This window comes from Arachis ipaensis, chromosome B2 (assembly GCF_059453495.1).
Source record: "Arachis ipaensis isolate K30076 ecotype BB chromosome B2, ASM5945349v1, whole genome shotgun sequence".
Classification (NCBI taxonomy): domain Eukaryota; kingdom Viridiplantae; phylum Streptophyta; class Magnoliopsida; order Fabales; family Fabaceae; genus Arachis; species Arachis ipaensis.
This window is the reverse complement of record NC_142437.1, coordinates 26,355,007-26,427,095: the sequence shown is the minus strand read 5'-3', so window position 1 is coordinate 26,427,095 and position 72,089 is coordinate 26,355,007. Positions and strand designations below refer to the sequence as shown.

At 36.8% G+C, this 72,089-nt stretch overlaps 1 protein-coding gene across 1 annotated transcript; it reads left to right on the top strand.

The window, feature by feature from the left end:
* Positions 1-37,571: 37,571 nt before the first annotated feature.
* On the top strand, positions 37,572-39,663 carry LOC107628255 (low affinity inorganic phosphate transporter 4-like). The gene is made up of 2 exons (XM_016331020.3): positions 37,572-38,325; positions 38,675-39,663. The coding sequence occupies exons 1-2, from the start codon at positions 37,593-37,595 to the stop codon at positions 39,523-39,525; spliced, it is 1,584 nt and encodes a 527-aa protein (XP_016186506.1). The 5' UTR covers positions 37,572-37,592; the 3' UTR covers positions 39,526-39,663.
* The last annotated feature ends 32,426 nt before the right edge of the window (positions 39,664-72,089 follow it).

Below are 72,089 nucleotides of genomic sequence, written 5' to 3'. Positions count from 1 at the left end.
AAGCTCGAAGAGAGGGAGCTATGCCGCACGGCGTTACCGTTCGCGGAGCTGTGCTCCATCACTGTTTTTCCGCCATGGCATCACCATTGGAGAAAAGGGGGAGAAGAGAACGTGGGCCAGTGGCTCAGGGGGAAGAGTCGCCGCCGTTCTGCCTCGCTGCTGTCAAGCTGCTGCAACCCATCGCTGTTGTCGTGTCTGTTACCGCTGATGGGTGAGTCCGCCGCTGGAGCTGGATGCCGGGAAGAGAGGAGGTGACAGTGGGGAAAGATGTTGTCGCTGCGGTGGCCGTTGTTGCGGATGGAGGTTGCCGCTGAGTTGCCTGTGGCTATTGGAGCTACTCTGCCGCCATTCTGGCCACCAGGTATGGTGCGGGTGTTGCCAAAACCACCACTAAAGCTGCCGCTACTTGGCTCAGTCGTTTCTTTTTAGTTACGGTAAGCTTTTACGTTCTAGAAACCCCTTTAGTCGATGTTCTGCTATCTTATGCTGAGGTTTTGCGATGTTATTTGTTATATGATTGAGTTTTGGTTATCATATGTTGCGATTAGAGTTGATGTGGTTGCTATAAAAGTTGTTTGGAGCCGAGGTTGCAACTGCCGCTGATTGCGGGGCGAAATAAAAGGGTTTCTTTGACACGTTTGGTTTATGGGTTCGACTATTCGAGGTAGGGGCGCTTTTCTTAAACTTATTTTATTCTCAAGAATTGTTATAAATCGATATTGATGTAAATAATATATTTTTGGTGATTATGTGAGTCTTATGGATTGAATTGAATTATTTTGGATATTTATTGATTGATTAAAATGGTTTCTGAATTGTGATATAATGATTATTAAGCGTATGAACGTGTATTGATAATTGAGGTTGAATTATTGTGAATTAGTGGATTGGTTGGTTCGAATTTTGGGTTTTGTTAATTTTCTTGAGTAAAGTTGGAGTTGTTGAGAAAATGAGATATCAAAATTAATTTTGTTTGATTTATTGGAAATGGTTTTGAGAATTAGAATTGATTTGAGATATCGAAATTGGTTCTGTTTGATTTATCAAAAATGATTTTGAGAATTAGAAATGGTTTGGTTGGATCCCTTGAAGGGTGGCAAAGTCCAAATTTTATAGGAGATGTGAAAGAACCGAAGATTGATGGTTTAGAGGTTATAGTAAACTCTCGTTGTAAGTATAGTTACTAAACCAAGCAATCAACCTTTCTTACAAATATTTTGGTTGTCACAAGTAACAAACCCCTTTTTAAAATTGATAACCGAGTATTTAAACCTCGGGTCGTCTTCTCAAGGAATTGCAGGGAGGTATGTTCTTATTATTGGTTATGAGTCTTGTAAATTGGGGGTTTTGGAAAGAAGGAGCAAGTAATGTAAGATAACAAGTCGTTAAAATAATAAATAACAAAGCTCTTGGCAAGGTATAAGAACTGGAAGTCCTATCCTAGTTATCCTTATCAATTGTGATGAGAATGGATTTTTCTCCCACTTTGTTAACCTCTAACTGTGAAGGTAAGTTAAGTGGATGAATTAATTTTTATTCCTCAGATCCTAGTTCTTTCCTTGGAAAAAGTTAGAGTTATTGGAACTTAAATTAATTCTTGAAGAATTCCAATTTTCAATCAACAATGAGTTTGATAACTCAAGAGTTACCAATTATTTAACCAAAGCCAAAAGGGAAAATATCTAAATTAAATTAAAAGCATTTGTAAATAAAGCAAAGCAAAATTAAATCTGAAAATACCTCGAATTGCATTAATAATAGAAGATCAATCTAAACATAAAGAGTTCATAAATTAAATTGAGAAAAGAAATAAAAAGAACATTGAACTTGGAATTGAGAGGCACTCCTAAAACTAAGAGAAATCCTAAATCCTAATCCTAAGAGAGAGGAGAGAACCTCTCTCTCTAAAAACTACATCTAAATCCTAAAATTGTGAATATTGAAAGCCTGATTTATGAATGGATGCATTCCCCCACTTTATAGCAACTAATCTGTGTGTTCTGGGCTGAAAACTGGGTCAAAAATAGCCCAGAAATTTCCCCATGTGATTTCTGTTACGTTTAGGTCGCGGGAAAGTGACGCGGAGGCATCGTCTACGCGTCCGCGCGGATTGAAGTTCGCAGATGCGACGCGGGCGCGTCAATCATGCGTTCGCGTCGCTTAACTTCGAGGCAGCTATGGAAAATTATATATCAAATCAAAGCCCCGGACGTTAGCTTTCCAACGCAACTAGAATCGCATCATTTGGACCTTTGTAGCTCAAGTTATGACCGTTTGAGTGCAGAGAGGTCAGGCTGGACAGCTTTAGCAGTTCCTTGAGTTTCTTGTATTCCTTCCACTTTTGCATGCTTCCTTTCCATCCTCTAAGCCATTCCTGCCCTGTAATATCTGAAAACACTTAACACACATATCAAGGTATCTAATGGTGATAAGAGAGGATTAATATTAGCAATATAAAGGCCAAAGAAGCATGTTTTCAATCATAGCACAAAATCAGGAAGGAAAACATAAAGCATGCGATTAGTATGAATAAATGGGTAAAGAGTTGATAAAAACCACTCAATTAACCATAAGATAAACCATAAAATAGTGGTTTATCAAGATGCTATCAAAATTTTTATAAAACTTTGAGACTTTGTTTGAAGCGTTATTTAAAAGAAATTTGATTTAAGAATCATATTATCTGGTTTCGATTTATTACAAAAAGAGTTATGATTCGAGTTTGATTTATTACGAAAGGGGTTTTGTTTTTATTTTCATTCATTAAGAAAATGATTATGTTCTGAGCTCGATTTCATATGAAAAGAACTATGTCTTGAGTTTGAATAACGAATCCCATTTTTAGAAGTTTTGGTGAAAAAGAGTTTCATGAAAAAGAAAAGAATTTGAATTTGTTTTTGAAAAGAGATGTGATGATGAGGATGATTATGATAATGAGAGATATTGATGATTGATTATGATTATGATTATGAATGAAATCGAGTAAGATTTAGAATGAATTTAATAATGAAATGAAGTTTGATTGAGACGTACCTGCTTGGGTCGGTACATGCAGTGGAGTGATTCGCTTGCTTTAGAACGTGGTGAAATATAATTGTCTGGGTAGATGTAGTGGAGTGATTTCGCTTGCTCTAGGATGTGATACTTGATAATGATATTTGATCTGAGTTTTGAATGCACCTGCCTGGGTAGATGCAGCGGAGTGATTCCACTTGCTTCGGGATGTGGTGGAAACTCTATTGACCTTGCATCGCAAGATGTGGTCGGACACTTAGACCTTTCTGGATAATTTCTTCAAGAGATGTGAATTTTTCTTGGTAGATGCGTGCATATCGGGACTGTCCAAGGTTAGCCACCTGACATGTCGGGTTTGGCTATATAACCGACATATGAGCTCATTAGCCATAGGGTAGGCATGCATCATTTGCATCTATGTGACATTGTTTGGGAATTGATAAACCCCTATTTTATGATTCATCTTATGCTAAATTGAGTGTTTTTATCAATTCTTCACCCACTTATTCATATAAATTGCATGGTTTTATAATTCCTTCCTTATTTTATGATATATGTGAAAACATGTTTTTTATGCTTTAAAAATATTAATTTTAATTATCCTTTATTACCATTCGATGTCGTGATCTGTGTGTTAAGTATTTTCAGGCTTCATAGGGCAGGAATGGCTTAGAAGACAGAAAGGAAACATACAAAAACGGAAGGAAAGCACAAAAATGGAGTTTTGAAGAAAAGGCATCAACCCGTACGCGTGGACGACGCGGACGCGTGCCTAGCGCGAAATGGCAGTGACGCGTACGCGTGGATGACGGGGACGCGTGCTTGACGCAGAACACAAACGACACGGACGCATGACTGACGCGTACGCGTGACAAGGAAAAACTTCAAATGACACAAACGTGTGACCCACGCGCACGCGTGACAGACGCCACGTGCAGAAATTGCAGAAAACGCTCCTAGCGATTTTTTTTTCTGGACCCTTTTTCGGCCCAAATCCAAGTCCAGAAACACAGAATAAAAGCCAGAGAATGGGGGAATCAACAAGTAGAAGGCATACAACAATTCATACAACATTCATAATTCATAATTTTAGGTTTTAGATGTAGTTTTTAGAGAGAGAGAGAGAGGTTCTCTCCTCTCTCTTAGGAATTAGGATTTAGGATTTCTATTATGTTTAGGCTACTTCTCTTCAATCACAGGTTCAATGTTTCTTTAATTTATTTTCTACTTTTATTTACTCTATTACATTAATTGTTATTTATCTTTTCAATTTGGCTTATGAACCCTTCCATGTTAGGTTTGAATATTCTATTTAATATAAATTAAGGTATTTCAGATTTATGATTGTTTTATTTTATTTATGATTTATTTTCCCTTTTTGGCTTTGGTTAAGTAATTGGTAACATTTGAGTTATCAGACTCAGCAGTTGATTGAAAATTGGGAATTGCTGATGGATTTGGATCGCTCTAAAGCTAGTCTTTCCACAGGAGTTGACTAGGACTTGAGGATCAAATTAATTAGTCCACTTGACTTTCCTTTATTTAGTGAGGGTTAACTAAGTGGGAGAAAAATTCAATTCTCATCACACCAGATAAGGATAACTAGGATATGATTTCCAGTTCTCATACCTTGCCAAGAGCTTTTATTATTATTAATTTATTTTTCTTGTCATTTAAAATTACTTGTTCCTTATTTCAAAAACCCAAAAATATACAATTTTCCATAACCAATAATAAATCATACCTCCCTGCAATTCCTTGAGAAGACGACCCAAGGTTTAAATACTTCAGTTATAAATTTTATTGGGTTTTGTTACTTGTGACAACCAAATTTTTGTACGAAAGGATTTTCTGTTGGTTTAGAAACTATGCTTACAACGTGATTATATTTGTGAATTTCTTTACCGATAGAAAACCTGATCGTAAAAAATGGCGCCGTTGCCGGAGAATTGCAAACGTGTGCCTTATTATTGGTTATTGTAAATATTTTATTTTGCTTGTTTATTTGCTTTTATTTTTGTTTTTAATTTTTATTAGCTACTATGAGTTCTCACCCCCGTCGCTTTGAGTTTGGTTCTAATGTTGTTGAAAGGAATGGAAGTTATAACAAGAACATGCATCAAGGTCGAAACAATCAAAGATGGAAGGAGCCACGAGGATCTGATCAACCCTTTCGGCAACAACACCTTCCAAGATACCATGGACAACGACCATTCTACAATACATGCCAAGACAATAGTTATGGTGGACCCCTTTGTAGTTACCTACAAACCCCATCATATGCCTATGAACCACCTCCTCAACATAGCTTTGAACCACCACACTCACAAGCCACTTACTACCATTCACCTCCATATGACCCTAACCCTTACCCACCCCAATTCCAATCCAATTACTTCCAAGAACCACCACTTTCGTATGCACCAGGTCCATATCCATCAACTCGAGAATCACAGGAGCGTCTCAAGGAAATAATGAATAAATTTCATGCAACCCTTCACCAATTGAATCAAGCGATAAATTGATTACCTTCCCGACGTTCGGACACTCAAGGAACCCCCATGGCTTCATGTGGACAATCTAATGAAGAACGTAGCATGAAGGAGATATTAGAAACTCCAGTGGACAGAACGGAGCATGACTTTATACTGGAATAAGTGGAGGAAGCTGTAATTATCAAAGAAGAAGAATTGGTTGAAGACTTAGGAGATGCTGAACCTCCATAGGAATCCAGAATTGTGGAGAATTCCGTCAAGAAACTTGCAATTGATGCTAAGGAGGATAGTGCACAACCCCCAAGGCAAGTGTCTTATAAAGAACTGGACAGAACAACTCAAGAAGCGAGTTTCCTTGATGATGATAATCACGAGTCAAGTTCTTCTAATAATGAACTTGCATCCGCAAGTGAATTCTTTGAGATTGAAGAATCTTCCCCAAGTGAATGCAAAGATGATGCGGAGGTAGACTTTTCTCAACCTCCGATTTATGACTTGAGTGATGAGGAAGATATCGAAGACTGTGATCAAGACGTGGTTGCAGATGAAGAAGATTGCAAACAAGTAAAGGAATTCACAGAAAAATACAAGGGAATAGAGCTTGCAAAACCACTGGAAACACCTATCCCAAGGCCACTACCACCCAATACAAACTTCAAGTGGGTAAAATCCTTAGCCTTTATCTTTACTTTTTGGTGCACGAAATCACAATCACACTTTTCCAATTCCGCACAACTAACCAGCAAGTGCACTGGATCGTCCAAGTAATACCTTACGTGAGTAAAGGTCGATCCCACGGAGATTGTCGGCTTGAAGCAAGCTATGGTTATTTTGTAATTCTTAGTCAGGAGATTAGTAATAAAAATAATTGGGTTTATGAAGAGTAAATAACATAAAATAAATAATACTTGTTATGCAGTAATGGAGAACAGGTTGAGGTTTTGGAGATGCTCTGTCTTCAGAGTCTCTACTTTCCTACTGTCTTCTTCTTCACGCACGCAAGGCTCCTTCCATGGCAAGCTGTATGTTGGTGGATCACCGTTGTCAATGGCTACCATCCATCCTCTCAGTGAAAATGGTCCGGCTACGCTGTCACCGCAGGGCTAATCATCTGTCGGTTCTCACTCATGTTGGAATAGGATCCATTGATCCTTTTGCGTCTATCATTACGCCCAACACTCGCGAGTTTGAAGCTCGTCACAGTCATCCCTTCCCAGATCCTACTTGGAATACCACAGACAAGGTTTAGACTTTCTGGATATCAGGAATGGCCGCCAATAATTCTAGCCTATACCACGAAGGTTCTAATCTTAGATTAGAAACCCAAGAGATACGCCCTCAAGCTATTACAGATAGAACAGAGGTGGTTGTCAGACACGCGTTCATAGGTGAGAATGACGATGAATGTCACGGATCAGCACATTCATCAGGTTGAAGTGCGAGTGAATATCTTAGAATAGAAACAAGCGTGATTGAATGGAAAACAATAGTAATTGCATTAATTCATCAAGACACAGCAGAGCTCCTCACCCCCAACCATGGGATTTAGAGACTCATGCCGTCAGAAATACAATATGAAGTGTAAAAATATTATGAGGTACAAAATAAATCTCTAAAAGTAGTTTTTATACTAAACTAGTAGCTAGGGTTACAGAAAATAAGTAACTAAGTGCAGATAGTGCAAAAATCCACTTCCGGGGCCCACTTGGTGTGTGCTTGGGTTGAGCATTGATCTTTACACGTGTAAAGACTTCTCTTGGAGTTAAACGCCAGGTTGCAGCCTGTTTCTGGCGTTTAACTTCAGAATAAGGCAGGAAATTGGTGTTTGAACGCCAGTTTTCGTCGTCAAAACTTGGGAAAAGTATGAACTATTATATATTGCTGGAAAGCCCAAGATGTATACTTTCTAACGCAATTGAGGGCGCGCCAATTGGGCTTTTTTAGCTCGAGAAAATCCATTTCGAGTGCAGGAGGGTCAGAATCCAACAGCATCTGCAGTCCTTTTTCAGCCTCTGAATCAGATTTTTGCTCAGGTCCTTCAATTTCAGCCAGAAAATACCTGAAATCACAGAAAAACACACAAACTCATAGTAAAGTCTAGAAATGTAAATTTTGCATAAAAACTAATAAAAATATACTAAAAACTAACTAAAACATACTAAAACTATGTAAAAACAATGCCAAAAAGGGTATAAATTATCCGCTCATCACAACACCAAACTTAAATTGTTGCTTGTCCCTAAGCAACTAAAAACAAAATAGGATAAAAAGAAGAGAATATGCAATGAATCTCAAAAATATCAATGAAGATTAGTCTCAATTAGATGAGCGGGACTTAAACTTTTTACTTCTGAACAGTTTTGGCATCTCAATTTATCCTTTGGAGTTCAGAATGATTGACATCTATAGGAACTCAGAGTTCAGATAGTGTTATTGATTCTACTAGTTCAGTATGTTGATTCTTGAACACAGCTACTTTATGAGTCTTGGTCGTGGCCCTAAGTATTTTGTTTTCCAGTATTACCACCGGATACATAAATGCCACAGACACATAACTGGGTGAACCTTTTCAGATTGTAACTCAGCTTTGCTAGAGTCCCCAATTAGAGGTGTCCATGGTTCTTAAGCACACTCTTTGCTTTGGACCTCGACTTTAACCACTCAGTCTCAAGCTTTTCACTTGACACCTTCACGCCACAAGCACATGGTTAGGGACAGCTTGGTTTAGCCGCTTAGGCCAGGATTTTATTCCTTCGGGCCCTCCTATCCATTAATGCTCAAAGCCTTGGATCCTTTTTACCCTTGCCTTTTGGTTTAAAGAGCTATTGGCTTTTTCTGCTTGCTTTTTTTTTTTTCGCCATTTGTTTTCAAGCCTTTGCTTTTCACTGCTTTTTCTTGCTTCAAGAATCAATTTTATGATTTTTCAGATTATCAATAACATTTCTCCTTTTTCATCATTATTTCAAGAGCCAACAATTTTAACATTCATAAACAACAATATCAAAAATATGCACTGTTCAAGCATTCATTCAAAAAATAAAAAGTATTGCCACCACATCAAAATAATTAAGCTGATTTCAAGATAGAATTCGAAACTATGCACTTCTTGTTCTTTTGTAATTAGGAACATTTTTCATTTAAGAAGGGTGAAGGATTTATGGGACATTCATAAAAATAAAGCATAGAGAACGAAAACAGAAAAAAATAAATAGACAAGGAGATTAAGAAACGGGTCCACCTTAGTGAGGGTGGCGTCTTCTTCCTCTTGAAGGACCAATGGTGTTCTTGAGCTCCTCTATGTCTCTTCCTTGCCTTTGTTGCTCCTCCCTCATAGTTCTTTGATCTTCTCTAATCTCATGGAGAATGATGGAGTGCTCTTGATACTCCACCCTTAGTTGTCCCATGTTGGAACTTAATTCTCCTAGGGAGGTGTTAATTTGCTCCCAATCATTTTGTGGAGAAAAGTGCATCCCTTGAGATGAATCTCTCCATCTCCCATGACTCGGAGGTGGAAGCTTTTGCCTTCCCTTTCTTCTTTCTAGAGATTTCTCCTGCCTTAGGTGCCATAAATGGCTATGGAAAAACAAAAAGCAATGCTTTTACCACACCAAAATTAAAGTGTTTGCTCGTCCTCGAGCAAAGAAGAAAGAATAAAGGAGAAGAAGAAGAAAATAGAGGAGATGGAGTGAGGGTTGGTTCGTGTATTTGGGATTTGGGTTTGGGAGGGAGAAAGAGTTTTGAATTTGAAGGTAGGTGGTGTTTTAGGGAAAAGTAAAGGAGGTGATTGGTGAAGGGTATTTGGGAATAGATATGGAGGTGATTGGTGAATGGTATTTGGGGGAGCGTTATGGAAGGGTGTGAAGAGGAGAGAAAAAGAGATGTGGTAGGTGGGGATCCTGTGGGGTCCACAGATCCTGAGGGGTCAAGGACTTCTCATCCCTACTCCATTTAGACGTGCAAAACGCCCTTAGAGTACAATTCTGGCGTTAAACGCCAAGTTGCAGCCTGTTTCTGGCATTTAACGCCAATTTTTCTTCCCTTTCTGGCGTTTAACGCCAACTTGGTGCTCTATTCTGGCGTTAAACGCCAGCTTGTTGCTTTTTTCTGGCGTTAAACACCCATAATGGTGCCAGACTGGGCGTTTAATGCCCATTCTGCTACTCTTACTGGCGTTTAAACGCCACTAAGTCTGTCATCCAGGGTGTGCTATTTTTTATGCTATTTTTTATTCTGCTTTAATTCTGTAGCTATTTTTATGACTCCACATGATCATCAACCTAAAGAAAACATAAAATAATAATGGAAAATGAAATGAAAAAGTAATTAACATAGATAAATAAGATTATGTTGCCTTCCAATAAGCGCTTCTTTACTGTCTTTAGCTGAAGTTTTACTGAGCTATTAATTTAGTCTCAGTTTTGAGCACTCTTGCTCAACATTGCCTTCAAGATAATGTTTGACTCTCTGTCCATTAACAATGAACTTTTTGTCAGAGTCAATATTCTAAAGCTCTACATACCCATATGGTGACACACTTGTAATCACATATGGTCCCCTCCACCAGGATTTCAATTTCCCAGGGAATAATCTGAGTCTAGAGTTAAATAGCAGGACCTTCTGTCCTGGTTCAAAGACTCTAGATGACAACTTTCTGTCATGCCACCATTTTGCTTTCTCTTTGTAAATCTTAGCATTTTCGAAAGCATTGAGTCTGAATTTATTTAGCTCATTCAGCTAGAGCAATCTTTTCTCTCCAGCCAATTTGGCATCAAAGTTTAGGAATCTGGTTGCCCAGTAGGCCTTATGCTCCAGTTCCATGGGCAGATGACAGGCCTTACCATACACAAGCTGGTATGGAGAGGTCCCTATAGGAGTCTTGAATGCTGTTCTGTATGCCCACAGAGCATCATCCAAGCTTCTTGCCCAATCCCTTCTACGGGTACTTACAGTCCATTCCAGGATTCTTTTTAGTTCTCTATTAGAGACTTCAGCCTGCCCATTTGTCTGTGGATGATATGGAGTTGCTACCTTGTGACTAATTCTATATCGGACTATAGCAGAGTAAAGCTGTTTATTGCAGAAATGAGTGCCCCCAACACTGATTAGTACTCTAGGGACACCAAACCTACTGAAGATATGTTTCTGGAGGAACTTTAGCACTGTCTTAGTATCATTAGTGGGTGTTGCAATGGCCTCTACCCATTTGGATACATAGTCGACTGCCACCAGAATATAAGTGTTTGAGTATGATGGTAGGAAAGGCCCCATGAAGTCAATACCCCATACATCAAACAACTCAATCTCTAAGATCCCTTGCTGAGGAATGGCATAACCATGAGGCAGATTACCAGCTCTCTGGCAACTGTCACAGTTACGTATAAACTCTCGAGAGTCTTTATAGAGAGTAGGCCAGTAGAAGCCACATTGGAGGACTTTTGTGGCTGTTTGCTCACCTCCGAAATGTCCTCCATATTGTGATCCATGACAATGCCATAGGATTTTCTGTGCTTCTTTTCTAGGCACACACCTACGGATTATTCCGTCTGCACATCTCTTAAAGAGATATGGTTCATCCCACAAGTAGTACTTTGCATCAGTAATTAATTTTTTTGTTTGCTGCCTGCTGTACTCCTTGGGTATAAATCTTACCGCTTTATAGTTTGTAATGTCTGCAAACCACTGTACTTCCTGAATGGCAAAGAGTTGCTCATCCGGAAAGGTTTCAGAGATCTCAATAGAGGGGGAGGACGCCCTTTCTACTGGTTCTATCCGGGACAGATGATCAGCCACTTGGTTCTCTGACCCTTTTCTGTCTCTTATTTCTATATCAAACTCTTGCAGAAGTAACACCCATCTTATGAGCATGGGTTTTGAATCCTGCTTTGTAAGTAGATATTTAAGAGCAGCATGGTCAGCGTACACAATCACTTTTGATCCTACTAAGTATGATCTAAACTTGTCAATGGCATAGACCACTGCAAGCAACTCCTTTTCTGTGGTTGTGTAATTTTTCTGTGCATCATTTAAAACACGGCTAGCGTAATAAATGACATGCAGAAGCTTGTTATGCCTCTGTCCCAGTACTGCACTAATGGCATGGTCACTGGCATCACACATTAGTTCAAAGGTAATGTCCAGTCTGGTGCAAAAATAACTAGTGCTGTGACCAGCTTAGCTTTCAGAGTTTCAAACGCCTACAAACACTCTGTGTCAAACACAAATGGCGTGTCAGCAGCTAGCAGATTGCTCAGAGGTTTTGCAATTTTTAAAAAATCCTTTATAAACCTCCTATAGAATCATGCATGCCCCAGAAAGCTTCTGATTGCCTTAACATTGGCAGGTGGTGGTAATTTTTCAATTACTTCCACTTTAGCTTGATCCACCTCTATTCCCTTGTTTGAAATTTTATGCCCAAAGACAATTCCTTCAGTCACCATAAAGTGACATTTTTCCCAGTTTAAAACTAGGTTGGTCTCTTGGCATCTTTTTAGAACAAGTGCTAAATGGTCAAGGCAGGAGCTGAATGAGTCTCCAAATACTGAAGAGTCATCCATGAAGACTTCCAGAAATTTCTCTACCATATCAGAGAAGATAGAGAGCATGCACCTCTGAAAGGTTGCAGGTGCATTGCACAGACCAAAAAGCATCCTTCTGTAGGCAAACACTCCAGAAGGACATGTGAATGCTGTTTTCTCTTGGTCCTGAGGATCTACTGCAATTTGGTTGTAACCTAAATAGCCATCCAAAAAGCAGTAATATTTATGACCTGCTAGTCTCTCTAGCATCTGGTCTATGAATGGTAAAGGAAAGTGATCCTTCCTAGTGGCTGTATCGAGCCTTCTGTAATCAATACACATACGCCACCCTGTAACTGTTCTTGTAGGAACCAGTTCATTCTTTTCATTATGAATGACTGTTATGCCTCCCTTCTTGGGGACAACTTGGACAGGGCTCACCCAGGGGCTATCAGAAATAGGATAAATAATCCCAGCCTCTAGTAACTTGGTGACCTCTTTCTGCACCACCTCCTTCATGGCTGGATTTAGCCGCCTTTGTGGTTGAACCACTGGCTTAGCATCGTCCTCCAATAGGATCTTGTGCATGCATCTTGCTGGACTGATGCCCTTAAGATCACTTATGGACCACCCAAAAGTTGTCTTGTGTGTCCTTAGCACTTGAAGTAGTGCTTTCTCTTCATGTGGATTTAAAGCAGAGCTTATGATCACCGGAAAAGTATTACCTTCTCCCAGAAATGCATATTTTAGGGATGGTGGTAGTGGTTTGAGCTCGGGTTTAGGAGGTTTCTCCTCTTCCTGAGGAATTTTCAGAGGCTCTTTTATTTGCTCTTATTCCTCCAAATCATGCTGAACATCTTTAAAGATGTCTTCTAGCTCTGATTCGAGACTCTCAGCCATGTTGATCTCCTCTACCAGAGAGTCAATAATATCAACACTCATGCAGTCTTTTGATGTGTCTGGATGCTTCATTTCCTTAACAGCATTCAGCCTGAACTCATCCTCATTGACTCTTAAGGTCACTTCCCCTTTTTGGACATCAATGAGGGTTCGTCTAGTTGCTAGGAAAGGTCTTCCTAGAATGAGAGTTGCACTTTTGTGCTCCTCCATTTTCAGCACTACAAAGTCAGTAGGAAAGGCAAATGGCCCAACCTTGACAATCATGTCCTCAATTATGCCTGATGGATATTTAATGGAGCCATCAGCAAGTTAAAGACATATCTGGGTTGGTTTGACCTCTTCAGTCAAGCCAAGCTTTCTAACAGTAGATGCAGGGATTAGATTGATACTTGCCCCAAGGTCACATAGAGCTGTCTTGGTACAAGTACCCTCTAATGTGCATGGTATCATAAAGCTTCCGGGATCCTTAAGCTTTTCTGGTAAGCTTGTTAGAATGACTGCACTGCATTCTTCAGTGGGAAAAACTTTTTCTGTTTCTCTCCAATCCTTCTTATGACTTAAGATCTCTTTCATGAACTTAGCATAAGAGGGTATTTGCTCAAGTGCCTCTACAAACAGAATCTTTATTTCAAGAGTCCTGAGATAGTCTGCAAAGCGGGCAAATTGTTTATCCTATTCCGCTTGACGGAGTTTCTGAGGATAAGGCATTTTAGCTTTATATTCTTCAACCTTAGTTGCTGCAGGTTTATTTCCTACAGAGGCAGGTTGAGAAGCCTTCTTGAGGGAGTTGTTATCAGCACTTGCAGGTGTCTAATCCCTCACTGGCATTTGAACGCCAGAACTGGACATGGATTGGGCATTTAACGCCAGATTCCCACCCTTTTCTGGCATTTGAATGCCAGAACTAGACATGGATTGGGAATTTAACGCCAGTTTTTCACCCTTTTCTGGCGTTTGAACGCCAGATTTATTCCTCTTTGGGCTCTTACTGTCCTCAGAGGGATTTTGGGTAGTAGGTTGCTCATCCTCTGTCAGCTGTTCTTTTCTTGGCTTTCTGTTGCTTTGAGTTGAGGTATTTAATGTTTTTCCACTTCTTAATTGAACTGCTTGGCACTCCTCTGTTATCTATTTTGATAACTTCTGTTTTGTCTGATTCAATTGTGATTCTATATCCTTGTTAGCATTTTTGGTTTCTTGTAGTATCTCCTTAAATTCTGCTAACTGCTTTGTTATAGAGGATAGTTTCTGATTGAGTTCAGCAACTTGTTCCTGAGGACTAAAGTCAGTTGATACTGCCTTAGCTTCTTCTTTTATGAAGGACTCATTACTTATGTACAGATGCTGATTTCTAGCAACTATATCGATAAGCTCTTGAGCCTCTTCAATAGTCTTTCTCATGTGTATAGATCCACCAGCTGAGTGGTCTAGAGATACCTGAGCTTTTTCTGTAAGTCCGTAGTAGAAGATGTCTAACTGCACCCACTCTGAAAACATTTCAGAGGGGAATTTCCTTAGCATCCCTCTGTACCTCTCCCAAGCGTTATAAAGGGATTCATCATCCTCTTGTTTAAAGCCTTGGATGTCCAGCCTTAGCTGTGTCATCCTTTTTGGAGGAAAATATTGATTCAGGAATTTGTCTGATAACTGTTTTCGTGTTCTTATTCTTGCTGTAGGTTAGTTATTTAACCACCTCTTAGCTTGATCTTTTACAGCAAATAGAAACAGTAATAATCTGTAGACATCCTGATCTACTTCCTTGTCACGCACTGTATTAGCAATTTGCAAGAACTGTGCCAGAAACTCAGTAGGTTCTTCCTGTGGAAAACCAGAATACTGGGAATTTTGCTGCACCATGACAATGAGCTGAGGATTTAGCTCAAAACTGCTTACTTTGATGGGAGGTATACAGATGCTACTCCCATATGCAGCAATAATGGGGTTAGCATATGACCCCAGAGTCCTTCTGGACTGTTCATTTCCATTTAGGTCCATGATGGATAAAAGGGAATTGATATGAATTGCAAATAAAATATATTTTTGTTTTTATTTTAATTAAGTAGAAACAAGCCGAATAATTAAAAATAAATAAAAATAATAAGATAAAATAAAATAATTAGAAATTAAAATATAAATTTCAAAAACTAAGAGAAAAATAAATTTGAAAACTAAAATAATTACTTAATTAAGAAGATTTGAAAAACTTTGGATATGATTTTTGAAAAAGATTTTGAATCTTGAAATTTCAAAACGAAGATAAGATAGAATAAAAAGTTTTAAAAAAAATCTGAATTTTTAAAGGAAAATTCGAAAATTAATTAAAATAAAAAGAAAAGATATTTTTAAATTTAATGAAGAAAGAGAAAAACAGTAAAAATGACACCAAACTTAAATTTTTAGATCAAAACAAGGGAAACAAACAGGAAAACTTTGAATATCACGATGAACGCTAAGAACAACTTTTTTTAATAAAAAAATTTTAGAAAATAGAAACACAAAGGACACCAAACTTAAAAATTTTTATATTCTGAGCACTAATAATTCGAAAAAATTAAAAAAAATAAAATCATGCAATTGACACCAAACATAAAATATGAAACTAAACTCAAATAGAAAAACTCAATTATTAGTTTATGAAAATTTTTGAAAAAATTTGAAAAAGAAAATAAGGATTTAAAAAAAAGTTTCAACCAAAAACAATAATAGAAGACACAATTTTAGTGACTCTAAACTAAAAAGATAAATTTTTCCTAATCTAAGCAACAAAATAAACTGTCAGTTGTCCAAACTCGAACAATCCCCGGCAACGGCGCCAAAAACTTGGTGCACGAAATCACAATCACACTTTTGCAATTCCGCACAACTAACCAGCAAGTGCACTGGGTCGTCTAAGTAATACCTTACATGAGTAAGGGTCGATCCCACGGAGATTGTCGGCTTGAAGTAAGCTATGGTTATTTTGTAATTCTTAGTCAGGAGGTTAGTAATAAAAATGATTGGGTTTCTGAAGATTAAATAACATAAAATAAATAATACTTGTTATGCAGTAATGGAGAACAGGTTGAGGTTTTGAAGATGCTCTGTCTTCTGAATCTCTACTTTCCTACTGTCTTCTTCTTCACGCACGCAAGGCTCCTTCCATGGCAAGCTGTATGTTGGTGGATCACCGTTATCAATGGCTACCATCCATCCTCTCAGTGAAAATGGTCCGGCTGCGCTGTCACCGCAGGGCTAATCATCTGTCGGTTCTCACTCATGTTGGAATAGGATCCATTGATCCTTTTGCGTTTGTCACTACGCCCAACACTCGCGAGTTTGAAGCTCGTCACAGTCATTCCTTCCCAGATCCTACTTGGAATACCACAGACAAGGTTTAGACTTTCCGGATCTTAGGAATGGCTGCCAATAATTCTAGCCTATACCACGAAGGTTCTAATCTTAGATTAGAAACCCAAGAGATATGCCCTCAAGCTATTGCAGATAGAACGGAGGTGGTTGTCAGGCACGCGTTCATAGGTGAGAATGATGATGAGTGTCACGGATCATCACATTCATCAGGTTGAAGTGCGAGTGAATATCTTAGAATAGAAACAAGCGCGATTGAATGAAAAACAGTAGTAATTGCATTAATTCATCAAGACACAGCAGAGCTCCTCACCCCCAACCATGAGGTTTAGAGACTCATGCCATCAGAAATACAATATGAAGTGTAAAAATATTATGAGGTACAAAATAAATCTCTAAAAGTAGTTTTTATACTAAACTAGTAGCTAGGGTTACAGAAAATAAGTAACTAAGTGCAGATAGTGCAGAAATCCACTTCCGGGGACCACTTGGTGTGTGCTTGGGCTGAGCATTGAGCTTTACACGTGTAGAGACACCTCTTGGAGTTAAACGCCAGGTTGCAGCCTGTTTCTGGCGTTTAACTCTGGTTTGTAACCTGTTTCTAGCGTTTAACTTCAGAATAGAGCAGGAAATTGGCGTTTGAACACCATTTTGCATCATCAAAACTTGGTCAAAGTATAGACTATTATATATTACAGGAAAGCCCGATATGTCTACTTTCCAACGCAATTTAGAGCATGCCAATTGGGCTTCTGTAGCTCGATAAAATCCATTTCGAGTGCAGGAGGGTCAGAATCCAACAGCATCTGCAGTCCTTTTTCAGCCTCTGAATCAGATTTTTGCTCAGGTCCCTCAATTTCAGCCAGAAAATACCTGAAATCACAGAAAAATACACAAACTCATAGTAAAGTCCAGAAATGTGAGTTTTGCATAAAAACTAATAAAAATATACTAAAAACTAACTAAAACATACTAAAAACTATGTAAAAACAATGCCAAAAAGGGTATAAATTATCCGCTCATCACTTTTCCACTTGAATATGGTTTGCTTGAAACAGATGGCCAGCTTAGAGCTCTTTTCAAATTTAAGAGTAAGAGGAAAATGGTTCGTACTCAGAGCTGGTATGCAAGATTCAATGAGATTCCACACTTCAATTTGAAGTGCAAGGATTGATTTCAAGTTCGATTGAATGGGTCTCAGAAGATATTTGGTCATCTTAATGAGAATTCAAATTCCATACTGCTCGGCTGGAAAAATGTAGATCAGGACAAAGATGGGTACAGAAGCAAGGTTTGGGATCCAGGAATTTATCCTGATAGTCAACACTCCTGGAGCCTGCAAACCTATTTGAATTTGCTCAAAGGCTTTACATGCCTAGTTTGGGACTCCGGAGGATATTGGAACTGCAAAAGTTGGTGGAGATTTCTGGATGAGTTCAAACACAAGCCACCATGACAATGAGCTCATCAAAACGTCCAACTTAAGGACTTTAACTAAAAGTGCTAGGTGGGAGACAACCCACCATGGTATGATCGTTCCTTTTCAATTTTAATTTAATTTTGTTTCGTTTGTTTTTAATTTTTATTTTATTCTATTTTATTGAACCTGGAATCATTCATAACATCCATATCAGCATTGCATTTTTCATTCTGAATATATAAAAAAAATAGACCCCACGCGTGCGCATGGGCCACACGTGGGCGTCGATTGCAAATCGACGTCAAAATCCAACGCCCAGAAAGTTGGGCTGGAATCGTGCGGCTATCATGCGCTAGGCATAATTTGGGCCACGCGTTCGCGTCAGTGACGCAGACGTGTCATTTTCACTTCACACACACCACGCGAAAGCGTGGGCGACGCGTACGCGTCGCATGGAAATTATTGCCCCCTCAATGGAAACAGAGAGTTGTGCCAAAATGACGCTGGAATTGTGTGTTTAGCATAATTCTGAGCCACGCGTACGCGTGTCCCACGCGTACGCGTCACTTTCATTATACCTCACTCACGCGTTCGCATCAACGACGCGTCTGTGTCAGTACCTATCTGCCTCAACCACGCATTCGCATGATTCACGCGTTCGCGTGGATTTGAATCCACTTACCCCCTTCGACGCGGAACCTTAACCCATTTCGCGTCAACATTTCCCCCATTCACCTCTGCACTCTCTCTCTTCCCCTCTGCCACCACCGACCAGCCACCACCACCCCACCCCGCTTCCCAGCGCCGCCGCCACCTCCGCCCTCGCAAACCCCCCTCCTCCCTTCTCTTCTTCTCCCCTCTTTCTCCCCTTCCACCCTTCTCCCTCCACGACCCCCCGCCCCATCGCCGCACCACCATCGCGCTGCCCCGCCCAGAACCACCGGCCACCATGCTCCCACAACCCTTCCCTACTTGCCTCCTTCTTCCCTTCCTCCACTCCACTGCCCTTCTCCCCCCACCACCGAACAGCCGCCGTGCCGCCTCCCAGCGCCGCCGCGTCACCACCACTATCTCTCTAAGCCCAATTTTTGTTGTTCTGCCTAACAGGTTCCGCCGAACACCGATTCCTTTCCCAGTTTTTAGTTAATTCCATATATTTTTCAAATTATGTTCAAATTAGGATAGTTAGAGATGCATTATCATAGTGGATTTTAGGTGGTTAGGTAGCTAGAATGTGGTTAGTGGATTTAGGCCTGATAATTGCGCCGTTCTTGTTACTTGTTTTATCTGTTTCGCAATTTTGAATTTGTTGTGATGATAATGCTGTTCATATGCTGTTCTTTACCATTCTTTAATGTAGATTGAGTTTGTTTATTATGAATTCATGTGAATTACTATCTGTTACTCTTTTCTACACTCCCTTATTATCATATGAACTATTTTTGTTGCTGTTATTTCCCGGGAATGTCCAATTTTTAGCCGAAATGCTGCCCAAATTTTTCCAAATTATTTCGCTCAACTCCCATTCATGAATTAGTCCTGATAATTTAGGAGTTTGCACTAATTGGTTACAACCAAGCCAATTCATGGATGAATGGGCTAGCTTCTTATTCTTTCTGGTTCTCTGATTAATAAATTGCATTATTGGTGATTTCTTTTTCCTTTTGCAATTTTATATGAATTATCATCAATAAACTGCACTCTTTGCTTGAATATGAGTTGCTTGTTCTTCAAATTTGTGCAATTTTTGTTAATAAGGTACCGCAATACCATGCCACTTACTTTAACTTCACCTTTTAACTCCTAACTGCTTTAACTTTCTAACTTCTCTTTTTACCTAACTACTTTCAAACCATCTCAAGGCATGATGACTGTTGTTCCTGATTAACAAGAATTCTGCATATCATAGATTTTGGATTGTGATTTTTACTCTCAGACTTTTTACTTGCATACAGTCCAAAATTTACTTATATTTAACTCACTTCATGCTTCTTTTGCTCTTTTATTCATCTTTTGCCTCTCTATGCTTTTATTGCTAAATTCCTATTTGCTTACCTGTTTTCCTGCTTTAGTTTCTTAAACTGTATCCTAGAACTTCTGCTTTTTAGGATGTTTGACCCCAAAAGAAAAGGAAAGGGCAAAGCAACCACTGGCAAAAGGAAAAGAGGAGAATCCTCTACCACCATTTTAGACATCCTCCATGATGATTCCTGGCGGGAAAAGAATTTTACCCCGCAGAAAAAGGCTGATCAGCTTCTGTCTGCCACAGACCCCATCAAGTTTGCCAACAGATACTGTGAACTCAAGTATCCGGTCTTCCAAACTTCAAGGAATTTATACCTGGAAAAGACCCTCAAAATTCCCAAAGAACTCAATACACCTCAAAACAAATAAAACAGATAGGCTAGTTCTTCTTGGAGAGAAACTTGACTGAGGTCAACTCATCTTGGGTCAGAGAATTCTACTGTAACTATTTTAAAACGACCCTGGATGCAGTACAGCTTAGAGGCAAATAGATTCTGGTTACTGAGGAAGCAATAGAAGAGATCCTCAAGCTCAAACCTAAATCAGATAAACTTGATGGTTATCAGCAGGCTGAAGAGGATATGAGATTTATGAAGTTTGACTGGGACGCAGTGAAGCAAAGAATCGCTATTGATCCTACTGTCCCATGGGTCATGGGCAAATCCACAGTGACCCCAAAGGGAATAAAGCTTATCTACCTGAATGATGAGGCTCGGCTTTGGCAACAGATTCTGAGTAACTACGTGATGCCGAGCACTCATGAGACAGAGGTGCCAGCTGCCATGATCACTCTCATTTGGTGTGTGATGGAGGGCAAGGACCTATATCTTCCTAGATTTATCCGCTATTATATGTCCAGGGTCCATGTCCGAGGTACTCTGCCCCTTCCATACCTGATTACTCAGATGGAACGCCGAGCTGAGGTGCCCTAGAAGATTGCTGATAAGAAGCCACCTGCCGCCGAATGCAAGAAAATTATCCCACACAGCAGGAAGTTCCAGGCTTTGGGCTACCGACCACCCTTTCTCACTGACTCTGCTGAGGCAGCCACATCTTCTGCTGCCCCTTCCACTCCTACTGCACCAGCCACCACCATAGCACCTCCACCTACTTCAGAGTCCATCTACCACCTGGTGTGCTGACTCTTCGAGCACTTGGATCGGATGGAGCGCCGCAACAAGCAGCGTTATGAGCATCTGAAGCTAATGATCCGGTCCGGCACCCCTGACATCCCCTCCGAGCCTGACACACCATCAGAGCCATCTGAGGAGGATGCAGATGATCATGTGGCAGAGGCACGTGAGGAGCATCAGTAGGCACAGTCCCAACAGGAGGAGCCTCCACAGCCACAGCCATCAGACCTCATGCACCGATCCAGTCAGAGCCTCCTGTACTATCCCTACCAGAGCCCACAGAGACACCAGCAGCACATCTTTCCGGAGATGACACATCTTCCCACCCAGCTTGATTGAGCATCGAGGACGATGCTATTATTTAAGTGTGGGGAGGTCGCCATCTCTGGCGAATTTTATTTTTGGTGAACCACTTTCAGACTCTCTTTTTATCCTATTTTTATTTTCTTTTCTGTATTTTATTTTATCTTATTTGTCTTTTAGTACTTGTACATTTTCTTTTGCTGTATTTTATTTATTTCTACTTTATTTCTACATTTCACACTTTGGTTTATATATATCTTAGATATTTAGTTTAGTTTGCACTTTTAGCTTATTAGTTGTGATATAAACAATATGGATTAATTAGTTTAGTTTACCCTTTTAGCATATGATAACTTGGTTTAATTGAAAATAAAAAGAGTAAACTAGAAACTTTAGCTTAACAGAATCACAACAATCCACACACTATATATATAGAAATAAATGTTGGTTAATTGACAACATTTTTCAAGGAAAATACCTATTTTTATAAGAGCCATTCAAAGATTCACATTGAGAATAATGGGAACTCTTGATTTCTACTTGCATGACATACATAACTGATATATGGTTTTTGAGCCAAAGAACACACAACCCGTGAGTTTTTGAGCTTAATTGTATGGTTACATTCAACCATAAATTTCATTCCTGTGTGTTTCGCCATTCTTTTTCTATGCTTGTAATCTTTACTTTGTTTCAATCTATATGTCCAATATAGAATGTAGATACATACCCGCATATGATTGAGGCCATCATTTGAATTTTTCCTCACTTATCCCAAATAAGCCTACCTTTCACGTTACCCTTGTTAGCCACCTTGAGCCTTTTAATCCCCATTTATTCTGTTCTATAACTACATCATTAGCCTTAAGTAGAAAAACAAATTAAAATATCCCAAGTTGAATCCTTGGTTAGCTTAAAATAGAGATTGTGAACATGGGTTGATAGGAAAGGATTAAATTAATAAGAATAATCAGAAATTTGGGAGCATGCTCATGTGAAACCAAATTAAACTAAAATACCATGTGCATTGATATATGTTGTGTTTATGTTTCAAAAAAAAATTTAAGTGTTTTAATAAGCAAATAAATAAGGGGACAAAATTAGCCCAGTATTGAGTTAGTAAAGAAATCAATGCACATGGGATAAAATCAAAAATAAAAGATTAATACATGAGTATGTGATAAGAAAGTGGGAAAAATTATGGGAAGCTAAGCATAATTTTAATTATATAGAGTATGTATATGTTAGGTGAGATCTTAGACTAATTAAGGATTCAATTATTAGCTCACTTAGCCCTATATATATACCCTTACCTTTACCTTGGCCCCATTACGACCTTGAAAAAGACCTCATGATGTTTATATGTATACATTATATATTTGTTGATTGGTTAGATGAAGAACAAAGTTTTAGAAAGCATAACTAGGAAAGAATAGAGTGATTAACCCCCAAACACTGAGTGACTAGAGAGTAAACACAAATCCAGTGAGGGTTCAATAGCTCATTTCCATATATCCATGTTTAATTGTTAATTGTCTTGCAAGTTTGTAAAATATTTTAACCCAACTCATTTGTGAATATGTTTTAATATGGTTTGGCCTTAATTGTACATATATGATTCCTTGAAAATATGAAGCAATTTAACCACATGTAAGCTTTATATATATAAGTGAATAGTAATTAGAATTGCATGATTCATTTAGGTAGCTTGCATTTAGAATAGATTGCATTGCATAAGATTTCACTATTCTACCTTCACTCTTTTCTCTTGGATTTAGCATGAGGACATGCTATTGTTTAAGTGTGGGGAGGTTGATAAACCCCTATTTTATGATTCATCTTGTGCTCAATTGAGTGTTTTTATCAATTCTTCACCCACTTATTCATATAAATTGCATGGTTTTATAATTCCTTCCTTATTTTATGATATATGTGAAAACATGTTTCTTATGCTTTAAAAATATTAATTTTAATTATCTTTTATTACCATTCGATGCCGTGATCTGTGTGTTAGGTATTTTCAGGCTTCATAGGGCAGGAATGGCTTAGAAGACAAAAAGAAAACATACAAAAACGGAAGGAAACCACAAAAATGGAGTTTTGAAGAAAAGGCATCAACGCGTACGCGTGGACGATGCGGACGCGAGCTGATAAACCCCAATTTTGTGGTTTATCTTGTGCTTAATTTGGGAGATTTTATCATCTTTTCCCACATTTATTCAATGAAATAGCATGGTTTTGCAATTCTCCCTTGATTTGTGCTTAAATGTGAAAACATGCTTTTTAGGCCTTAAAATAGCTAAATTCAATTCACTTTAATTCCATTTGATGCCTTGATGTATTTTTTGAGTGATTTCAGGTTCATAGGACAAGTATTGGATGGAAGAAGTGAGGAGAAAAGCATGCAAAGTGGGTGAAATCATGAAGAAATGAAGGAACCGTAAAGCTGTCAAGTCCGACCTCTTCGCACTCAATCGACCATAACTTGAGCTACAGAGATCCAAATGAGGCGGTTTTAGTTGCATTGAAAAGCTAACATCCGAGGCTTCGAAATGATATAAAATTTGTCATATGTTACTTTGCGTTCAGGGGCACGCACGCGCAATGTACGTGTGCGCGCCGATGCTGCTCGTGGCCCACTAAAGTAAAATCGCCCCCAGCGATTTCTGAAGCACTTTGGGCCCAACCCAACTCATTTCTAATGTTATTTCATGCAGAATTCAAGCTTGGGCAAAAGAGGAGCAATTTTTTGTAGTTTTGGCATCATGTAGGTTAGTTTCTAGAGAGAAGCTCCATCTTCTCTCTAGAATTAGGTTAGGTTAGCTTAATTCCATCTTAGATCTAGGTTTTGATTATTGTTCTCATCTTGTTTTCTTTACAATTTCATGCTTCTACACTTGATTCTTCTTAGTTCTCTTGTCAATTTTACTTTTATGTCTCTTTTATGTTTATGAATACTCATGTTGGATTTTGTTTACCTTGAATGAAATTTAATGTTTGATGTTCCTTTTATTGATGAATTGAGTAGTGTAGATTTACTTTCCTTGCAATTTTACTATGCTTTTCCTTCATGCCTTCCAAGTGTTTGATAAAATGCTTGGTTGGATTTTAGAGTAGAATTTTGTGCTCTTGGCTTGGTAAGGTAACTTAGGAACTCTTGAGTTACTAATGTCCAAGTAATTGATGATTGGGAGCCATTAACTCTAGATCTCACTAATTGATTTGGTGGAGAACTAGGACTTATAGTCTTGGATTGATATAGCTCACTTGACTTTTCTCTACTATTAGTTAGGGGTTAACTTAGTGGGGTTGGTCCTTGCCAATTCTCATATTGTGGTTAGTGATAAGGATAGAGATCCTTGACCACCAAACCTTGCTAAGACCTCTTTAGTTGTTAGTTTATTTTCATTGCCATTTACATTTTATGCCTCTTATCCCAAAAACCCCAAAATATACTTCATAGCCAATAATCATACACTTCATTGCAATTTCTTGTGAGACGACCCGGAGTCTAAATACTCCGATTAATTCTTATTGGGGATTGTTAATTTTGACAACCAATATTTTTTATTGGGAGGATTGTTTGTTGGTGTAGAACTATACTTGCAACGAGAATTAATTCATTTGAGGAAATTCTATACCGACACGACAATTCTCATTCATCAAAATGGCGCCGTTGCCGGGGAGTTCCAATGGTGTTATGTTATTGGTTGTTGTATATATGTGAATATTGTAAATAGGTTTACCTTTTGCTTCTTTGTTAGTTTTTGCTAGTTTTAGGATTTAATTTTCTTGCTTTTTATTTGATTTTGTTTTCATTTTCTCTTGCTATCATGAATTCTCACTTTGGCTATGAGTTTGGTTCTAACTATGTTGTAGGAAATGAGGGCTACAATGAAGATGTTTATCAAGAATGGGATAATCAAAGGTGGGAGGAGCCATATGCATATAGTCAATCCTCATGGCAACAACCTCCACCAATGCACTATGAAGAAGAGCCATTCTATGATGCATATCATTCCAATGGCTATGGTGAATCCCCTTGCGACTTTCAAGAACCACCACCATATGCCTATGAGTCATATCCCCAACATAACCCTCAACCATACTCACAAGCCCCTTCTTACCAACCATCTTCATATGACCCTAACCATATCTATCCTACCAACAATCATATGAGCCATATGAACCACACATAGAGCCACCACTACTCCAACATCAATATTTTCAAGAGCCGTCCCCTCCATATTATTACCAAGATGAACCACCTTCAATACATGAAAACTTTCAACCACAAGATGAACTCTACTTTCCATCACAACCTCCTATGGAAGAATACTCATGTCCTTCAATCCAAGAGTCATATGATCCTACTCGTGATATCCAAGAGGAACAAGAGTCAAGGGATCGTCTCAAGGAAGCATTGGATCAATTTCAAGCAACCATGGAGTGTGTTGTGCAACAAATGGAAAGAATGGAAAATATTGAACCACCACAACTCTACCTAAAAGAACCACCTTCTGACTATAATACCTTTTCCTCAAACAATGAACCCTCTCTTCCACCATCACCCCCCGATGAAGCCTTTATGCTAGAATTAAGGGATCTTGAATCTCACACCTTAAGGCAACACGAGGATGATGAAAAGAAATTTGAGGAGTTAAGAGCAAAAACGGCTATCATGGTAGAAGCCATTGGCAACATAGTCTCATCCCGCCTAAGCCTATGCGATCAAGGCACTTCCATTGTGGAATGTGGAGAAGCAACCAAGGAGCTTAGTGAGGGAGTGAACTTGAAGCTCCAAGGTGAAGAAGAGGGTTAAAGCAAGAAATGCAACAAGAGGAGGAGGTAGAGATTATTGAACAAGAGGAAGAAGTGGTTGAAGACTTAGGAGATGCGGAACCACCTTGGGAGTCTAGGATTGAAGAAAACCCCTCCAAAATGATTGAATTTGATGCTAAGGAAGAATGTGCACAACCTCCGAGGCATATCCCTTGTGAAGAATCGGATGGGATAGAGCAGGAATTGAGTCCCCTTGGCGATGAAAATCAAGCATCAAGTCTTAGTGGTGAAGAATCATTTGAGCATGAAGAACCTTCTCCCGTTGGGTTTGGAAGTGTTGTGGAGGTAAATTTTTCTCACCCTCCCAATTATGACTTGAGTAAGGGAAAAGGCTTAGATAAAATTGTTGAACAAAGGATTACATTTGAGAAAACTTGTGAAGTGGTGGAAGTCCTTAGAAAAAGGAGGATGGGAATTGAATACGCTTTGTCAAGACCGTTGGAAACTCCTCCACCTAGGTTGTCATCTAATCCTTCATTTGAGTGGGTAAAACTTCTAACTCTCAGCTTTATTATCCCACTTGAGTATGGTTTGCTTGAGACAGATGGCCAACTTAGGGCACTTTGCGGAATTAAGCGTAAAAGGAGGATGTTTAGTGGTTGGCGTTGTAAGTCTAAGCTCATTATGGTTGAAGCTTCAAGGAGTAAAGGTTAGACTAGTGCTCAATTGGATGGGTCTAGGAGGATAGTTTGGTGCTTCCATGAGAATTCATCTCTCTTGCCACCCGGAGGAAACCACCATGATCAACTCAAGGATGGGTATGAAAACAAAGTGTCGGATCCCGGATCGCACAAGGAAGATCAACTTTGGGAGCCTATGGTTTGTGAAAAACTCCATCAGAGCTTGGAGTTATTAACTTTGAATGATGAAGCACAATGGAAGTCCAAGCATTGGTGGATGTTCAAGGATGGATTCAAGCACAAGCCACCTTGATGAAGAGCTCCCCATAAGTCCAACTTAGGGACAATAAACAAAAGTGCTAGGTGGGAGAAACCCCACCATGGTAACATCTTTTCATTTTCCCTTTTGTACATATTGGTAAAATAGGTTTAATCTCATGTTTTGACTGATTTGTTAAGTTTGTTTGGGAGTCTAGTAGGTTAAATAAGGTTTTATGATGTTTTGGTAGTTGTTTAGAGGTTTGGAATGCTTGGTTTGGTGCAAAAACATAGACAAATTTTGAAAAACAGAGCACCACCCACGCGCACGTGCACTCCACGCGTACACGTGAATCAAGCAATTTCGGCCATCCACACGGACGCGCCATGTACGCGTATGCGTGGATTGAATTTTTCTCACCTCCCATACATTCACCTGAGAGTTATGCCTGAAGTGTGCCAACTTTGTGCCCCAGGGCACGCGAACGCGTACCTTGTGCGTACGCGCCGACTCTTTGCCTTGCCATGCACGCGTACGCGCACTGCACACGTACGCGTCACTTCCATTTCATCAATCCACGCTTACGCGCACATGACGCGCACGCGTGGATTGCCCTGTTTCACTCACCTTCTTTTCTTCTCCTCTTTCCATTTCTTTCCTTCTTCTCTTCTCTTTCCACCCTTCAATCATCATCCAACACTACCAAGCATCATATAACACCATTTCTTTTAGTTAGTTAGTTAGTTTAATTTTTGTTTTCCATTATAAGTATTGGATTACTAATCGTGTTTACTATTTACTGCTGCTTATTACTAATGGGATGTTAGTTTAACATCATTGTCGTTATTGTCATTGTTGGATTCCTTTGTTGAGGTTGCAATTTATTACTTGGTTTGGAATTTTTCATGTTTAACACTTTTGAATACCAAGTACTTGTTACATTGCCTTCATGCATCTTACCTCTTTGAATTTCATGTTTTGGCCACCATGCATTCATCATCCATTGTTAGGCAATTGTATATTATCAATGCATTTTTTTAAGATGCTTGTTCTAAGTGACAATCACCTATTTCATGCATTGAGATTGTAGAATTGTGAAATTGGATCGAAAGCTTACCTAGTGACATATTTTTGAGCTTTGTAAAAGCTTTGTGGGACATGCTTGCTATGTGATTGATTTCCACTTCTATCTTCTTTGTCCTAAGTTCCATAGCATCCATGTGTTTCACCTCTATGCCACTTAGGTGTTGCAACAACTTCAATATGTGTCATTGATTGTTGTGTGAGTTTCATATACCATTTTGTTCACTAAGTCTACCTACACATCAATCAATGTCCATGCATTATCCAATTTCACAATTGCTTGATTAATTGCTTGAATGCTTTCATGCCTCTTCACTACTTGTGTGGTTGACTTAACCTACAAGTCTTTTAAAGTATCTCACGCACACTAGAATGAGTGAAGTGCATGTTTTCTTTTGTATAATTGTGACATGATTTTTAAATACTAGGGTGTGAGTTCTAATAAACTGCATGCAAGTTAGGACCCACACACTTATTTTTCATTAATGTCACACTAATTCACTCACTCATTTCTAGTGATTTACCTCATTCCAACAATCCATGCTTCCTTGCTTGTGCATTTACTTGTCTTATTATCTCCTATTTTCTATGTTCAGGATGAGTCATCATAAGCAAAAACAGAAGCGGGAGAAGAACACGCAGCATCGGTTGACCTACCAACTGAAGGTAGCAACTAGGAAAGTCACCGAACCCCCTTGTTCATCTTTGGATGCACCGAGGACGGTGCAAACTTTTAAGTGTGGGGAGGTCGTCCGACCGCTCGGCATTTTTGGGTGACAAGTTTCTAATCCCAACACTTTTGCATTTCATTTTAGGATTTTTAGTTGCATTTTCTTATTTTGCATATGTATATATTAAGCTTAGTCAAAATCATGATATTTTCCAAGGATTTTATCTATAGGGCACCCCAATTGATTGAAAAAAAATTTTAGAACTTGCTTGAATTATATACTTTGTGGAACATGATTTTTGAGCTAAGAACACAAGCATGTGAGATTTGAGCCTAATTGTGTGGTTACATCATATATAACCACTTATTTTCATTCTTGTGTGTATTATTCTCTTCCTATGATTGTAATCTTTGATTTGTTTAATTCTATATGTCCATTATTTTGTGTATACATGCATTTATATGATTGGGCCCATTGTTCAAATAGCTCACTTACCCAAATAAGCCTACCTTTTATCTTTCATTGATAACCAATTTGAGTCTATGCTTAACCCATTTGTTCTTAATTGTAGCACATTACAAGCCTAAGTGAAAAACAATAAATATCCCTTAATTTGGATCTTTGATTAGCTTAGGCTAGTGAGAGTGTTTATCATTTGATTTTAGGAGAGTTAGGAACATTGGATAGAGATAAAAGTGTGTTTTTGTATTTGTATTGAGAATCTTGGGAATTAGGTACATACTCATGTATTAATCATGTGTAAACCATATGCATTGATGTTCTTGTATATATATTTTAGTTTGAAAAGAAAAAAAAATTAATGAAAAAAAAATAATAATAATTAAAAAAGAAAAAAAATGAAAATAAATAATATAAATAGAAAAAAATAAAGACAAAGAATTGCAATAAAAAGGGGACAAAATGCCCCAAAGTAAGGTTCAATAAAAGTCAATGAATATGGGTGGTGATCAAAAAGAGAATGCATGAGTGTGTGAAAAAGTGAAGAATGGATAGTTAGGTTTGTTTAGAATTGTATAGGTTGTCATAGGTTAGGTGGAAAGTTTAAGTTAATCAAAGATTCAAATCTCAAGCCCACTTGACCATATGCATCATACCTTGACCCTAACCCCATTACAACCTATGGGAAGTCCTCATGATATTTGTATGCATGCATGAAATAATTGTTGATTGTTAGATGAAAAACAAATCTTGGAAAACATGATTAAGGGAGAATTGAGTGAATCAACCCCATACACTTGAGCGATTAGAGCGGATACACATATGGTGAGGGTTCGATTGCTCAATTACATGTTTCTACCCATGATCATCTGTTTTCTTGCAAGTTTGTAAAATCTTTTTAATAATTCAATTCAATTGTGGGTTGAGTGATTGCTATTGCCTTAGCCCTTTTGTTTGTATATGTATTCTTGGAAATTGATTTATTTTGACTAAGTGGATGCATTCATGTAGATAGATTGCATATAGATAGGTTGCATGTAGCTAGTTTGCATTGAATAAATGTTGATGTCCCTTTGCTTCTTTCTTGATTTTAGCATGAGGACATGCTTAGTTTAAGTGTGGAAAGATTTGATAAACCCCAATTTTGTGGTTTATCTTGAGCTTAATTTGGGGAATTTTATCACCTTTTCCCACATTTATTCAATGAAATAGCATGGTTTTACAATTCTCCCTTGATTTGTGCTTAAATGTGAAAACATGCTTTTTAGGCCTTAAAATAGCTAAATTCAATTCACTTTAATTCCATTCGATGCCTTGATGTATTTTTTGAGTGATTTCAGGTTCATAGGACAAGTATTGGATGGAAGAAGTGAGGAGAAAAGCATGCAAAGTGGGAGAACTCATGAAGAAATGAAGGAACCGTAAAGTTGTCAAGTTCGACCTCTTCGCACTCAATCGATCATAACTTGAGCTACAAAGGTCCAAATGAGGCGGTTCTAGTTGTGTTGGAAAGCTAACATCCAGGGCTTCAAAATAATATAAAATTTGCCATATATTACTTCGCGTTCAGGGGTGCGCACGCGCCATGTACGCGTGCGCACCGATGCTGCTCGTGGCCCACTAAAGTAAAATCACCCCCAGCGATTTCTGAAGCACTTTGGGCCCAACCCAACTTATTTCTAATGCTATTTCATGCAGAATTCAAGCTTGGGCAAAGGGGAAGCAATTTTTTGTAGTTTTGGCATCATGTAGGTTAGTTTCTAGAGAGAGAAGCTCCCTCTTCTCTCTAGAATTAGGTTAGGTTAGCTTAATTCCATCTTAGATCTAGGTTTTGATTATTGTTCTCATATTGTTTTCTTTACAATTTCATGCTTCTACACTTGATTCTTCTTAGTTCTCTTGTCAATTTTACTTTTATGTCTCTTTTATGTTTATGAATACTCATGTTGGATTTTGTTTACCTTGAATGAAATTTAATGTTTGATGTTCCTTTTATTGATGAATTGAGTAGTGTAGATTTACTTTCCTTGCAATTTTACTATGCTTTCCCTTCATTCCTTCCAAGTGTTTGATAAAATGCTTGGTTAGATTTTAGAGTAGAATTTTGTGCTCTTGGCTTGGTAAGGTAACTTAGGAACTCTTGAGTTACTAATGTCCAAGTAATTGACGATTGGGAGCCATTAACTCTAGATCTCACTAATTAATTTGGTGGAGAACTAGGACTTATGGTCTTGGATTGACATAGCTCACTTGACTTTCCTCTACTATTAGTAAGGGGTTAACTTAGTGGGGTTGGTCCTTGCCAATTCTCATGTTGTGGTTAGTGATAAGGATAGAGATCCTTGACCACCAAACCTTGCCAAGACCTCTTTAGTTGTTAGTTTATTTTTATTGCCATTTACATTTTATACCTCTTATCAAAAACCCCAAAATATACTTCATAGCCAATAATCATACACTTCATTGCAATTCCTTGTGAGACAACCCGGAGTCTAAATACTCCGGTTAATTCTTATTGGGGATTGTTAATTGTGACAACCAATATTTCATGATTGGGAGGATTGTTTGTTGGTGTAGAACTATACTTGCAACGAGAATTAATTCATTTGAGGAAATTCTATACCGACACGACAATTCTCATTCATCATGTGCCTAGCGCGAAATGGCAGTGACGCGTATGCGTGGACGACGCGGACGCGTGCTTGACGCAGAACACAAACGACGCGGACGCATGACGCGTACGCGTGACAAGGAAAAACTCCAAACGACGCGAACGCATGACCCACGCGCACGCATGACAGACGCCACGTGCAAAAATTGCAGAAAACGCTCCCAGCGATTTTTTTTCTGGACCCTTTTTCGGCCCAAATCCAAGCCCAGAAACACAGAATAAAAGTCAGAGAATGGGAGAATCAATAAGTAGAAGGCATACAACAATTCATACAACATTCATAATTCATAATTTTAGGTTTTAGATGTAGTTTTTAGAGAGAGAGAGGTTCTCTCCTCTCTCTTAGGAATTAGGATTTAGGATTTCTATTATGTTTAGGCTACTTCTCTTCAATCACAGGTTCAATGTTCCTTTAATTTATTTTCTACTTTTATTTACTCTATTACTTTAATTGTTATTTATCTTTTCAATTTGGCTTATGAACCCTTCCATGTTAGATTTGAATATTCTATTTAATATAAATTGAGGTATTTCAGATTTATGATTGTTTTATTCTATTTATGATTTATTTTCCCTTTTTGGCTTTGGTTAAATAATTGGTAACACTTGAGTTATCAAACTTAGCAGTTGATTGAAAATTGGAAATTGCTGATTGATTTGGATCGCTCTAAAGCTAGTCTTTTCATAGGAGTTGACTAGGACTTGAGGATCAAATAAATTAGTCCACTTGACTTTCCTTTATTTAGTGAAGGTTAACTAAGTGGGAGCAAAATTCAATTCTCATCACACCTGATAAGGATAACTAGGATAGGATTTCCAGTTCTCATACCTTGCCAAGAGCTTTTATTATTATTAATTTATTTTTCTTGTCATTTAAAAATACTTGTTCCTTATTTCAAAAACCAATAATAAATCATACCTCCCTGCAATTCCTTGAGAAGATGACCCGAGGTTTAAATACTTCGGTTATAAATTTTATTGGATTTTGTTACTTGTGACAACCAAATTTTTGTACGAAAGGATTTTCTGTTGGTTTAAAAACTATACTTACAACGCAATTATATTTGTAAATTTCTTTACCGATAGAAAATCCGATCGTCAGGTATGCATATTGTACTTGGTTTGTCTATATGAATGATTCTGCTTAACTGCTAATTGCTATACTTGATGTAATTGCTCTTGATTGTGTTTGAACTGCATTACTTGTGATTGTAACTGTTGGTTCGGATTATAGTGGTTGGAGTGGGATATTTTGTTGGACCGAAGGCCGTGATGTGACATTGTTTTGGGCCGGAGGCCGTGATTTGGATATGTTTGGGTCAAAGGCCGTGATTGGATGAATCAGTGGTATGTTTGATGAAAATTTCTCCTTTGGTACATGATGGGCGGATATTTTATACGCTTTTTGGCATCATTTTCATATAGTTTTTAGTATGTTTTGTTTAAGTTTTATTAAGTTTCCATAGGTTTTAGTGAAAAATTCACATTTTTGGATTCTACTTTGAGTTTGAGTGTTTTTATGAAATTTCAGGAATTTTCTTGCTGAAATTGAGAAGCTGGAGCAAAAATTTGATTCAGAGACAGAGAAAGTGCTGCAGATGCTGTCAGGATCTGACCTCCTTGCACTCGAAAGATCTTTTCTGGAGCTACAAAAGTCCAAATAGAGTGTTCTCAACGTCTATGGAAAGATAACATCTAGAGTTTTCCAGCAATATATAATAGTATATACTTTGCTTCAGAATTGAAGGCCCAAAATTGGCGTTCAATGCCAGCCTCCAGCCCTATTCTGGCGTCCAACGCCCAAGGGAGAAGAGACCAGCGTCAAACACCCAAAAAGGATCCCCTAGCTAGTGTTCAATGCCCTAGAGACCTTCTAGCACGTGGATCTTAATCAAGCTTAGCCCAAACACTCACCAAGTGGGCCCCAGAATAACCATAACTTGCTTCAAATCACAATCCTTGTGGGATCGGCCCTAACTCACTCAGGTATTGCTTGGACGACCCAGTGCACTTGCTGGTTCAGTTGTGCGAAGTTTAATTCCGCCCACCAGTCCATGTAGTGAAAGTTTATGAGATACTGTGTTTAATTAGAGTTTTTATAAATTTAAAATATGAATCCATATTTTTGGGTAATTAACTAATGATTTTCGAAAAGATTTGGGTTTTTGGATGATTAACAGTTGGCTTTTGAAAAGATTCATAAGACGAGTAATGTTACTGAAATCGAAAAAACAGTTTTCTTTTAAATATCCTTATGACAACTCTTAAAAACCTTCTACTAAGAACCAGCGAGGACGATGTTCTCACCCCCTACAGATTTTCCTTTTCAGGACAGACGAAGAGTTTAAAGAGTTTCTTTTGAGCATCTGATTGTATTCTATATTATTGTATATACATTTATAGTTTTTCCTCGCCTCTATTATTATATTTGCAAGAGGGATAGGAATTGTAATGATATATATGTATGTATATTTATAAGTTACTTGTATAAGAAGATTTGTATGTATATATATATATGAGGATTGTGATTTGTATTGGGTTATATATGCATGCTTGGTTGCAATAAAAAGTATTTCTAGTTTTTTCAAAGAAAACAGCGATACAATTTCGAGTTGAAGGCTCATATCTTATTATTAAATATATGGAAGTCATCGTAATATTCTCGTTATCAGAGTGACGTAGCCAGAAGCGTGATATTCTCATAGTGAGGGTGTTACACTAACCTTTAACAAGAGAGGTTTAGTTACTCATGGTAGAAAAGAAAACTAAACTAGAGAGAGGTGGTGGCAGATAGTGTATGATCCGTGTCTGTTAGTTGGGATCTGAAGAACTTCCCCCCAGATGATCCTAGATGTGAACCTTATTTACTTATTTATATCCTAAGTCCTAACTAGAATTCAAACTCAAAAACTAATATAATATTATCTTTTAAGTTAACTTATTCAAATCTAATCTAATCCTAACAACCAAATCTTAACTTTCTAGAAGAGGTTGTTGCTAACTAATCATTTAAATATTGAATCTTGATTTGAATTGAAGCTTCCTAGGAGTTGGTTATGCATTGGAGCCGGGCTTGGTGAAGTGGCGTTGGGTTTGAAACACATTTTGGAATCTTGGAAGTGACAAAGGCACTTGAAGCCGGGTTCCAAGTATATAGAAAAGTGGTGAAGTTGAGCATAAAGCAAAATTGAGCAGTTGGAGCCGGGCTCCAAGTCTTAGTGATGGCGCCCAACACCTACAATTGGAGAGCCGGGCTTGAGCCCTTTATTCTTCCTCTCAGTGCATGAAGGCGCTGGCCTTCTATTCTTTGATGCTAGGCGCCACTCCTTGCAGCCGGGCTTCAGGTTTTGGCCTCCAGCTTGGCATTCTAGGCATTGGGCTTGTCTTCTTTGGGTCCGCGCTTCCAAGCTTTTTTTGTGTTGATTTTCATCTTGATTTGCTTGATTTTATCCTAAAAACACAATTATTCTAACACAATTCCAAATATATGATTAGTTTTCAAAACATCACTAAAAACATAAGGATTTGATTCAAAAACTAAGAAAATTAATAAAAAAGAAGCTTTAAAAGTGATTAAGATGACGTGCCATCAACCTACAGCGGCAAGTCTCGTCCGTCCAAGACGCCCAGCGACCAACCTCCTTCTCTAAGGCAAATTGAAGCAGTTATCTCTGTCCGCCACTGTCAACACATACCAAGATGAGTTCTATTGTTTTGATTTTGCTTGCTCTTTGATATACTATTTTGATTTTGAATACAGGACTGTGTTAATTATTGAACTCATTTTTAATCGTTACTCTTTGTATATATATTTATTATATTAATATAAATTATTTAAAAAAAATAAGAGAAAGAGAGAAGGCGGACTAACTCGCCAGTCCATCCTTTGACAGAATGAGGGCGGGGCAGATAACCTATTTTGTCACCCTTAACCAGCCAATCTCATTCTTTAATAATATATGTGCTAATTATTATATATATGGCTTTCATTAAATAGGTTATATCAATTTAATTTAATGGTACTATTTATTATTAAATTAATTGTATTTTTAATTGTGAATAAATATTAATATAATTTTTATTGAATATTTATAAATTAAAAAATAAAATATATTTTATTAATCGCAATATATATTTTTAATAAATATTTATAGTATATAATAAATTTATCTTTTTATTTTTGTTAAAAAGTATTTTTATTTTACGTTCAAATTACAACATAAAATAAAATAAAAAAAATAACTATTAGCATTCTGAACCAATGAACCATTAGACACCGAAAAAAAGAACATATGAACTATTCTATTCTTTAGGATTAGTGATCTGAGGCTTTAATCGGTTGAATTAATGTTGGATCCACAATAATACATGTTTTATTATTATTAGAGTCACAACATCCTTTTTCGTAACAGATGTTTTAGACATCAACAGAGTTGCACCCTTTAAAAGATTATAAATTCATAATAGAATAATTTGAATTCTTTTAGTAAAAAATGAATATTGTAACAATTTTTTAAAGATATGAACATTGTACATAATATTATTATTTTTTAATATTTTTTATTATAAAAAGAGAAATCTTTGCTTTTCGTTTAATTTTACTCTTCGTCATAATATTACCGAGAATAATAAATTAATAAGATAAGTTTGTTCATTTTTCAGGATCTAAATTGTTTTCTTTTTGTTTTTCTTTTTCAAGCTTTTTTAATAAGAACTGCTGTGCCTAATTGATCCGGGCCGGGAACACCTCTTGTTTTCGTAACCCGGATATGTCTCTTTATTTTTTGCATACACCCGGGTATGTCTTTGCGCTTGGAGGAGTTTATCACTTCCAAGTTTTTTATCATCTTTGGTGGCGTGTGGGCCGGATGACGCCATTTCCTTTCGGTCTTGAAAGTAGAAAGTCTATTGGACTGCATTTGTTTATAGAGATGGGATAAAGATATAAAATTGTATTTGATATGTGATATATAGATAAAACATTATAATTAAGAATATTGAATTAGTGAGATATAATTTATTTTTTTTTATTATTTTTTATCATTTTTATAATTATACTTTTTATTATTATATTTTTTTAAAAATTTTTAAATAAAAAAATAGAATAAATTAAATTTTTATAATTTATTCTATTTTATTATCAAATAAAATATAAAGTTTCTATCATTCACATTTTTTTTTTAGTATCTCGTTTTCTTCTGTTTTAAAAAATAAACTCTCATAAGCATTGCACACAGTCGACACATTTTTGTGTTACCCCAAAATACAAAAACGCATAGATTTTGTGTATCAAGGTTTTCACACACATTCAATTGATTTTGATGGCACCGTAAATCTTCTGAAGCAGCTAAAAATAAAACGTTATAACAATGCCAGGACCGCATGCTCTTTCACTTTGTACACATGTAATCCAAAAACTATATAGTCAAAATACATGCATATTAACTTATTATAATTTATAATTCAATCTTTAATTTTTATTAACGGGTATAACAATAATAATAATTTAGTTCTTTTATAAATTTTTTAAAAGAAAGCAATAAATAAGCATAATCCTTCTTGCTTTGTTGATCATTGCAAGGAGAATATCCATATAAAGCATAGCCATTCCAAGTGTTCTTGTTGACATCACCTAAGCATGGTAGATATATAGGATTCAACGCCCGTTATTAGCCATAACTATGCTGTCTGATTAATTAATTATTTTTCAGTAACTTCAATTTGTAACTATGTATGTAATGAAGTTAATGAACATATATAAATACCGAGAGGAGGCATACATATATGATTGCAACTAAAAGGCCACAAATAACAGCAAGCCAATTAGGTATCGTTAACCATGGGGTTAGAAGTTCTTGAGGCCCTTGATTCAGCTCGAACGCAATGGTACCACGTAACAGCCATAGTGATAGCAGGCATGGGGTTCTTCACCGATGCCTACGATCTCTTCTGCATCTCCACCGTTTCAAAGCTCCTCGGCCGCTTGTATTACTTCGACCCTTCTTCGCAAAAACCAGGAAAGCTACCACTGAAGGTTAACAACTTCGTCACCGGCACGGCCCTCGTCGGAACCCTGGCAGGCCAGCTAGTCTTCGGCTGGCTCGGGGACAAACTGGGAAGAAAGAAAGTGTACGGAGTCACACTCCTTATCATGGTGACGTGTGCCATATGCTCTGGCCTTTCTTTCGGTTCAACTTCAAAGTCGGTGATGACATCATTGTGTTTCTTTAGGTTCTGGCTTGGGTTTGGTATTGGTGGTGACTACCCTCTCTCCGCTACCATCATGTCGGAGTACGCAAATAAAAGGACACGTGGCGCTTTTATAGCTGCAGTCTTCGCGATGCAAGGCGTGGGAATAATCTTTGCCGGGTTGATGTCCATGTTGTTATCAGCCATCTTCATGAGCAACTTTCACGCGCCCACTTATGAGGAGAATCGCGTGTTGTCAACGCAGCGCGAGGCCGATTTCCTATGGCGGATAGTACTCATGATCGGTGCAGTCCCAGCAATGCTCACGTACTATTGGAGAATGAAGATGCCTGAAACTGGAAGATATACAGCTATAATTGAAGGTAATGCTTCCTCTCATGTATATTCTAAGCTTACAGGGATACAAAGAGATTTTTTTATTTTTATTTTTATTTTACAGTGAGTATCTTCCCTAATTTTAGAAAAACTTGTTTATTAACTATTTTTAGTATTTTTTATTATTATTTAATCATTATAAATATTAAATTATTTTTAATAAATAAATTTTATTAATTTATATATATAAATTTTAAAAAATATAAATATAAATTATATATTTATTACATATAAAATATTTATAAATATTAATAAAAAAATAATAATATTTATTAATCATATAACATTATAATTTTATGTATTATTTAAATATGAATGTGCTTGTTTTTATTAAAGGTAATGCAAAGCAAGCTGCTGCTGACATGGCTAGGGTTTTGGACATTGAGATCCAAGCGCAACAAGATAAGATAGCGGATTTCAAAGCGGCGAACGATTATCCCTTGATGTCCAATGAATTCTTCCAGCGTCACGGTCGTCACTTAATTGGAACAATGTCTACTTGGTTCTTGTTAGACATTGCATTCTACAGCCAAAACCTTACTCAAAAGGACATTTTTCCAGTAATGGGACTCATACCAAAGGAGCTTAAGATGAATGCTATACAAGAAGTGTACCAGACCTCACGTGCAATGTTCGTGATTGCCTTGCTTGGAACCTTCCCTGGATATTGGTTCACTGTGTTCTTCATCGAGAGGCTTGGTCGCTTCAAGATACAACTCATCGGTTTCTTCATGATGTCTTTCTTCATGTTCGTCATTGGTGCCGAATATAACTATGTCAAGGCCCACAAGAATGTTTTTGCTCTTCTTTATGGCCTGACATTCTTCTTCGCCAACTTTGGGCCCAACAGCACCACCTTTGTTCTTCCGGCTGAGTTGTTCCCCACGCGCGTGAGGAGCACGTGTCACGCGCTTAGCGCCGCGTCGGGGAAGGCTGGCGCTATGGTGGGGGTATTTGGAATACAGAGCCTCACTGTGGATAATGAGGTAGGTCAAATCCGAAAGGCAATGCTGCTTTTAGCAGTAACCAATTTGGTAGGCTTCTTCTGCACGTTCTTGGTTACTGAGACAAAGGGACGTTCTCTAGAAGAGATTTCTGGTGAAGATGGTGGTGATAGCGAATTCACGGCAACACCACCTGTTGGTAGAGTTTCTATGACACGACAAAGATCCGAAGAAACAATGTGAAAAGGAGATATAATGTGAATTCAATTATTATGTAGTACACACTCCATCAATGTTTTTCAACAACTACAACGTAATAAGTAGGGGCCGAAATCAATAGATTTTGGTGTCTGTCTAAATGCTTTATAAATAAGTCCACTATTGAAGATAAGCATGCATAAAACTAATGTTGTGTATTATTTATTTAACAATGCTACAGCTTACATCACGAATAAATATTATTATTTTTGGTTAGTACTTAATTAATAATAATTTATATTTATATTTATAAATATTTTATATATAAAAAAAATATAATTTAATAATTTATATTTATATTTATTAAAATTTTATATAATGAATAATACAATTTGTATCTATTAATTAATATAATTTACATTTATAATTTTTTAAAATTTACATACATAAATTATAAAATAATAATTTAATATTTATATTAATTAAATAATAATAAAAAATATTAAAAATTAATAGTCTCCAAGAGTTTTTTTTATTTATTTTTTTCCCTCTTCTACCCTTTATTATCCCTTTTCTTCCTTTTGGTTAATGTTATATTTGATCTCCATTTTTGTGAAATTTGAAATATAAATAAAATGAAGTTTAATTTATTTATAAATAATACGTGAAACTTGTAGCTTAAAAATTAAAATCCATTTCTTTTTCATATAAAAGTTAAGTTTTATAATAACATTCTTCCTTTTCCATTCTCAATAATGGTTTATTTTTAAATGTTTACATATATTAAAAAATATTAAAAGGATTCGATAAATTAAAAAATTTAAAAGTATTTTACAATTTTTTTTAATGAGCTATTCCACTTATTATTATCTCATTTTCAAAGCGCTACCATTTGAATAATATTGTCTAACAATCCACCAGGAAAATTAAAAATTTAAATATCATTGTTCGACTAATAATTGAAGAGGATAAACTTTAATTTTGTGGTTTATCTTGTATTGAATTTAGGAAATTTTATCAATTTATCTTGCATTTATTCAATGAAATAGTATGGTTTTGTAATTCTCCCTAAATTGTGTTTAAAAGTTAAAAACATGTTTTTTAGGCCTTAAAATAGCTAAATCTAATTCACTTTAATTCTATTCAATGCTTTGATATGTTTGTTGAGTGATTTCAGATTTATAAGGCAAGGATTGGATGAAAGAAGTGAAGAGAAAAACATGCAAAGTGGAGAATTCATGAAGAAATGAGCATTTGGAGAATTCAATGCCATGCGCACGCGTCATCCATGCGTACGCGTGAGGAGGGAATTTGCCAGCGACGCGCATGCGTCACCCACGCGTACGCGTGAAAGAGAACTTTGCCAATCGACGCGCACGAGCCACGTGCACGCTTGATGCTGGTCAAGTGACCTCATTAAAGTGAATACATTGGGGGCGATTTCTGAACTTTCCAGGCCCAAATCCAACTCATTTCTGAAGTTATTTGATGCAGAATTCAAGAGAGAACAAGGGGAGAGCAATTAGATAGGGTAGAAAACATGACTTAGGTTAGTTCTAGAGAGAGAAGCTCCCTCTTCTCTCTAAAAATTAGGGTTCTTAGTTTAATTTCCTCTTGATTTAGGTTTTGATTCTTGTTTTGATCTAATTTTTTTTGCAATTTCTTGTTATTACATCTTTGCTCTCTTAGTTCTTTTTGTTAATTTTTCTTTTTATGTCACTTTAGTTTTATGAACACTTTTAGTACTTTTAATTTCAATTAATGCAATTTGAGGTTTTATGTTCTTTTCTTGCTTGTTTGATTTGTTATTGTTAATTTCTTGCATTGGGTAGTTTAGAATTTATTATTCCTTGTAATTTTACTATGCTTTCCTTTTATGCTTTCTAAGTATTTGACAAAATGTTTGGTTGGATGTTAGAATAGTTTTTGAGCATTCTTGGCTTAGAAAGAGAAATTGGGCAATCTTGAATCATTAATACCCAATTTAGATTGGTGATCTAGAGTGATTAGTTAGTCTTGTATCCATTAACATTACTTATAGATTGGGATTAACTAGTCCTATTTGACTTTCTCTCAATATGAAGATAACATTATACCCAGGGACAGATCTATTCATTTGGGTGTGGGGCAAGCGCCCCAGTACAATTTAAAATTTTATTGAGTAGTATATAATAATAATATTTAGTTGCTCCCACTAAATTATTAAATTTGACCCCACAATAATATTTTATTCAGTTTTCGATACTTGATAATTAATTTGAGAACTCCATATTAGATATGATAATGATCAATTTTCAAATTTAAATAAGATTGGTGTTCTCTCTTAAAAATCGACTCGAAAGAATATTATCTATTCATTTGTGTTTCTTCCTTTGAAATTAGCTTTAATTTTTTTCATAATAACTACACTAATTGAATGAAATTTTTCAACTATGAATATAATCAAAAGCTAATTGTATGAAAATTGAGTTTTAAATGATTGTTTAATGACATATTAAAAAAAGAGACATTTTAATTATCTTGTCAAGGTTTTAAAATATGAATTATAAAAAATTAAATTTTAAATTATATGTTATTATTTAAATTACTATTTTAATATTTTAATTTATAATTAGATATTTTGAAACCTAATCATATTTTATAATAAAAAATATAATTATAACAATAATTATGCTACGTATACATAAAATAATCACTTGTACAGAATAAATCTTAAAATACAAATTTTAAAATATAAAATACATATTAAAAATAAGTTAAATAATATATGTATTTATACACAAATTTATAGTAGATAATTTGATAGCTAATTTTTTGTAAACGTAATATTTTTATTATAAAAATTATTATCATATTATATATATTTCACCCCCACTATCAAAATTTTCTGGATCCGTAACTGATTATACCTTCTTCCGATGTTGGAGATGACGAAATAAGATTAGCTCTTATTAATTATTGTATTATGATTAATGACTAGGATAGAAAACCTAGATTCTCAATCCTTGCCATGAATGCCTTTTAGTAATTGCTTTCCTTAGTTGTTTTCTTTATTTTATTATCATTTAAATTCTCGCTTCTTTATCAACCCAACCCGTAAAACTCATAACTAATAATTGAGCACTCGATTGTAATTCCTAGGGAGAACGACCCGAGACTAATACTCTCGGTTATTTTTATTGGGTTGGACTTGTGACAACCAAAATTAAACTTTGATGGAGGATTGTTTGTTGGTTGGGAACTATACTTCGACGAGATTATTTGTGTGAAATTCCTAATCGACGATAACCCTCTTTCAAGTTTTTGGTGCTGTTGCCGGAGAATTGCAATGTGTGCTTGTTATTGGTTATTGTATATATGTTGATAGTGTGAATAGGTTTGCTCTTTGTTTGTTTGCTTGTTTGAGTCACTAGTTAGGTTCTTGTTTCTTTATCCTTTAATGGTTTTGTTTTATTTTTCCTTTTCATTATGAATTCTCATCTCTTTGGCTATGAGTTTAGTTCAAACTATGTTGTAGGAAATGAAAACTTCAATGGAGGTTTGCATCAAGGATAGATTTGGAAATCAAAGGTGAGAGGAGCCTCAAGCTTATAGACAACCTTCTTGGCAACAACCTCCTCCGGTTTCTTATAGGTATAATCCAACTCTTAATGCATACCAACCTAATAGATGTAGTGACCCTCATTGTCCTCAACATAGTCCTCATCAACAACCTTACTCACAAGTCCCATACCACCATTCATCTCCATACAATCCTAACCCATATCCACCAGACCAACAACCATATGAGCCATACTTAGAGCCACCACCATTCCAACATCAATATTCTCAAGAACCATCAATTCCATATACATCATCTCCATACCCTTAATTACCAAGATGAACCACATTCTAATTATGAACCCTTCTCTCAAACAATGAACCCTCCTTTTCACCATCACCTTCGGTGAATGAAGCTTTCCAACCCTTCATGCAAGAACAACAAGATCTCTACTCTCACCTTCAAAAGTAAGAAGAGGAGCAGAAGAGATTAGAAACCATGTTGGCTACCATGAATGAAGCCGCTAACCGCATGACCTCCTACCTAAGCTCATGTATTCAAGACATTTCTATTGATGAATGCGGAGGATATCAACCAAAGAGCATAGTGAGGAAGTGAATTTGGAGCTTCAAGGTGAAGAAGAGGAGTTGAAGCAAGAATCACAACCAAGGGAGGAAGTTGAGACAATTGAGATGGAAGGAGTGGTTGAAGAATTAAGAGAGGTTAATCAAGAATTAGACTCAATCATTGATGAGTTCTTGTGTACACTAACAAATCACCTCGAAGATCCCATTGAGCCTTCTTCCATTGAGCTTGAAAGTAATGTCAAGGAGGGTGCGCAACCTCTAAAGCACATGGTGAATGATGAAGAATTAGAAGAAGTTGAGCAAGCAACAAATCTTCCTCTTGAGGATGATTCCACACCAACACATTGTCCTTTTGTATTTGAGGAGTCTTATTCCATTAAAATTGAGATTGATGTTGAGATAAGTTCCACATTACATCTAAGTTGTGACATGAAGGATGGAGAAGAGCTAGAAGAGGTTGATGAGGAAGTGATTGAATGTGAAGAACCTTATCAAGAGGTGAACATAGAAGATGCTTGTCAAGAGGTAGAGGCAATAAAAAAAGAGCACAAGGGAGTGGAGCTCACATTGTCAAAGTTGTTGGAGACCTCTCTTCCTAAGCAACCATCCATTCTTTCATTCAAGTGGGTAAATCTCTTATCCCTTAGCTTTTTTATTCCACTTGAAATATAGTTTGCTTGAAACGGATGGTCAACTTAGGAATCTTTGTGGAATGAAAAGTAAGAAAGAGTTGGTTAGTGGTAGGCACCACAATTCAAGGTTCACTATGGTTCCCTCATCTAAGTCTAAGTGCAATGGTTGGTGTAGTGCTACATTGAATGGATCTAGGAAGGTGTTTGGGTGCCAAAATGAGAATTCACAAATCTTGTCACCCGGATTGAACAATAATAGTCAACAAGAAGACGGGTGCACAAACAAGGTTTGGGACCCCGAAATACAATTTGACAATCAACAACTTTGGAGCCTTGTCACCTGTTTCAATTCGCTTGAAGGCTTTATGCGCCTAATTTGGGATCCCGGTGGACATTGGATATGCAAACATTGGTGGGGATTCAAAGAAGAGTTCAAGCATAAGCCACCATGGCAAGGACCCCATCAAGTGTCCAACTTAAGGACTTTAAATAAAAGTGCTAGGTGGGAGACACCTCACCATGGTAAACTCTTTCCATTCTCTTGTATATATAATCAATGAATGAACTGGGTTGCCATTGTTAGGTAGTTTTATTCCTTTTATATTGTTGCATATATTGCTTAGTTGCATGTTAAAATAGGTTTAATTTCATGTTTGGTTTTGTTTGTTTGGTTTATTTGGGAGTCTAGTATGTTAAATAAGGTTTGATGATGTTTTGGTAGCTGTTTGGATGTTTGAAATGCTTGGTTTGGTGCAAGAATTGGAAAATTTTGAAAAACAGAGCACCTAGCCACGCGTACGCGTCACCTACGCGTACGCGTGACCCCAAGAATTCCAACCTCTCATGCGTACGCCTCGCCCACGCGTATGCGTGACACCCAAAATTTTCAGGTGCAGTACAAAAACTAGAGAGTTGTGCGCGTAGTATGCTGAAATTGTGCGTCTAGCACAATTTTTACCCACGCGTACGCGTCATCTTCTTTTCTCTCCCATCACGCGTGTGCGTCAACGATGCGTACACGTCGCACCCTATTTCTGCCACTCACGCGTATGCGTGACCCCCTGTCCTTTTTCACTCACTTCTTTTCTTCTCTTCTCTCCATTTCTTTTCTTCTTTTCCCTTTTCCTCTTTTCTTTTCCTCTTTCAACCATCATCCAACACTACCAATCACCATCCACCATCACCTTATTTAGTTAGTTAATTGGTTAGTTAGTTTAATTTTCTATTTAATTTTTTGTTTTAGTGAATAAGTGTTGGATTATTTATTTGAGTTACTACTTCTTGATGCTGAAATTGTTTATTGTTGGATTTTTTTTATTGAAGCTACTTATTGTTACTTGGTTGTGAATTATTCATGCCTAATATCTTTTGAATACCAAGTATTTATGGATTGCCTTCAAAGCACTCTAACTCTTTTAAATTACATGATTTGGCCACCATGTGATTTGAATGCTTTTCTTTAACTAGATAATTTCTTGATGGATGTTGTGCATTTATCTCAATGCATTGTGTTGCTTGATTATATGCATCCATATGTTATGCTTATGCCTTAATGACATGTTGACCATTAATTGTTTACTTATGTGCTCTACACATATTTGAAACTATTCATTTTGGCATAATGCTTTAATTGTGAATTGGATTGTCAGCTCACCTAGGGACATCTTTTTGAAATTCTCAAGTCATATGGACCATGCTTACTATGTGATTGATTTTCAACTTATATCCCTCTTCTAATAAGTTGCATAGCATCCATGTGTCCCACTTTGTATCAACTAGGTGATGCGAGCAAAATTCAAAGTGTGTCATTGATTGATGTGTGAGTCTCATATTCCATTTTGTTCATTAAGCTTCCTTGCACATCAATTGATGCCCATTCATCATCCATTTCACATTTACTTCATTATTGCTTGAATGCTTTCATACTTCTTTATTACTTGTTTGTTTATCTAAACTTACAAGTTTTTTTTATAGCATCTCAAGCACACTAGAATGAGTGAAGTGTATGTTTCTTTTATAATTGTGACATAGCTTTTCATACTAGTGTGTGTGTTCTAAACCTCTTGCAACTTAGAACTCGTACACTTGTTTCATTTATGTCACAAATTGATTCACTCACATCATTCTAGTGACTCTTACCTCATTCCAACAATCTATGCCTCTTTGCTTGTGTATTTACTTGTCTTATTATATCCTGTTTTCTATTGCTCAGGATGATTTGTCATAAGCAAAAACGAAAGCAAAAAAAGTATATGCAGCAACCGGTTTATCCACCATGTTGAAGGTGGCAACCCGTGTATTCGCCGTACCCCCTTACTCATTTTTGAATGCACCGAGGACGGTGCAAACTTTTAAGTGTGGGGAGGTCGTCCAACTGATTAGCATTTTGGGGTGACAAGTTTCTAATCCCAACACTTTCACATTTTAATTTCTCTTTTATTACTAGGTCATTTAGAATTTTAGTTGCATTTTCTAATTTTGCATATACACATAATAAGCTTAGTCAAAATAATAAAAATTTTCAAAAAATTTATCTATAGGGCACCCAATTGATTTGAGTAAAAATTTTTCATAGAACTTGCTTGAATTATACATTGTGGAACATATTTTTGAGCTAAGAATACACAACCATGTGAGTTTTGAGCCTAGTTGTGTGGTTACATCATATAACCATTATTTTCCTTCTTGTGTGTATTATTCTTTTTCTATGATTGTAATCTTTGATTTGCTTGATTCTATATGTCCATTATTTTGTGTATGAATGCATTTATATGATTAAGGCCTTCATTTCATTGAGCTCACTTACCCAAATTGCCTTATCTTTTATCTTCCATTGTTAGCCAATTTTGAGCCTATCTTAATCCCGTTTTGTTCTTAATTTTAGCACATTACAAGCCTTAAAGCAAAAAATAATAAATATCCCTTATTTGGATCTTTGATTATCTTAGACTAGTGAGTGTGTTTATCATTTGAGTTTGGAAAATTTGGGAACATTGGTTGAGGTAAAAGAGTATTTTGAGTTTTCATTGAAAATATTGAAAATTGGGTACATACTCATGCATTAAATGTTTAAACCATATGCATTAGTACCTTTGTATATAATTCACAAAAAAAAAAGAGAAAAACAAAAGAAAAATAAAACAAAAAAATGTAGAAAAATAAAAATAAAAAATATAGAAAAAGAAAAGAAAAAAGAACCAATAAAAAGGAGACAAAATACCCCAAAGTAAAGTAATAATAATCAATGCATATGGGTTATGATAAAAAAGAAAATACATGAGTGTGTGAAAAAGTGAAGAATGGGTAGTTAGGTTGCATTAGAATTGAATAGGTTGTTGTAAGTTGGGTGAAAAATTTAAGTTAATCAAAGATTCAAATTCTAGTCAACTTGACCATATACATCCATACCTTGACCTTAACCCCATTACAACCTATGAATAAGTCCTCATGATATATGTACGCATGCATTGAATAATTGTTAATTGTTAGATGAAAAACAAATCTTAGAAAGCATGATTAGAGGAGAATTGAGTGAATCAACCCTATACACTTGAGCGACTAGAGCGGATACACATCCGGTGAGGGTTCGATTGCTCAATTATATGTTTTCACCTATTATTATCTCTTATCTTGCAAGTTTGTAAACTCTTTTTAATTACTCAATTCAATTGTGGGTTTGATTTGATTGTGATTGCTTTAGCCCTCATGTTTATACATGCTTTCTTGGAAATTGAGTTATTTTGACCAAGTAACTGAATGCATGTAGATAGATTGCATATAGATAATTTACTTGCATTGAATAAATGTTGTTACCCTTTGTCTCTTTCTTGAGTTTAGCATGAGGACATGCTTAGTTTAAGTGTGGGGAGGTTTGATAAACCCTAATTTTGTGGTTTATCTTGTGTTAAATTTAGGAGATTTTATTAACTTATCTCACATTTATTCAATGAAATAGTATTATTTTCTAATTCTCCCTAAATTGTGCTTAAGTGTTAAAAACATATTTTTTAGGCTTTAAAATAGCTAAATCTAATTCACTTTAATTCCATTCGATGCATTGATATGTTTGTTGAGTGATTTCAGATTTATATAGCAAGGATTGGATGGAAGAAGTAAAGAGAAAAGCATGCAAAGTAGAGAATTCATGAAGAAATGAGCATTTGGAGGATTCAAGGCCACACACGGACGCGTCATCCACACGTAAGCATGAGGAGGGAATTCGCAAGTGACGTGCATGCGTCACCCACGCATACGCGTGAAAGAGAACTTTGCCAATCGTCGTGCATGCGTGACGCTGGTCACGTGACCTCATTAAATTGAATACGTTGGGGGCGATTTCTGAGCTTTTCAGGCCCAAATTCAACTTATTTCTGAAGCTATTTGATGCAGAATTCAAGAGAGAACAAAGGGGAGCAATTAGATAGGGTAGAAAACATGCCTTAGGTTAGTTCTAGAGAGAGAAACTCCCTCTTCTCTCTAGAAATTAGGGTTCTTAGTTTAATTTCCTCTTAGATTTAGGTTTTGATTCTTGTTTTGATCTAGTTTTCTTTGCAATTTCTTATTATTACATCTTTGTTCTCTTTGTTCTTCTTGTTAATTTTCCCTTTTATGTCACTTTAATTTTATGAACACTCTTAATACTTTTAATTTCAATTAATGCAATTTGAGGTTTTATGTTATTTTCTTGCTTGTTTGAGTTGTTATTGTTAATTTTTTACATTGGGTAATTTAAAATTTATTATTCCTTGCAATTTTACTATGCTTTCCTTTTATGCCTTCCAAGTTTTTGACAAAATACTTGGTTGGATGTTAGAGTAGTTTTTGAGCATTCTTGGCTTGAAAAGAGAAATTGGGCAATCTTGAGTCATTAATACTCAATTTAGATTGGTGATCTAGAGTGATTAGTTAGTGTTGTATCTATTAACATTACTTATGGATTGGGATTAACTAGTCCTATTTGACTTTCTCTCAATATGAAGTTAACATTATACCTTCTTCCGATGTTGGAGATGACGAAATAGGATTAGCTCTTGTTAATTATTGTATTATGATTAATGACTGGGATAGATAACCTAGATTCTCAATCCTTGCCATAAATTCCTCTTTTTAGTAATTGCTTTCCTTAGTTGTTTTCTTTTTTTTATTCTCATTTAAATTCTCATTTCTTTATCAACCCAACCCGTGAAACTCATAACCAATAATTGAGCACTCGATTGTAATTCCTAGGGAGAACGATCCAGGACTAATACTGTCGGTTATTTTTTTGGGTTGGACTTGTGACAACCAAAATTAAACTTTGATGGAGGATTATTTGTTGGTTGGGAACTATACTTCGACGAGATTATTTGTGTGAAATTCTTAACCGACGATTACCCTTTTTCAGAGTTCTCTCGTTCCTTAAAAATTTATGTTAAAATTGTTTAAAAGTGACTAATCGATTATGTTAGGATATATTTTTTTGAGGTGAAACTCCTTTATATTATAGATAGGCAAATGAAGGCTGGACAAGAATAATTGTTCTTTATATCGATTAAATATGCTTATCACATTACCAGTTCGACCAACTTTAACGAGTATGTCATTAAGAAAGAATAAAATTATTAATTCAAATCTATCAAATCATGACATTAAAATATACATTAAAAGTAGTAAATACACACGGTTATATTAGAAAGGTGTAATAAAGGAAAAATAGGAACTTATAATGTAAGACACAACTCACTACAATCATCTTAAGCACATTACTGATTTAAATATCGGTGTGTCTTTGTATATTGTCTTCTCAACTTGATATCAATATTGTTTAAGTTAGGATCTCCAAATCTCCTTAATTCGTGACCTCTGTAAAAAATTCAAATATTTGCTGCCATCTGTGAGAATCCTACATACTTGATACCATGGCTGATCACAAAATACAAACTATGATTGATTCGAATACTCCACACAAGAAAACATTCCATGGGGATGGACATGAAACTAATCCAAATACTATTGAGGAACAACAACATCAAATTCCCTCATCTAGGTTTTGAGCACCCAGAGGATCGAAATGCCGGAGTTCGGTATTTCGCTAGCTTGGGGGCAGACTATGTTCATGTGATGCAAAAAATGCACCATCGAGTGCAAAAATTAGAATGAAAACTTGCAAAGCGATCACAAACGTGGCAATCTCGATCTCCAAGTCATATGACAAGGGTTCGTCATGATAGTTGTGAAAGGAAGAGCCCAAAGAGAACATGCCTGGCTACCCGAGGATGATTGTCATCGTTCACGTTCACCACAGGATAGAAAGGCCTAGAACTAAATCTCGATCAACCCTGTCTAAAAGGAGTCTGACTTTTCAAAAGAGTCTGAGTCCTAAAAGACACACAAATACTTGGGAGCATGTAATGCTGGGACAAACTCTATTTGTCCCACATGTCCTCCAAGTTCGTTTACCTAAATATTTTGACAAACTGACAGATGTCAAGTATGAAAGAAAATTGGATCCTTAAGAGCACATTGATGCATTTGAGGTGAGAATGAATTTGGAAAGAGTTGAGAACGCAATATGATGTAAGGCCTTCCTGGTAACATTGTCAGGGCCAACTATGGCTTGGTTTAATATGTTTCCCTCCGAGTCTATTTCATCTTTTTCTGACATTAAGATAAAGTTTCTTACATACTTTACTACCAAAAGAGCTAAAACCAAGCACCTGATTTCATTACTTAGTGTAAAACAAATAGTAGGAGAAAGCATCCAAGATTATTTGGATCACTTTAACAAGACGTTACTTGAGGTTAACACGCAAACTCTTGAGGTTGTATGTTTATGCCTTATTGCTGGCTTGCTAGAAGGTGATTTAGATGGCACTTGACTTCCAAAGATATAAAGTCTTTGGAAGAAATTCTTTAGATTGCTCTAGAATATATGTGAGATGAAGACATTTCAAAGGTTGTCTTGACTAAAAGGAAAAACCCAGATCCGTCACCTATTAAGGTCAGAAGCTCGAGGCTGTCCTCTACTCCTAAGTCATCAACACCACGAGTAGGTAAATTCTCGACATATATGCCTTTGGTGGCCTCACTGACTGAAGTCTATCAACAAGTGTTATATAGGAGAATACTTCCCAAAGCAAGACAAATCCGACCTAGGACTTCTTTGAATAATTCGTAATATTGTGACTATCACAAATCTTATGGTCACAGGACTAAGGATTGCATAGAATTGAAGGATGTATTGCGGTAGGCGATTCAAGATGTGAAGCTCCCTGAGTTTGTTCAACACGTTAGGCCACCTACACGGCATAACAATGATGAAGATCGAGAGACAAGAAACCCTAGGAATTCTATGCCCGTGGAGATCCAAGTTGACACGGTATAAGTGGTAGTAAACGTGGATGTTGGTAAAAATGGATTGGCAAAATCGAGAAATATTGTTAAAAAAGATGTCAAGGCTTGAGTTCAGAGGTTCTAAAGGTGACCGGTATTCCAGATGTGCAATTCATCGCAGATGATTTCTAGTATGTCACATCTGATGATGACGAGCCGTTGGTGATCACTGCGAAGCTGGAAAATAGGATAGTGAAAAGAATCTTGGTTGATACTGGTGCAAATTTGAATCTACTACAAAAAAACGCTGAGTACCATTGGATTTGCCATCGGATTTATCGTTAAACTGGAGTTGACGGTATAAATATTGCCAAAAACTGCTTACCAGCGGAGTTTTTCGTTCGACGCTAATTATCGGCGGATTTTCCATCGTATTTTCAATGGATTTGTGAGACTGAGTTGATTATTACCGTCAGATTAATCCGACGGTAACTTTGGTACCATTTCATGTGTTTAGGCGCTCTGATGGTAAATTATACGGTAATATTTTTTTTGGCACAGTTATGCCACAATTAGTAGTCAAATTAAAATTCCTGTTAACAAAATTGTTAGCAGAAATCTAAAATTAGCATAAATTAACAAATTATTTTATTAAACATAAATGGTCTCAATACAATAAAATATCACAAAAGTAAAATGCAATGAAGTAGACAAATAAGAAAATGAAACCCCTACAGATCTCGGTAATCATCATTGTCATGGTCGTTGTAGTCCCCCTGCTGAGATGGCAGAGTAGGTGCTGACATCGGTGCCCCACCAGCAGCGTCGCCGTTAGAACTAGCAGTGTCGCTGCCTCCTACGTGCATCTGCAGATTGTACTCTGCCATCTGCTCTCGCAACCGATCGAGCTGCTTCAACTTCTCCATCAGGTCAAAGCTGATGGCAACGACTCCTCCCACGCGTGCAAGAAAGTTGTTGTACCTTTATTCAGACTGCTCCATTTGCTAGTGAAGCTCCTGTGTCAGCTTCTGCACCTCCTCCATCAAGTCGATAACTTCCTGGGGATTGGCAGAGCTGGTGGCAGAGGCAGAGACAGAGGAAGTTGCCAATGCGAAGGAGAGGAGGCCACTGGCGGAGAACGACCCCAACCTGAAGCAGTGATTCTAATGGGGCTCAGAGGCAGTCTTGCACCAAATCCTATCAGGATCTACCACTGAGGTCTCGGAGCTAGCATCGTCATTCCTACTAGGCGGCTGAGATTTCTGGGTCACGACCTCCAACCTATGCATGTAATCCTCCTGTGTCACACACATTGTGATTAGAATAACAGTTAAATAATTGCCTTTAAACCAAATAAATTTGAAACTTAGGATTAATTTAAAGTCACATAATGGGCCGCTGACTGTTCTTCAGCAAATCTCTCATTGTTGACCTTCAAAGTATGGGTATACTTGAAGGTCTCCACCAATGTTGCCTCACGGTCCAACAACTTAAACTACAAATTAATATATCAAGTAATAAAATAAATGAACAAATTAAACAACTAATTTAAGTAACTACTAAAATATTTAACAATGACAAAATTCTTACCAGTCTGCTCTTCGTCTTCATGAAGGTCGCCGACCCACCCGTATACTTTGACGACCTGGGCGAAGCCCTATTAGCGACATTCGTTAGACAGTGATGCTTGAATTCCTCATCATGAGTAAAATAAGCCTCTAGGTCCTTCTTGACGGCTGGACGAATCTATGACATTAGGTGGTTGCACCCCTTATGAACGTTGCTCATCATCTGCTGAAAATGTTTTGCTGTCTGGTGGTCGTAGATCTTCCTGATCATGAAATTATGCTTCGCATCCATATGAGTTTTAACTACACAAAGTGATTCACCAATATTAGTTAGTCAGAATAAAATACAATTCAAATACAGTTAATTAATTCAACATTATTGGGCTCTTACGTCCACTTCTAAAACCATTGATCTCTAGTCTTAGTCGGGATCTACGTGTAGGTCGGCCACGGGTGGTCGTACATCGACTTAATGACATCGAAGATCTCCTGTGTGCAAGCATTGGAGTTTGGTGCAAACTTAGCAGAGAAAAAACCTAACATTAACAAACACATAAAAATGCATAAACTTAAGATTAACAAATGTAAGACTAATAAATTGTATGTACTCACACCTGTATGCCATCGGGCCAAATCCTCAGCTGAATGAAGCGCAGTGGTAGAGGGACATCCTACTAGAAGGCACTGGAGGAATCATCTACTGCGGGCTCTGTTGTTGCTGGTTCTGCAGGTGGCGTAGCAGAAAGAGGCACGTAGTTCGGATTTGGGACCATAATGGATTGCTGGTCTGCTGGATCCGTCTGTAACATCACAGGGGTTGACGGGGTAGTTAGGGTAAAGGGCGATGACTAGGCAGTCCTTGAGGATTCAGTGAAAGCTCGCCCTCTACCACGATCACATGACTCACTCAACCTACCTCGGCTACCTGTTGTCATGTCTGCACAGCGAATATACTAACACTAATAAAAACACAATTGAATTCACTAACTCTAAATATATTAATACACTCAATACACTAAATATATTAATAACATAACAAACACTAATAAATAATAACATAAGAAGAAACTTAAGAAATAACAAATAATTATAACAAATATGAGAAAATGTATGAATAACAAATAATTATAACAAATAGCCCAAAACATTTAACATAAGAATTTTAAGGAGGAACCAATTTATGTCACAATTAACACAAATATCTATCAGCCCTTGATGGTAATCAGTGGCTAAGAGAAGGGGAGTTGAATCTTAGCCCCTTTTACGCTGAGTATAACTTTCTGCCTTTCAAGATAGCTTCAGGAGATGTTTCTGCTTTTTGTCTCATAACAAGTCAAGAGACAGTTTCTTTTTGTCTCGTAATCGGTTAGAAGATATTTTTCAATTTTGTCTCCTACGCAACAGAATCAAAAATGGAGTAGAAAACAAAGAGAGAATCACACCCAGAAGTATCCTAGTTCAGCTGCCAAGTGTAATGCAGACTACATCTAGTCTCCATCAAAACAGTGACAGAATTTCACTATAATCAAATGATTACATACACCAATTCTTCCCTAGGAACTACCCATTCATATCTGGGACAAGTCCATAATCTATCCCCAAGCTTTCAACCGCAAAGTGCTAACCCAACTTGCAAGGAAATCCCCACAGGATCATGAAATACAACACAGATGTACAAAGGAACTCTTAGACATCTATGGCTTTTTCTTTAATTTTGCACTCTCTGCCTTTTTCCTCTCACTGGCTTTTTCTTACAAACCTCACTCTGTTTGTCTTTTTCACCATGAGACTCAGACAGACAAAACTAAAGAAAATAATACAAAATAAACACATTGAAGGAGAAAAACTTCTGTTAGCTTGGGTATTTATGAGAACTCTGTGTTTTCTCTCCTTGCTTCAACCCTTGGCTGTTCTCCCTTATTATAGAAGGGAAAGCTTCTAAGGTTGAAACTGGTTCAACCAAGCCACCAACATCTTTTCCATCACAAGGCCGGTTCGAACAGGGAGAAGAGAGAGGGAAAACCGAAAGCAAATCAACATGCATGTACCTCTATCTTATCCCTTCTCATCAAACTTCTTCAATCTGAGCCTTCCATCTTAACTTTGGCCCCAAGAATTAATTTTAACCCCTGATAATTCTCTGATCCTTGACAGCTTCATCTGTTCCATTTTTGCTTCTTCCTCCACGTAGCTATAGTAGCTACCTTCTGTCTTGGATGAACAAAAGTGGAAACGAGCTTCACCACAGAGATCTTCTTCTCTGATCGAGGTCGATTGCTTCTACTTTTGGCGTGGAAATCTTGAGGCTTCTTCTTCACATCTTGCCTTTAGTGGCAAAAATATTAGCCACGCCAAGCTTCAGATCTTCCTTTTGCTAAGGCCATTACCCTAGCCTTTTTCTTCTTCCTAGCTTCACTGCTATCTCTGATAACTTCTTCTTCCTTCCTTCCTGTTTGACAAAACCGATTACAAAGAGAGAGATGAGAGAGAAGAGAAAAAAAGCTTTGGATGTTATGAATGAAATTAAAACAAATTAAATCCCACTTCTATTCTCCTATGCATAGTAACGTGTGGAGCAGTAAATGCCATCAAATCAATTTGAATTTTCTCTTTCTTGTTACTAATGCATGCATTCAATTTAATAAAACTTTGAATTCCATAACCCATGGAGAAGGGTAATCATGGAAAGCATGCTCCACTAGTTTCTTTCTTCTTTCAATTTTGGACCCATGATGATGTTGGGCCAAGGCAATTATAACTTGGGCTTTGTATCAGTTTCCTAGTCCAATGTGCTTTAAACCAATCCAGCCATTTATAACAACATTTTTTTAATCCAATGCTGATAGTTATTTGGACTTAAAACATGCTTTTGGCCCATCAAGAAAAATCTACACAATGACAAACTCATCATACAAACAATTTGAAACCAAAATTAAATTAACAATTTAACAATTTTTCTAATTAATAATGTTTGATCATCATCATATGTCAAGTTTTCCAAACTCAACAATCTCCCCCTTGATGAAAAATATTATTAAAAATAAATTGAAAAAGGTTAAGGGTTAAGAGAACTCCCTTGAAGATTTTGAATCCTCTCCGTTTCCATTTATCATATAGCTCCCCCTTAACGTATGCATTTTTTCAGTGGGAGCAGTACCTGTAACATGCTTCAAGTAGTTCCAAAAGAAATTTATGTATTCACCACATGGAACCTTAAGAAGCAAAGAACATGTTAAAAATTGATTTTTGAGCAAATGGATAAAAATAATCAGATAACATGCTGCTCAAAAAATGTTCTTGTAAAACAGAGTATGCTAGAGTAAATTCAGAGTACATTTCAACAGATGATCAAGACTCAACATACTGCTTATTTTAACATGTTTAAATCATAAACAAATTCCTGCCAATAAAAATATTTCCAGCCAATCAAAGCAATAAACCAAGAAAAAAAACATATAGCCAATATTCAGTTATCAAAACAGAGCATCAGAAATATTGGCATTAAGCAATAATCATCATAAAACTAAAAAAAATCAGAAATCAGAGCAAAAGAATTGGATTGGCAGTTCCAATTCTATTTTCAATAAATCAGCCCATTTTTCTTTTCTTTTTAATGTTCCTCCCCCTTTTGTCATCAAGGAGGGACCTTGCAAAAAAAATTGTGAGAAGCAATGCAATGTAATCCATAATCATTAAACAGAATAAGTAGTTAAGTTATGGTTACAATCATCCAAATCAAAATAAACAGTTCAAATAAAATAGTCCAAAATAAACTAAGTCTATAACACCAAAGAAATTTTGTGTCCATGAGCAGCAGAAAATAAATCTTCAGGCATCAGAGAGATTGACATCAGAGTCAAGAAGGTCATCTTCCTCGTCGGTATGGACCGTGTCCTTTTCTGCAGTCTTCATATGCTTGATGAGCAAATTTACCCTCTCATGGTATTTCGTCCATGCCTTTTCATTTTCAAAGGCTTGTTTTCTAGCCTCTTTGTATGACTTTGCCATGAGGTTGGACATATTGGAAAACTCAGTGAGAACGTCCTTAATAGTTTTAGAGAATCGAGAGATTTCAGGAGGAAGACTCTCCTCTTCACTTTCATAGACCTCATATGCCTTAGAATTTTTACCCTTCTTTCCTTTGGCAGCCTCAGGAACACCCCCACCTTTGATCATGGAAACCTTATTCTCTACTGGCTCATTAGTAAGATTAACATTAAAGTATTCAAAAATACATTTAAGAAACATGCCATAAGGCAGATTGTATTTTTTGTCACTCCAAACACAGTCCCAAATATGTCTGATCATGAGATATGCAAATGATATGGAGGAAGAAGTTAGAATGGCAAATAACACAAGAGTATCACAAACTGTGACTCTCTGATAAGAGCCACCTTGTGGAATGATGACATGTGTAATGATCTGATGCAACAGAGCTCTCATAGGTCCGAGAGCTTTATGAGTCAAGGTGGTACTATCCAGAGACGAAAAGTTTTCACACACCCTAGCCAGAGCATCTTAAAGGGAAACGCCAACTTGGTTATCCCATTTTCCAGTCATATAAGCTCGGACCCCCTCATCTTGATATCCCAAGGCAGTGCTTATGGTTTCATGGTTTAAAGAAAGATGGACCTTTTTAACGTAAGAGTGAAGTTCACCATCATGAAAAATTAAGTTTGCATAAAACTCTCTTATTAAGTTAGGATAAACAGGCTTTCTAACTTTGAAAATCGGTGTCCATTTCAAATCTTGAAAATTTTGTGAAAAATCAATGCCCTTTTCAGTAAGAGTTTCCAAGTTAACAGCAAAAGAAGCACATAAGGGACGGTTCACCAACACCTTAGAATGGAACTCATAAGCAGCATAGGAGATAAACCGATAAAGGTCAAAATGAGAATGACTCTTACCATACTTGTTCATGAATTCCAGGGAATCAAGATTAGGGGGTTCTCAGGTGTTGTGAAGAGTGTAGCGCTTTAATCGCTGAGAGTGCACATAACGGCCTGAGGGATGGGGTGTGGAGCGCCGTGGAGGTGGAGGGGGACGTGGTGGTGGAGACAGCGACGCTTCTTCTTCCTCGGGCATTGGCCCCTTTTCTTTTGCGTCCTTCTTGCGAGATGAGCTTCTTGGATGAATAACCTTTTTCCTCATGAAACCGGTTGAGTGAGAAGAGGGAGATGAGGATAAGGGAGAGTAAATATGAATGTGAGTGTGAGTTTGAGGAGCAGAGGAAGATGGAGAATTTTTGACAGAGGGGGTTCAGTTGCTTCTTCGTGTGGCTAACTTCTTTCTCATGATGAAAGATATGAAGTAGAGAATGAGAAGATGAAGAGAGGCCAAAGAGGATGGAAGGTGAAGAGAGGTTACAACGCATTAAATGATAAGTGGAGAGAATATCATTTAAAATAATGAGCATTTAATGGAAACGGTTTTCAATCAAGGAAATTTTAAAATTAAAACAAATAACCGAAAGGTCTTTTCCTTGAAACATGGGAGAGAATAAGGGAAAAGATTTTGATTTGACATGAACTCCCCTTATGAATATATGATGTGATAACCTTCCCAAAAAATATTTAAAATTATTTTAATGAAAACATGATGAAAAAAATGAAAACAGGCAAGTATCATGGAATGGATCAAAGGTAGTAGGTTGGGCTTGTGTTCAAAGGCACCAAGGTCTAGTCTCCCCCTGATTCACAGCTTGTTCATCATATGCTCAGATTTGTCTCCTTGCTGCCTATGAGACAAAGACAAATAGAAGCATGAAAATCACATTTTCTCAATAAAACTCAAGTCCCTCATCCCTAAACTGTTTCTTAATCTACAAAACCTATCTTCACATAGAGGTTCAGTGAAGATATCAACAAGTTGCTCTTCGGATTTCACAAATTGGATATCAATAGTACCTTTTTGCACATGTTCTCTAATAAAATGATATCTTACTTCAATGTGCTTAGTCTAGAGTGCACCACAGGATTTTTAGAAATGTTTATAGCACTTATATTATCACAAAACAAAGGTATACTATTGATTTTCAATTTGTAATCTTCTAACTGTATTTTAAGCCATAAAAATTGAGAACAACAAACTGCCGCAGAGATATATTTGGCCTCAGCAGTGGATAAAGTGACTGTGGCTTATTTTTTGCTAGACCACATGTTGAGTGAACTTCCAAGGAAGCAACACATTCTAGAAGTGCTTCTTCTATCCACTCGGTCACCTGCATAATCTGCATCACAGAAACCTATTGCACAAAATTCATTAAATTTTGGATACCATAAGCCAAGGTCATATGTGCCCTTAATGTATCTAATGATTCTTTTAACAGCCAAAAGATGGGATTCTTTTGGGTGTGATTGAAATCTTGAACATATACCCACACTTTGAATAATATCCGGTCTAGAGGATGTAAGACACATAAGTGAGCCTATCATTCCTCTATATCGTGTTTTATCCACATCTTTGCTACTTTCATCCTTATCAAGTTTAGTGTTTGGATGCATAGGTGTTCCCATTGGTTTAGAATTTTCAAGGCCAAATTTCTTGATTAATTCTTTTGCATATTTACCTTGGTGAATAAAAATACCACTAGGAGTTTGTTTAATTTGAAGACCAAGAAAAAAGGTTAATTCACCCATCAAACTCATTTTAAACTTACTAGTAATAAGTTTTCCAAACTCTTCACACAAGGTTTCATTAGCCGAACCAAACACTATGTCATCCACATAAACTTGAACAAGTAAAATATCATCATTAGATTCTTTTATAAATAAAGTAGTATCGGTGGTACCCCTTTGAAAATGGTTTTCCAACAAGAAGGCACTAAGCCTTTCATACCAAGCTCTTGGAGCTTGCCTTAGGCCATAAAGAGCCTTTGAGAGTTTAAAAACATGATTTGGAAATTCTTTACTTTCAAAACTGGGGGGTTGAGCCACAAATACTTTCCTATCTATAAAACCATTAAGGAAAGCACATTTGACATCCATTTGGAATATCTTAAAACCCTTGTGGGCAGCATAGGCAAGAAGCAATCTAATTGCTACCATTCTTGCTACCGGGGCAAATGACTCATCAAAATCAATCCCTTCCTCTTGATCTTAACCTTGGGCCACTAATCTAGCCTTGTTACGAATAACACTACCATCGTCACCCAATTTATTTTTGAAAATCCACTTTGTACCGGTTACCTTCTTACCATTAGGATTTGGTACAAGTGTCCAAACCTCATTCTTTTCAAATTGAGCAAGCTCCTCTTCCATGGCTTTAATCCATGAGGGACCTTCAAGGGGTTGCTTTACATTAAGAGGCTCCAATTGGGACAAGAAGGCAACATTATTTTGTTCCACTTGTTTCTTGCTTGAGGATCTGGTGGTTATGCCTTGGGAAAGATCACCAATGATAAAATCATGGGGGTAACCCTTCAAAAACTTTCATTCTCATGGCCTTTGAAGGAAGGTTCTACCTTGATGAGTTTCAGTGGATTGCTCTGTTCTGGATTCTCTGGCTTGTTCAGGAGACAAAAGAGAAATGTCTCCTTTATTCTGATGAGACATTTCTGGACAGTCAGGTTCAGCAGCTGGGACGGACTAGGGATCATCTTGACTAGCTTCTTGGTTTACATCAGCATCACAACCTGCATCATCTTCTATCACAGCACTGGGAATAGAGTTAGAATCACAAAAGGACACATGTATGGATTCCTCTATTGTTTTATGTTCCTTGAGGTAAATCCTAAATGCTTTTCTAGTGGTGGAGTATCCAACAAACATTCTGATGAGCGGATAATTTATACCCTTTTTGGCATTGTTTTTATATAGTTTTAGTATGTTTTAGTTAATTTTTATTATATTTTTATTAGTTTTTATGCAAAAATCACATTTCTGGACTTTACTATGATTTTGTGTATTTTTCTGTGATTTCAGGTATTTTCTGGCTGAAATTGAGGGACCTGAGCAAAAATCTGATTCAGAGGCTGAAAAAGGACTGCAGATGCTATTGGATTCTGACATCCATGCACTCGAAGTGGACTGTCTGGAGCTACAGAAGCCCAATTGGTACGCTCTCAATTGCATTGGAAAGTAGACATCCTGGGCTTTCCAGCAATATATAATAGTTTATACTTTGCCCGAGATTTGATGGCCCAAACTGGCGTTCAAAGTCTGCCTAAAAATTCTGGGGTAAAACGCCCAAACTAGCACCAGAATTGGAGTTAAACGCCCAAACTGGCACCAAAGCTGGCCTTTAACTCCAGGAACAGCCTAAGCACGAAAAAGTTTCAATGCTCAACCCAAGCACACACCAAGTGGGCCCCAGAAGTGGATTTCTGCACTATCTGCACTTAGTTATTCATTTTTTGTAACCCTAGGTTACTAGTTTAGTATAAAAACTACTTTTAGAGATTTATTTTGTGTCTTTTGACCATCTTTGGAATCATATGTAACTTTTATCATCTTTACACGTTTGGGGGCTGGCCTCACGGCCATGCCTAGACCTTTCACTTATGTATTTTCTACGGTGGAGTTTCTACACCCCATAGATTAAGGTGTGGAGCTCTGTTATTCTTCATGAATTAACGCAATTACTACTGTTTTTCCTTCAATTCACGCCTACTTCTTCTCCAAGATATACTCTTGTTCTTGATTCAGTTAAGTCAGAATGAAGGGGTGACCCGTGACAATAACCCAATCTTCGTTACTCGCTTAGCCAAGATCGCGTGCCTGACAACCACAAAGCGGTCTACATGATGTTCAACGTAGTCATTGGACGACAGCTGGAGTATATTCTCTTGGGTCCCTAATCACGATTCACATCGTCTCTCCTGACAACAGAGCATCTAAATCTGAGATTAGAACCTTCGTGGTATAGGCTAGAACCATTGGCAGCATTCCCGAGATCCGAAAAGTCTAAACCTTGTCTGTGGTATTCCGAGTAGGATCTGGGAAGGGATGACTGTGACGAGCTTCAAACTTGCGAATGTTGGGCGCAGTGACCGTGTGCAAAAGGACAATGGTCCTATTCCGACGCTAGCGGGAACCGACAGATGATTAGCTGTGCGGTGACAGCGCATATGGATTTGTTTTCATCCGAGAGGATCATACAGCTTGCCATAGAAGGAGGTAACGCATGATTGGAAGAAGGTAGTAGGAAAGCAGAAGTTCAGAAGTAACAAAGCATCTCCAAACACTTATCTGAAATTTCCACCAATGAATTACATAAGTATTTCTATCTTATTTTATATTTTATTTATATTTTAATTATCAAAACCTCATAACCATTTGAATCCGCCTGACTGAGATTTACAAGATGACTATAGCTTGCTTCAAGCCGACAATCTCCGTGGGATCGACCCTTACTCACGTAAGGTTTATTACTTGGACGACCTAGTGCACTTGTTGGTTAGTTACACGGAGTTGTGAGAAGTGTTGAGATCACATTCGCGCGCACCATGTTTTTAGCACCGTTACAAGGAATCACAATTTCGCGTACCACATTCCTTCATAGGATTTTGGATCAAATTTTCCAAGATTTTCTTTATTGTTAAGAACAAAAGATTTGCATCCGAAAATGTAGAAATACTTAAAATTAGGTGGGGTTCCTTTCCATAGCTCATATGGAGTTTTCTTTAAACCTTTTCAAATGATGGTTCTATTCAAAATATAATAAGCTGTATTTACAGCTTCAGCCCACAAAAATTTTTGTACATCATTTTCACAAAGCATTGCCCTAGTCATTTCTTGAAGGCTTCTATTCCTTCTTTCAACTACCCCATGTTGTTGAGGAGTTCTAGGACATAAAAAGTTGTGTGCAATACCAAAATCATCACAAAATTTTTCAAAATCTTGATTTTCAAATTCTTTTCCATGACCACTTCTCAAGTCGGTAATTTTCAAATCTTCTTCATTTTGAATCTTTTTACAAAGAGTGAAAAAAGCATGAAAAGCATCATTCTTGTGAGCTAAGAATAGAACCTAACCGAATCTAGAGTAATCATCCACCACCACCAAACCATAGTGTTTACCTCCCAAACTTTGAGTCTTAGTTGGACCAAAAAGATCAATATGCAACATTTCTAATGGCCTCTTAGTGGAAATTCTATCTTTTGGTTTAAAAGAAGATTTTACTTGTTTGCCTAGTTGACAAGCATCGCAAGTAATATCCTTATCAAATTTAATATTGGGAATTCCTCTAACCAAGTTTTTCTTAACAAGCTTAGAAATTTGGTACATGCTTGCATGACCCAATTTCTTATGCCAAAGCCATTTTTCAGATTCAAGAGAAGTAAAACATGTTACTTTTTGATCTTTTAGATCCTCAAGAGTCAATCCATACACATTATTACATCTTTTGGCTTCAAACAAGACTTCACCAGATTTTTCACAAATAACTAAGCAATCCATTTTTCTAAAAATAACCTCATAACCGAGATCACACAATTGACTAATGCTTAGTTGATTGTGCTTTAATCCATCAACAAGAAAAACATCATTAATAAAAGAAGAAAAACTCTTACCCACTTTACCAATGGCCACTATTTTTCCTTTTTCATTGTCACCGAAAATAACAAAGCCTCCATCATACTCATCAAGCTTGATGAAGAACATTGCCTTTCTGGTCATATGCCTAGAGCACCCACTGTCCATATACCATATGTTGTCCTTTCTTTTGGATGCTAGGCAAACCTACAAAATAAGCTCAAGTGACCTTAGGTATCCAAATCTTTTTGGATCCTTTGATGTCAAACCATCTTCTTTGTCCCAAGACATTATAATCACAAACAATTTTGTAAACCTTTTTTCCAATCATCCTTTCACTTATAAAACACTGAATAGAAAAATGACCATTCCGATTGCATAATCTACAAAATTTTTGAGTTGCTGTTTTTTTTAAAGTTTGTTAGGTTTTGAAACCTTATGTCACCCAAGAGGATGCCATGTTGGTAAAAGAAGACTTCTCAATGAATTTTTCATATTTGTGAAAATCCAACCCAGCTTTATCATAAAGAGGTTTTTGACTAGCTAAGAGTTGATTTAAATTTTCAGAACTTTGAGCAAAGTTAGCTAAGTCTTCTTTTAAGTCTTTTTATCTCTTTATGTAGCCATTCATTTTCTTCAAAATAATTAAGATTAGCAGTCACAGAATGGTGATATTCACAACTCTTAAGTTTAGCTTTCAACCGCTTGTTTTCTTCAACAAGAGCAACAGCAGTTTCGGCTTTCCTTAATTTATCTTTAAGAAAACCATTTTCAGCTTTCAGTATTGCTATGTGAGACTCAAGATCTTGGTTTTCACTTAGGAAGTATTTAATCTTTTTAGAAAGATGATCTATCATAAGATGAAGGTTTTCAGTGGAAGGGTCAAGAAATACTACCCGCTCTACGTGATCGGCCATGAGGCAGGTTTGAGACTTGGTTTCTAATTCTTTATCCTCATCCAAGTCATTTTCCAAGTCTTCCCAAGATGACATGAGACCTTTCTTTTTTCCCTTTTTTGGCTTGTCCTCCTTCTTCAGTTTTGGACAATCAGACTTGAAGTGCCCAGCTTCTTTATAGTTGTAACAAATCACTTTGCTGAGATCTCTTTTTGGCTTCTTTGAGCTGCCTCTTTTGTTTTGTTCCTTTAGCTTCACCATTTTCCTGAATTTCTTAGCAAACAAAACAAAGTCATTTTCAGATGAGTTATCACTAGATTCACCATCCAGTGGTTCAGAAACAGATTTGAGAGCAATTCTTTTCTTTTTTGTATCTTTTTTCAAATATGTGTTTTCAAAGGCAAGTAAATTTTCTCTCAAATCATCATAAGTCATAGTATCAATGCTACTACTCTCACCTATTACTATTGCTTTGGTTTTTCACTCTTTTGTGAGACATCTCAGTATTCTCCTCACAAGCACAGATTCTGAATATATGATCCCCAGAGCATCCAAGCCAGTGACGATGACATTGAATCTTTCAAATAGTTCATCAATCGTCTCTCTTTCCTTCATTGAGAACATTTCATATTCTCTGTTCAACATGTCTATTCTGGTTTTCTTTACTAGGGTTGTGCCTTTATGAATGATTTGAAGTTTATCCCATATTTCCTTTGTTGTTGTGCATCTTGATACCCGTCGGTATTTCTCGAAGCTGACCGCACACTTGAACAAGTTGATAGCTTTAGCGTTGAGCTCTACTTTCTTTCTGTCTTCCTCATTCCAATCGGCTTCGCCTTTGAGTGTAACCACACCATAAGCACCTGTAACTATTGAAAACTGTGGTCCTTCTAGGATTATCTTCCAGAGTTTGTAATCTACAGATTGAACAAATATCTTCATTCTTTTTTTCCAGTAACTGTAGTTCTTTCTATTGAAGAATGGAGGTATGTTGCTTGACTGCCCTTCTGTCAGAGTATAGGCAACCAGATTTGAGTCACTGTTAGCTGCCATCAGGATTTTTTCTCTAAGCTGCAAAGCTTGATCTCTTTGAGACCAAGCTCTGATACTAATTGATAGTAATCAGTGGCTAAGAGAAGGGGGGTTGAATCTTAGCCCCTTTTCCACTGAGTATAACTTTCAGCCTTTCAAGATAGCTTCAGGAGATGTTTCTACTTTTTGTCTCATAACAAGTCAAGAGACATTTTCTTTTTGTCTCGTAACCAGTTAGGAGATATTTTTCAATTTTGTCTCCTACGCAACTGAATCAGAAATGGAGTAGAAGAGAAAGAGAGAATCACACCCAGAAATATCTGGATTCAGCTGCCAAGTGCAATGCAGCCTACTGACGAACGGATTTCTGCTAGTAAAGAATTTCACAAATAAGTTCTCGCTGCTAGTATAGTTTCTAAAGTAACAAAGAATCCTTTCGTACAAAAGTTTTGGTTGTCACTTAAGCAAACCCAATAAAAATAAACCGAAGTATTTAAACCTCGGGTCGTCTCTCAAGGAATTGTAGGGAAGTGTTCTTGTTATTGGTTATAAGTTTTTTGAGAAATTTTTGAATGAGGAATGGAAAAATAAATGATTATAAATTAAAGCAATGAAAATTAACAAGAGGTTTTATGTAATTAAAATAAAAAGCCTTGGCTAAGGAAGATTAGTCGGAAGTTCTATCCTTGTTGGATTTCCCAAGTATATAGTAATAGGTTGTTGTTTCTACTTAGTTAACCCTTACCGAATAAAGGAAAGTCAAGTTATGAGCCAACTTCTATTCACAAGTTCTAATCCTCTCTCTTGGGAAGGATTAGCGTTAGTGGCTAGAGAGCCAGCCAACAACTTCCAATTACAATTTAACTCTTGAGTTTTCCAACTCAAGGGTCTCCAAATATTAATCAACTTCAAAACCAAGTTGGAAGCCTACTCCATTGACATGGATGCCAATTTTGCATACATGTAAAGGGAGTAGAAAGAAGGCATGATAATTGGACTCAATTGAAAATAATCAAGAAATAATAAAATTAAATAGAAAAGTACTCTTTGCATTAATAAATTAATAAGAGAAGTAGATAAACTAAAGTAATGGAATAAATAAAAAGTAGAAGAAAACTAAATTAAAGGAACATTGAACCTGAACCAAAGAGAAAATCCTAAATCCTAAAACCTAGAGATAGGAGAGAGCCTCTCTCTCTAGAATCTACATCTAAAACCTAAAAATTATGTAAATGAAAGTATGATTCAATCTCTGTTGAGTCTTTGCTTGTCCCCTGGCTTTAGTCTGCATTTCTGGGTCGAAAACTGGGTCCAAACTCAGCCCAAAATCGCCCCCAGCGTCTTCTGAGTATTCTGCACATGGCGCATGTCACGCGTACGCGTCAGTCACGCGTACGCATCGATGGTCATCTTCGCGTGTCACGCGTACGCGTCAGGTACACGCACGCACGCGTCGCTGTGCAATCTCGCTTATCACGCCTACGCGTCGGGTACGCGCACGCGTCACCATGGAAAGCTCCAAATCACGCGCGCGTATGAGCCATGGGTTGTCTCCTTTATTTCTTGTGTTCCTTCTATTTTTGCAAGCTTCCTTTCCATCTTCTAAGCCATTCCTGCACTATAAAGCCTGAAAATACTGAACACATAGATCACGGCATCGAATGGTATGAAAGGACATTAAAAATACACAATTTAAAGGCTTAGGAAGCAAGTTTTCAATCATAGAACAAAATTAGGAAGAATTTTAAAATCATGCAAATCATATGAATAAGTGTGCAAAGACTTGATAAAAACCACTCAATTGAACACAAGATAAACCATAAAATAGTGGTTTATCAGCTACATCCGATCTCCAACACAACAGTGACAGAATTTCACTATAATCAATTGATTACATACACCAATTCTTTCCTAGGAACTACCCATTCCTATCTGAGACAAGTCCAGAATCTATCCCAAAAACTGAACTTGACTTAGACACTTGCCAAGCTTTCAACCGCAAAGTGCTAACCCAACTTGCAAGGGAATCCCCACAAGATCATGAAATATAACATAAATGTACAAAGGAACTCTTAGACATTTATGGCTTTTTCTTTAATTTTGCACTATCTGTCTTTTTCCTCTCATTGGCTTTTTCTTACAAGCCTCACTCTATTTGCCTTTTTCACCATGAGACTCAGACAGACAAAACTAAAGAAAAGAATACAAAATAAAACACATTGAAGGAGAAGAACTTCTATTAGCTTGGGTAGCTATGAGAACTCTGTGCTTTCTCTCATTGCTTCAACACTTGGCCGTTCTCCCTTATTATAGAAGGGGAAGCTTCCAAAGTTGAAACCACTTCAACCAAGCCACCAACATCTTCTCCATCACAAGGCAGGTTCAGACAGAGAGAAGAGAGAGGAAAAACCGAAAGCAAATCAACATGCATGTACCTCTCTCTCATCGCTTCTCATCAAGCTTCTTCAATCTAAGCCTTCCATCTTAACTTTGGCTCCAAGAATGAATTTCAACCCTTGATGATTCTCTGATCCTTGACAGCTTCATCTATTCTATTTTTGCTTCTTCCTCTAGGTAGCTACAGTAGCTACCTTCTGTCTTGGATGAACAAAAGCGGAAACGAGCTTCACCACAAAGACCTTCTTCTCTGACCGAGGTCGATTGCTTCTACTTTTGGCGTGGAGATCTTGAGGCTTCTTCTTCACATCTTGCCTTTAGTGGCAAAAATCTTAGCCATGCCAAGCTTCGGATCTTCCTTTTGCTAAGGCCATTACCCTAGCCTTTTTCTTCTTCCTAGCTTCACTACTAACTCTGATAACTTCTTCTTCCTTCCTTCCTGTTTAACATGACCGAATGCAAAGAGAGAGAGGAGAGAGAAGAGAGAAAAATCTTTGGATGTTATGAATGAAATTAAATCCCGCTTTCATTCCCCTATGCATAGTAATGTGTGGAGCAGTAAATGCCATCAAATCAATTTGAATTTTCTCTTTCCTGTTACCAATGCATGCATTCAATTTAAAAAAATTTTGAATTCCATTACCCATGGAGAAGGGTAACTGTGGAAAGCATACTCCACTACTTTCTTTCTTCTTTCAATTTCGGACCCATGATGATGTTGGGCCAAGGCAATTATAACTTGGGCTTTGTATTAGTTTACTAGTCCAATGTGCTTTAAACCAATTCAGCCATTTATAATAACATTTTCTTTATCCAATGCTGATAGTTATTTGGACTTAAAATATTCTTTTGGCCCATCAAGAAAAATTTACACAATGACAAACTCATCATACAAACAATTTGAAACCAAAATTAAATTAACAATTTAACAATTTTTCTAATTAATAATGTTTGATCATCATCATATTTCAAGTTTTCCAAACTCAACAGCCCTAAACATAATTCTAAGACTTTCGATAACATAATTTTAATTTTTCAATTTCACTTAAAATCTTATAAAAATTTTGACAGAGTCTCCCCTAAAATTTAGATTTCTCTACCCCTCAAGGGTTCAATCCAAACCAAATATCTATCCAACCCAACATAGAAGGGTTAAAATCCTAATCTACCTACCAAGAGGCTTCAATCAATTTTACTAACCAATTCAAATACACAGTACATTTAATAGATATTCAAAGCAATATAACTTTGTAAAATAATTAAACACTAAATCATATAATTTATTTTAATTTTTTTATTATCAAACCAATTTTAATAACCAGAATAATCAACACAAATCTAACATAATCAACACAAATTCTATTTATAATAACTAATAACAAATACGAATAAATCCTAAATTACCATATGATAACCAAAACACAAATCCTACATTAAGTTAACCCTAAACCCTAAATTAGCATATAATAATCAAATCCTAAATTCCTAAATTGACATATAACTATTCCCTATATTAACATGTAAATAAATTTTAAATTATAATTTATATAAGAGGGAGATACATGGAACCTGACAATGACGGAGCGAGATGCAGCAGCGGCGGTGCTGGATAGCGACGACGGTGATATGTTGTTAGACAGAGACGACGACGGCGCAGTGTGGTGCAACGAAGGGGAACTGACTGGTTTTCGTGAGAGGAAGAGGTGGCGGTGAGAGACCGGGGCTGGAGTGGTGGTGGGAACAGGTAGAGAATGAAACATAAAAGAGGGGTTTCGAAAGAGATAAACTTTTTGAAATGAAAGAGGAGTGTGTTCGCGCTCTCAATTTTAGAGCTTATTACCGTCAAATAAATCCGACGGTAACTCCTTGCGTGTCACCAAAATGCAACGTTTAACTAAAATAGCTTATTGTCAAATTTTACCGATGGTAAATCTGACACTAAAGTTTGCGCCTATTCGCTCCCATTTCCCACCAAGTATTACCCATGAATTTACCATTGAAAAAGTTAATTCGCTGGTAACTATTTGACGTAACGAATTCTATCACAAAATCCTCCATAAATCCATTGGTAAAGCCAACGGTAACTTAAGACGCTAAATCCAACGATAAATTCGATGGTACTCGACGTATTTCAAACGATCTGTGATAAGGCAGATTTTATCGATGGCCTAGCCGTCGGTAATAAAATAAACCGTTAATAAATAAAAGCACACATTTTATTTAAGTTAGCCGATGATACTTGTTGCCCCAACTGAATTGACATGCCTTATTATTATTATTATTATTATTATTATTATTATTATTATTATTATTATTATTGATATTGATGTTTGCCTTTACCGATGATGTGCCGCTGGTAAACTAATACAAGTTTTCAAAAATTTCAAATTACATAATAAAATTTACCGTGGGCCAAATATTAATTTAATATTTTAATTTTTTTAATTAAAAAATTGTCGATGTTAATTTTACCGATGGCCTCAGGCCTCGGTGAAAATGGCAGTTTGAAATTTTTAGTTTTGTATGTTCACTAAATTTAGTTAAATGAAACACGTTTTATGGCGTTGTTAACATAATTAATCAATGCCCTGACCGTCAGTAAAAATAATAACAGATTAAAATGGATCACCATCCTCTCTCCCCAAAGCTTGCAAGACCATTTGCTTGTTGGCGGGATCTCCGTTTGTCGTTCCGGGACCACCGGTGTGTTCGTGGTGAAGGGAACTTTGATTTAATTGGTTTACTTTTTTATTTTTTTGGAATTTTTTCACATGTCTTTAATCTCCCTATTTTTTGAGATTTGTGTTAATTTGAAAGAATGTTAATCAAAATATATGTTGTTGTTGCTGCTACTGTTAGAAGTTGAAGGAGTTAGTAGATTTTGATTGCCTTCAGGTATGTTATTAAAATTAATTAATTTCAATGTTATGAACATATAATTAAAATTATAATTATATAATTTTTATTGCTAATTATGCATATTTAGTATAGAGACTTGAACCCTGCTAGGATAGAATTGTAGTGTTAGAGAGATGAAATGATTATATGAAGGGGTATGGATGACATGTCATCATGTCGTGTTTTTCTATACTTTTTCATACAAGAAATTGATTATTAATGCTTGAATATTGAATGCTTTTGTGCTTAAATGGTATATTTCTTTGATCTTTTGATTTTATAAACTTTGTAGGAAATAATAGAAGAAGAAGCAATAAAAGCACTAAAAAGAAGAATCATACTCCCAAGGTGGAAAAATAGTTGGAAACAAACTCAAAGAGGCTTCTGAGTTAAGCAAAGAGGATTTGCAACTCTGACCTCTTCACACTCCAACAAAAATAACTTGAGCAACAAAACTCCAAATGAGGTGATCTTAGTGGCATTGGAAATTAGGAATCTAGAGCTTTCCAAGCATATATGGAACTGCATGGTGGATACTAAATCGGAGGGAGAAAACTTACCCCGAAAGTGCAAAGATGAACATAGTATCAACCTGCAGTAAGGCCAGCTGACCTCTTCACCTTCCAAGGAGAATAACTTGAGCTGTAGAGCTTTAAATGATGCGCTCTCAAAATGCATTGGAAAGTAGTCATCCAGGGCTTTCCAACGATATATAATAGTATGGGGTGAACATTAATTTTGGGCCTCAAAAGCTAGTGCTAACTTTGGCCTCCAATGCAGCGTTCACTAAGTGAACGCCATGTTCACTAATTGAACGTTTTCGGCCTCCAAAACAGCATGACCATGCCTTCTTCAAAGGACCATAACTTGAGCTACAAATGTCCAATTGATGCGCTTCCAATTGCGTTAGAAAGCTGACATTAAGAGCTTTCCAAAAATATATAGAAATCTATATTTGGCATGAAATTGAAGCACAAGTGATAGGCATCTTTAAGGCCCAAAAAACCACACTCAGCAATGCTTTTAGGTTAGCGTTCACTTTGGAAGTGAACGTAGCGTTAACTCTTTCCACCTTTTTCGTGGATTTTGGGCAAGGAAGCAAGGCGCAGCACTCAAAGAAAGGCCAGCGCTCAAGGAAGGCAACGTAGCGCTCAACCAAGGGAGCGCTAAGAGCAGCACTCAAGTTATACGCTTTTTGACATTGTTTTTAGTATGTTTTTAGTAGGATCTAGTTACTTTTAGGGATGTTTTTAATAGATTTTGTGTTAAATTCAC

What these genes read in the sequence shown, in the direction of transcription:
- LOC107628255 (XM_016331020.3), top strand. Translation starts at nt 37,593, where the DNA reads ATGGGGTTAGAAGTTCTTGAGGCCCTTGATTCAGCTCGAACGCAATGG. An exon ending in ATATACAGCTATAATTGAAG is followed by an intron (nt 38,326 to 38,674) that starts GTAATGCTTCCT and finishes TTTTTATTAAAG; the next exon opens with GTAATGCAAAGCAAGCTGCT.